Below are 72,089 nucleotides of genomic sequence, written 5' to 3' on the forward strand. Positions count from 1 at the left end.
AACATCTAGCTTTTTATATAGCTTTTTAATACAAAAGTTTAGATGTCATTTACTTGTTTGTCACAATCTTTTCATATTAAATGCCATGTTCTTGTATTGTTATATCTGAATTTTCTTGATTCGAATGATGTTTTATATATATATTTTTTGAAATAGGTTCAAGTTTTTAAGTTATTCTGATATTTTGATAGTACCATCATATTTTAGTGCTTAGTTCTTTGAGCCATTATAGGCTGACATTGTGCAGTTACTAGCCTTCAATGACTCAATGCACTTGAACTTGTTTGATTTTCTTAATTGGAATGATTGATTCTAATTATTAGTTGATTGAACAATTAACTATCAAGCTTTTTGTATATAAGACTCCATGTTTTAATATATAGTAGATCTGAAGAAGTGTACACTGAGTACGTGAAAGCGCTCATCTTTGCTGTTTTTTCACAAATAAATTCATTTTATTCTTCGTGGTGGTCGAGATCCTGTTTTGTTACTACATTTGGCTTCCATTTTATGGAGAAGACCTTCAGGAGCCAGCAGAGGTTGTGTTTTGATAGATATATACAGATATGTGTGTGTATATATATATATATATATATATATATATATATATATATATATATATATATATATATGTATATACACATATATAGACAGATAGACATATATATCTGTAGATATTCATCTCTACATATATATGTATATATATATATATATATATATATTTATATATGTATACACACACACACACACATATATATATATATATATATATATGCATATAGATTTATATAAATATATATATATATATATATATATATATATATATATATATATATATATATATATGTATATACACATATATACACACACTAATGGGGCCATATGTACTGCAACAGGTGTGCGTAGATGAAAGCATGGACTGTACACAAATGCTGACACTGCAGTGATAGTCCACCTGTCCAGAACAATGTAGATATTAACTACCACATAGGTACAGATATACCCAACACTGAAGGTGTGATAAGGGAACATGGGACACAGGTGGATAGTAGCCTCCCCTTTGACAATGACAGTGCCAAACCACACCTGTAATCTGTCTGTGTGGTATGTGTCATGACAACAGGTGTGCCATCTAGAGAATCATAAATCAGTGTTCCCATACACACATCACAATGCCTGTGTGGCATTTACCTCACATGACAACTACAGGAGGTGGAAAGGCCATACACATACTTCACAAAGGGTAATACTGGCTGCAAACATATGCCCTATGCAGAATGACTCACAAAACCACATCCACACTGTATTGCATACTGGCCACACAGAGGGGACCTGTGCTGGATATACAGAGGTATGTCAGACCCATACCAGGGTGAAAACAACCATACCAACATATCACAGTCCTGCAAGGCTACAGATTGTAGGGTCCTAAACCTTGTCAGCTCACGAAACAGCACATGTGGGATGGATAGGGTCCTATGTCAGAGATATGCCATACAGTGGAATAGACCACCTAGCAATAGCAAACAAGGTGTCTGAGTAGCAGTTGACATAAATACCTCTGATGATTGTATTGGAGAATGGTAATACCCACTAGGAATCTCTACTGTGTCTCTGTGTGACCGGGGCAAGTGGGATCAAAGTACATGTGTCACAAAGGCTGGTGTAGCATATGGCTAGGCTGCTGTAGGCTCCAGGGCCAATAGTATATTACATACCTATGTTAGTATGCACTCACACATGTACCCAATGCAATACCTGCCATGTGAGGTCGAAGTAGTGTAATGCTGAATGTGTGCAAGACCTGTAAGGGTGTGATAGTCTAGTGTGAAGTATTATCTGGTATGGTACTGTGTTTTGTAGCTGTGAGTCCATCAGAAGATGTGTATTGTACTGTTAGGCTGACATAGACGTATGGAATATCATGTGATGTAGTACCATGTGTACAACTGTGGTGACACACTGTAGGCTAAAGCAAGACATGTACGCTTATTGAGTGTTAGTGCTTTTGAATCCAACACCCATATGAACTGTCATACTACCTGAACCTGTAGGCCTACACAGCACAGCATGGTGTGTGTTCAGATTGCTTAGAAACACTGTCCTGTGTTTCCTGTAGTCTGTGTTGAGGACATGACTCACGCAGAAGGGTGTGTATGTAGTGGCACAAATTACTTTATGGTACACAGGTAAAGCTCAGCTCTGTTGGCATACAGTGGTGTGTGGTATGTGTGTGTGATGTTTGTGTAAGTATGCTGGTACCATGGCCATAATCATACATGTGTAACAGGGTACATGTGTGTATCTAGCAGCATAAACACACTGGTAGAGCAGGATGCCCCATATTGTACTGACTGTGCACATATGTTAGGCAGGGCTATGGCTGCAATAACTATGGTGGTTGACTGGTACTACTCTAACTGTAGAGTGCAGTCATTGCAATGGATGCCATCTCTGTGTGTGTATTGGCAAGATATGTACCCATTTGGCAAGGTTGCGCATTGTGTCACAAACAGTGTGTAGGGTAGTGTGGTATAGTGGCGTGACATATGCTGTGTCAGGCACTGTCAGTCTGTTGTGGCCTGGGAACTAATATGTGGTAGTGAAGTTGTCCATCCTCTGTCAGTAAAATGTAGGGTATATCTGTCAGTAATGTGATATCTGTACTTAAAGGTGTAAAGTGTGCTACAGGACTTGCTCACATGTATTCTTCATATCTCTTACATCCAGATGTCCTGCCATAGAAATCCGGCCTATGTAGCGGAGGAGGAAGAGGTGATTCTACAGTGCCTGCTGCAGCACTACACAATACTGTTCTCAAGAACCAGCCAGCACCAGCATGAGCGAGCCTCCCTGTGGCAAGACCTGATCATGCAGGTGAATGACATTGGCTGGCATGACAGGACATATGAGCAGGTACATCATTACTGCAGTGATTTAATCAGAAATTTCAGGCACCGTGCCACTGAATTCCAATGGCAACAGGCTGCCACAGGTGGTGGGGTGCCCATCCATCTCCCCCTCACCAGAGTGGAGGAGCTCCTCTTAAGTGTAGTGGCACCAGGACAACAGCAGACCCCCAACAGTAACATGTGTTGTCATGGTGGCTGGTGCCACCCACCATGGTGACAGTGAGCTAGCAGGTAAAATGGCTTATGTGTACAGTACAGTTAACAATATTGTAAGACTATGTCTACATTAGATGTGCACTGTGTGTTTAGCAGTTGTGTTGCCTAGTGTTGTGCAAGAATGGTATTTTGAATAATATCTGTACACCTGTGACTGTTGACTGTTCTCCTACTGTAGTGTAGCATACCCACAGTAGCAATGGCACAGTTGTGGCCACTGATGATGTCTTTCATATATTTGTAGGTCCTTCTGGTGTAACAGCCGAGCAGACAACCCATGCTGGTAAGTGTGTTATGATTGCACTGTTGTCAATGGAATGTGTATGTCATAGGTGAGGAGTAGGCCACGTACACGTAACACACCCACACAGAATGCATGCCATGCATGTTTGCCATAAGTTGTTGCACAGCCCAGTAATGTCAGTATATCCCTCATTTATATTCAATACACAGAGCATCAGATACAGTTGTGTCAACACCATACTGCATATTGGATAGGCATAGTTGCCATAGCTGTTCACAATATAACATGTTTATCATACACATAAACATACTACATATGTCGTTAACACACACCCACTGTAAGGTCATATGTCTGGCTCCCACATGTTACACACACATACATCATGTATCCCAGGGGTAGAGGCCCATCATGTGGCTGTGCAACAGTCTTCACCACTTAACACAGTCATGTTATGCCATGCTCCCTATTGGGCACCTCACACACATGTACACAATGGCAGTGCACTTATGAACATAGCCACAGCACTGCAGTTTAGGTACAGCATGCTAGGCAGCGTTCTGTCACATAATACTAGCCATGAGAGAACACAAGATATGTGATGATGATGGCATATGGTACTTCAACACAACCAGGTACAATGACCACAGTACTAAACATAGCAGTTATTGCTTTGCTCATCAATGTAGTGTGTCTGCACACATATGCACCCAAACACAATATGCATAGCATGTTGTGTGTGTTCATATATGCCAGTACACACAATATGCACAGCAGTTGCCATCTGTAGAAAGTGTCACATATACGTCCTGTAATGCTAATTGGTGTATGGGTCACTAGACAAACATTGGGTATGTGTGGTGTTTAAAGTTGCAGTCGGCCAGCATGCCATGTCATGGCTGGCACAGACACATCCACATTATGTCACATATTCAGCATAACCACTGAACAATGGCCATGTATAGCAGTGGGATTACATCACTTCTACATGCAACACGCATAGCATGTGTGTATAAAGCATGCATGTGCTACACCTGTGCCCACTACTATCTGCAATGAACACAGACACTGTAATCTGACATGTGTAGTTAAGTGGCACACAGTTAACATGTGCACACATGGTATGTATATCTGTGAGTGATGGTGCACAGGACATTGCAGAGCCGATAACAGTTGCACAGCACTGTCGAGTCCATGTACACATAGCGTTCCACAGTCTAGACAATTACTGAATGACTGCACACATGCATCACAGCCATTTATACTGTCAGTAAATAGGGCTAACTACATGTGAACCACATGGCCCTGAGCAACACATATACTGCATGCTGACCTGCGTGGGGAGACTTTCTGCCTTGTGATACTGTAACCCACCATCACCCACTAATCAGTATTTGTTGATGTGCTGTTGTGTGTATGTGTGTGCTTGCGTGCCTGCGTGCCTGTGTGCATGTGTTCATGTGTTCATGTGTGCATGTGTGCCAACAACTTGTACAGATTGTGAATTGTGTTTCCTGTCTTCCTCTCACAGGTGCTGAGTTAGGTGTGTATGACAGCAGCAGGCAACCTGAACCATCCTGTGCCGATATACATGTCTCAAATAGTGGAGATGATAAGACATGTATATCGGCACAGGACGGTTTGACAGGGTCTGTTGTTGGTCCATCAATCGGCACTACACAGTCTTCGACCCCATCCATGCGCACACTCATTCTGCCAATACAACCCTTGTCACCACTGGCCATAGCTGAGAGACAGCATACAGTTGGCACTGAGCAGGAGTGTGTGGTACCCATGGCACTTGTATCCCATCACAGCAGCCATAGCTGTATACTAGGAAGAGTACCACATAGGCGGACATCCAGGGGTTCTCTGGGGAGTACTGCTGGTTGTAGTGCCCCTGGCAGATGTGCCCACACAGGTTACACAACCTGCAGTATGTTCCGGTCTATAATGCAGGCTCAGGCATGTATAGAATGGTACACCAGACAGGGGCTAAGGGTGCAGATGTCACATTACACAGCAATCAACAACATCATCCATGACTGTGCCAGTGCCATCCGGACACTCACAGAGGTCATGGATGGACATTGTGGGGAGATAGTAGCTGCCCTCCACAATGCACCTTCCATGAGCCGGGACCATGTGGGATGGCTGGGAAGTCGACGTGGATGCATGCCAGTAACAGCAACAGCTGGCAGTGGTCGCAGATGGTCCACACATCACAGCTGCTCCCGTAGTGGCAGTACCAGCCCCAGCACAGCTGGGGCTAACCTGTCCACCAAACGTCCCTGTAGACCATGTGCACATGTCTCTGGACAGTCACAGCAGGGGCGTGGGTCCAGTCATCATACCCCTGCCTCTGATGATAGTACCCAGTCTGGGTTGGTACCGGATACTGTCCGTAGCACCTCTGCCAGGCACAGGTACTGTGTCTGTGGCCAGAGACAGTGATCTGTACAGCATAGCAGGTACAGTCTGTGGCTGTCCCACAGCTGCCCATATATGGCAGCCACATGGTGGAGCTGTGTGCATACAGACACACAAACACATCACACATCAAACTAGGGCTCACACATACACACACACACATTACACCAACATTAGCCCATGCTGTACTGCTGTCCCTCACATACACACATACACACACATGTCGATTGGATGGGTCAGTGTTGGGCTCTGTCAAACCAACAACACACCCTGTGCATATGATGACACCTGTGCCACCACCTGCCATCTGTAACACTGTTGCAGGTATAGGCTAACATGGTGCTGATGCACAGGGTGACATTATAGCACTGTAGCAAGATAATCAGGTTATCAACAGGAAAGTGTACTGATAACCTTGTAGGTATGTCTGAACAGGCATCATGTATTGAAGGTGTGATTGTCATTGTAGCAATATTGACACCAGTATTAGGTTTGGTATGTAATGTGCACCCATGTGCCATGTGGCTGATGAGTGATGTGTTGCCAGCAAGTGTTACTGAGTGTGTGGTATGTGTGATGTGCGCAGTACACATTAGTATGTGTACATCTGTCAACATGGTGTGTGCACACTGTCTGCATGTATATGTGTAGTGCACACATGGGATGTGTCAGATACCCTGGTGTACACATACTTAACATCTGATAGTACCTTTGGATGCCCAGTATGCCTTCCATTACGTATATGTACTGACATGGGTACACATGTGTCTGACATGTGTAGAGACTATGCGGTGTGTGATACTGTTCATATCTGTCAGTGATATGCAGTCTGGCTGTACACACACTCACCAGCAAGGACATGACATATCACTACAGGATGTCCTGACAAATGACATGCAGTTGTGGGGAACACAGTCACAGCTGGAACCCTATGTGACTCTGCTATAACAGTAGCCATTGTCATTCACCACCACCTGTTCCTGGGACCACACCTGTGTGACATATAGCCATCTGAGGTACAGGCAAACACCTACGGATATGTCCATCAACATCTGTAAATGCATGCATTGGCCTACAATATATCCCCTGTATGGTATGCATACCCAGCACAGGGGTATCATACAGACAGATACCTGTTCTCCGATGCATGCTGTATAGTATGCCAACTATGGCAGACACATCCACATGTACTATACACGTGATACCAACTGTACCACATATGTGTTAGCCCTCAACATGTATGCTGGGTACCTATGTGTACTTACAGGCATGTGTTATGTCATCAGTCCCTTGGCATCCACATATCCATAGGTATTGTGGAGTTGCACAGTGTATCACAGAAGACATTAGGGTCACGAATGCATATCCACAAGGCTGTCGTACAACCATAATGACTGTCCATTACTGCCTGTCGTTGTTGTGTATAAACATGTCTGCCATATACCCCAGCCATGTACCCTCACGCACATGGATGTCTAGTAAATGTAGTGTGTGTGTGTGTTGCACAGATGCTGGTGGCTACATATCACTACAGTGGCCATCCTTGTCACATGCATACATGTGAACAACGATCTGTGAAGCAGTGGCGAAATATGTGAAAGGATGCAACTGCACACATATAGTATGCAGCCTTCACACCTATGTAGTGACCGATGTCACAAGTATACATTTTGATGTGCCACACAGTTACCTGCTGTGTGTAATTCACATACTGTCCTGAACATGATATGTCATACCATAGCATAAGCAAAATGCACACTGCATTGAACAATTGTGTCACACACACATACACAGCAGTTGGTGGATTCAAACCCCTACCTAACTATGTTATGATACTAGAGAGACATGCATTAACATGGTGTGCTATATGCTTTACTAGGTGTTTGTCTTCACCTGCTATACTTGTAGGATGCTGACATCATCAGACCTTCCAAAGAGAAATGTAACTCCTGTATTGTATTTACAGTCTGCAAAAAGGGCACCCCTCTCAGAGGATATCACACACACACACACCCCCACACGCACATAGTCAGCAGTTGCAGGATTCAAACCCCTACCTAATTATGTTATGATACTAGAGAGACATGCATTAACACAGCGTGCTATATGCTTTACTCAGTGTTTCCTTTTTACCTGCACATTTGTAGGTTGTAGATATCATCGGAATGGGCATGGTAATGTGTATGCACTCTGTTTTATGCTATTCCCGGACTGAGCCATGTGTGTTGGAAAGTGTCCACAGCTTGAACATGACCCTACCTACTGGAGTCATCTGGACAGATGGATGGGTGATTGTATGTTTGCCCATGGGATATCTTCTGTGTCCTTGCTACACAGACACACAATGAACTGCACATACATGGGCTATCTTGTGTGGCCGAGGTTTCACATGCACAGTATTATAATTGGACAGGTTGCGAATACCAGACACACTCTGGCTAGGTTTGTACATGCCCTAGGGCAGATAGCCTAGGATCAGACTCTGCACCTATGATAATGTGCAGGAGTCACACCTGTGTATTGATGATACCGTTTGCAGCTGTTTAGTGTTCTTTGTTTTTGCACTTTCTATTAACAACCTAGGTATCTGCAGCAAAGATGTGATTATGACAGGGTACAACTATATTGTATATGTAATGAAAAGAAGCCCAGCAAACACCAAATACATCTGCAGAAAAAACACGAAATTGTAAAACAAAAAGAAAAATGCTGTTGAGGTAAGGCTCCAGAGTCTCTAAAAACTTTTTCAAAAAAGATGCAATGAAATCCAATACGTATGCAGTACTGATTTAATCTCACACAAGCGCTTTCACATCAAGCTTCATCAGGTGTATAAAGAACTAGATAAAAAACACCTTATATGACAATTCATCTATATCACATGACTTTCAATAATACATATTTAAAAAGACATACCCTTTAATAAACTAAAAAATATATACACAAAATCTAACAATAAATATATATATAAACTATCTATGCATATGTGAATATATATAAAAAGTTAGATATAAAACAGTGTGCTTAAATCACATATAAATACATATAATAAATACAATAAATAAAACATATTTTATTCATGTATTCACCTGCATAAACACCTTTTTCTAAGCATAGGATTCAAAGGGACTGTATCATTGAGACCATGGCCATAGTTTGCCCTGAGCATCACAATCCATTTTGCTTCTATTTCTTCCGTTTTGGCTCTAGCGTCTTCTCCCCTAGAACTTTTGTATGTCCTACTAACTACTAAAAATTGAAAACTCTGACTCTCTCCCACATCTAAAATATGCTTTGCTAATGCATTTGTGCGAGTACCTTTCCTAATATGATACACATGTTCTCTAATTCTTTCTTTTAATGTACGATCTGTCTTACCTATATACAATTTATTACAGATTACACAATTAGCTAAATATATAACATGACAAGTGTCACATCTTGCACTAACCCTGATATCATAAATATGTCCAGTATCAGGATGTTTAAAAATGTTTTCTTTATTTATATATTTACAAAATGTGCAGTTACCACAAGGCCCTGTACCTACAACTTGATTCAGATACATTTCCTCTCTAGATGTACATAATCTTCTCTTCAAATTCTTTTTTTTCTTAAATGTGAATTGAGGCATCTTCCCTACTATTTTATTGATTTGATCATCTGTAATTAATATATTCCAGTGGTTACTGAGTATATCTGTATATTTGTTAACATCTCTAGAATAGTTAACACAAACTTTTTAATTAGATTTGTGTTAACATTCGTCCTTAGCCATTCTCTCCTAGAAATATGGTCTAGCTCTAGTATTTCTAAGACTTTTAACAACTGTAGCACTGTCAGTAACCAAGTCATGATCATAGCCTCCTGCTATTAGTTCACTACCTACTATATCCATTTGTTTCTTAAATTCATCTTCTCTATCACATAATCTCAAAACCCTATACAATTGATTCTGGGCTACATTTTTAAATATATGCCTAGGATGCATGCTATCTCTACTTAAAAGTTTATTTGCATGACATTTCTTCCTATATAATCTAGTAGATAAAATATTCAAATCATCTTTTTCTATACAAACATCTAAAAAACTAATCACTTTATCAGAATAATTCAATGTAAATTTCAAAAATTGTGAGGTTTCATTAAGATAAACAATAAATTCAGACAGCTCAGTATTATTGCCTTTCCATAAAATGAAAAGGTCGTCAGCAAATCTTCTATAAAACCTAACTAAATGTTTAAAAGGCCATTTGAAAGATATCTTGCCTCCCAAACAGACATAACCGTATTGGCATAGCTGTTAGAACATGCACTACCCATCGCTACTCCATTTCTTTGCCAATATATACGATTTCTAAAGATAAAAATATTGTTTTCAAGTACAATACTCATTAAACATTGCAATAAATAGATTCTATCTGAATCAAACACATTCTTCATTTGCATAAATGTTTTTAAATCTTGTAGCCCTAAACCATTGGGAATTACAGTAAACAAAGAGACTACATCTAGTGTCACAAACATAAAATTGTCAGTTAATACATTTTCTTTAGTATATGCATACAAATCACTTAAAAGTGTTCAGTATCCTTTAAAATGTATGCAGATGTGTCTATCAAAGGAAAAATTTTCTCTAGAAAAATTGAAATAGGCTCTGTACTCCAGCCACTCCCAGAGACTATTGGTCTCATTGGCGGCCTACTGGAGTCTTTATGTAGCTTGGGTAGGCCTTGAATTATGGGAGTAATGGGATTATTAACTAAAAAATGCTTACATAAATCTTCTGTTATAATATGCGTTTCTGCCATGGTTTTTATTCTCTCAGCGACAGAACAAATCATTCGAGTAACTTGCGCTTGTGTAATAATTTGATAAAAGCTAACATCATTTAACATTTCGTACATTAAATCATCACATGTAACTCTATCTAATAACACGACTTGCCCTCCTTTATCTGCTAGCCTAATAACCAGACTAAAATCATTTTCTAACTGCTCAGGGCTGTATATTCATTTCTATCTAAATTATAATATTTCTTTCTATTAGAACTAAACCTCTGCTCATCATATGTTTTATAAATTTCTGATAAACATAACTGCTCAAAAGCATTAATCAGAGCTGTTTGCTTGGGTGTAAAAATGCTTGGGTTCTTAAAAGAAAAGTTATAGTTATCATTAACATGCGTTTGTTGAAACATATACTTCAATGATAAATTCCTAGTAATCATCTTTAAATCATATACAATGTCAGTAATATCAGTATCAGAAGTGGGTATAAAAGATAACTCCTTCTCAAGTACTTTCAAATGAAATTCAGAAATTTCATGTGTAGATAAATTCTTAACTAGCGTCTTACTTGCTGAAATGCTTTTTTTATCGTGTATGTATTGGTCGTATCCTCATCGAACTTGCGTTTGTATCTGGTGGTGCTCCTACCTCTGTTCATGCTGGCTTGTCATTTGGTGCCATTCTGGGTCTGGGAATTTTCTCTCAACGGTAGAGGAAAATTCAAATCCATACTGGAAATGTCTTTAAAAAACTTGTTCCTACTACTTGTGTTAGTTGCTTGGGTGGTGGTCAGCACATCGCTGTCTGCTGTCCTATCTACAACCGCCGTGGTCATAATGACCTTTCTTTTCGCTCCCATGTCTAAATTAACACTATTTGCAGCTGCTTCAGTAACTTCAGCAGCCACAGCTGCTTCAATAACTTCAGCAACTTCAGCAACGCCATCCTTTTGCTCACCTGCTGAATGCTCATTCACTTCATTCAAATGGCATTGTCCCTTGTGAGAAGCAACATCTAAATTGACTGCAGTACTAGGTTGAGCTGCATACATTGTACGACATTCAGATTCGTTGGTAATAGTCTCACGTGGCCAAGTGAAGATGTTGCCTAATACGAAATCTTTTCTATCTCTTTGTATCTTTTTTAATTTAATCTGTAACAATTTCCTTTTATAAGCGGCCACATTATCAATAGTGTCAGTCAATAAAGGGGATATGATAGTGGAATCATATTTATTACAAAGTTCTTGATACTTGCTTCTTAAACATTCCAGCGTAGCTGTCTCTCATCTAGTTGCTGCCTGAACAAGCAATTTCAGATAGCTAAAACTGGTAGCTAAATTTAACTGTTGCCATTCAGTAAGTAAAATTGAGTCTGAATCTAATTGAGATGGCATTTTTAACACCCTTAGACCACGGGGTATTATTTTCTCCACCAAACATACTTCTAAATGAAATTTCTCAAACTGTGTCCATTTGAGTTTACACATTTCTTTTTCTAAAGATAGCAGATCAGACCTTAAAGCGAGAAAGTCCACTTCTGACTCTTCTTCATTTTCCACGATAAGATCTCTTATCATCAGAGGATTCACTGAGTCATTAACTTTGGAAATAAAAGATGTTATATCCATTTCGGACTGTTCTTTCTCTACTGTTACTGGTACATAGTCCAACTCTATTTGTTTAATCTCATTAGCCACAACAAGGGTGTTTCTGGGCAAAGTACTGAAAAAGTCCAATGCAATGAAAACAAGCCCAGCAAACACCAAATACCTCTGCAGGAAAAACACGAAAATTAGTTTTCAATTTTTAGTTTTTAGTAGGACATATGATAGCTCTGGGGGAGGAGACACTAGAGCCAAAACAGAAGAAATAGAAGCAAAATGGATTGTGATGCTTAGGGCAAACTATGGCCATGGTCTCAATGATACAGTCCCCTTGAAACCTATGCTTAGAAAAAGGTGTTTACGCAGGTGAATACATGAATAAAATATGTTTTATTTATTGTATTTATTATATGTATTTATATGTGATTTAAGCACACTGTTTTATATCTAACTTTTTATATATATTCACATATGCATAGATAGTTTATATATATATTTATTGTTAGATTTTGTGTATATATTTTTTAGTTTATTAAAGGGTATGTCTTTTTAAATATTTATTATTGAAAGTCATGTGATATAGATGAATTGTCATATGAGGTGTTTTTTTATCTAGTTCTTTATACACCTGATGAAGCTTGATGTGAAAGTGCTTTGGTGAGATTAAATCAGTACTGCATACGTATTGGATTTCATTGCGTCTTTTTTGAAAAAGTTTTTAGAGACTCTGGAGCCTTACCTCAACAGCATTTTTCTTTTGGTTTACAATTTTGTGTTTTATCTGCAGATGTATTTGGTGTTTGCTGGGCTTATTTTCATTGCATTGGACTTTTTCTGTACTTTGCCCAGAAACACCCTTGTTATGGCTAGTGAGATTGAACAAATAGAGTTGGACTATGTACCAGTAACAGTAGAGAAAGAACGGTCTGAAATGGATGTAACATCTTTTATTTCCAAAGTTAATGACTTAGTGAATCCTCTGATGATGAGAGATCTTATCGTGGAAAATGAAGAAGAGTCAGAAGTGGACTTTCTCGCTTTAAGGTCTGATCTGCTATCTTTAGAAAAAGAAATGTGTAAACTCAAATGGACACAGTTTGAGAAATTTCATTTAGAAGTATGTTTGGTGGAGAAAATAATACCCTGTGGTCTAAGGATGTTAAAAATGCTGTCTCAATTAGATTCAGACTCAATTTTACTTACTGAATGGCAACAGTTAAATTTAGCTACCAGTTTTAGCTACCTGAAATTGCTTGTTCAGGCAGCAACTAGACGAGAGACAGCTACGCTGGAATGTTTAAGAAGCAAGTATCAAGAACTTTGTAATAAATATGATTACACTATCATATCTCCTTTATTGACTGACACTATTGATAATGTGGCCGCTTATAAAAGGAAATTGTTACAGTTTAAATTAAAAAGATACAAAGAGATAGGAAAGATTTCGTATTAGGCAACATCTTCACTTGGCCACGTGAGACTGTTACCAACGAATCTGAACGTCGTACAATGTATGCAGTTCAACCTAGTACTGCAGTCAATTTAGATGTTGCTTCTCACAAGGGACAATGCCATTTGAATGAAGTGAATGAGCATTCAGCAGGTGAGCAAAAGGATGGCGTTGCTGAAGTTGCTGAAGTTATTGAAGCAGCTGCGGCTGCTGAAGTTACTGAAGCAGCTGCAAATAGAGTTAATTTAGACATGGGAGTGAAAAGAAAGGTCATTACGACCAGGGCAGTTGTACATAGGATAGCAGACAGCGATGTGCTGACCACCACCCATGCAACTAACACAAGTAGTAGGAACGAGTTTTTAAAGACATTTCCAGCATGGATTTAAATTTTCCTCTACCGTTGAGAGACAATTCCCAGACTTGGAATGGCAACAAATGACAAGCCAGCATGAACAGAGGCAGGAGCACCACCAGATACAAACGCAAGTTTGACGAGGATACGACCAATACATACACGATAAAAAAAGCATTTCAGCAAGTAAGACGCTAGTTAAGAATTTATCTACACATGAAATTTCTGAATTTCATTTGAAAGTACTTGAGAAGGAGTTATCTTTTATACCCACTTCTGATACTGATATTACTGACATTGTATATGATTTAAAGATGATTACTAGGAATTTATCATTGAAGTATATGTTTCAACAAATGCATGTTAATGATAACTATAACTTTTCTTTTAAAACCCAAGCATTTTTATACCCAAGCAAACAGCTCTGATTAATGCTTTTGAGCAGTGATGTTTATCAGAAATTTATAAAACATATGATGAGCAGAGGTTTAGTTCTAATAGAAAGAAATATTATAATTTAGATAGAAATGAATATACAGCCCTGAGCAGTTAGAAAATGATTTTAGTCTGGTTATTAGGCCAGCAGATAAAGGAGGGCAAGTCATGTTATTAGATAGAGTTACATGTGATGATTTAATGTACGAAATGTTAAATGATGTTAGCTTTTATCAAATTATTACACAAGCGCAAGTTACTCGAATGATTTGTTCTGTCGCTGAGAGAATAAAAACCATGGCAGAAACGCATATTATAACAGAAGATTTATGTAAGCATTTTTTAGTTAATAATCCCATTACTCCCATCATTCAAGGCCTACCCAAGCTACATAAAGACTCCAGTAGGCCGCCAATGAGACCAATAGTCTCTGGGAGTGGCTGGAGTACAGAGGCTATTTCAATTTTTCTAGAGAAAAATTTTCCTTTGATAGACACATCTGCATACATTTTAAAGGATACTGAACACTTTTAAGTGATTTGTATGCATATACTAAAGAAAATGTATTAACTGACAATTTTATGTTTGTGACACTAGATGTAGTCTTGTTGTTTACTGTAATTCCCAATGGTTTGGGGTTACAAGATTTAAAAACATTTATGCAAATGAAGAATGCGTTTGATTCAGATAGAATCTATTTATTGCAATGTTTAATGAGTATTGTACTTGAAAACAATATTTTTATCTTTAGAAATCATATATATTGGCAAAGAAATGGAGTAGCGATGGGTAGTGCATGTTCTAACAGCTATGCCAATGCGGTTATGTCTGTTTGGGAGTCAAGATATCTTTTAAATGGTCCTTTTAAACATTTAGTTATGTTTTATAGAAGATTTGTGGACGACCTTTTCATTTTATGGAAGGGCAATAATACTGAGCTGTCTGAATTTATTGTTTATCTTAATGAAACCTCACAATTTGTGAAATTTACATTGAATTATTCTGATAAAGTGATTAGTTTTTTAGATGTTTGTATAGAAAAAGATGATTTGAATATTTTATCTACTAGATTATATAGGAAGAAATGTCATGCAAATAAACTTTTAAGTAGAGATAGCATGCATCCTAGGCATATATTTAAAAATGTAGCTCAGAATCAATTTTATAGGGTTTTGAGATTATGTGATAGAGAAGATGAATTTAAGAAGCAAATGGATATAGTAGGTAGTGAACTAATAGCAGGAGGCTATGATCATGACTTGGTTACTGACAGTGCTACAGTTGTTAAAAGTCTTAGAAATACTAGAGCTAGACCATATTTCTAGGAGAGAATGGCTAAGGACGAATGTTAACACAAATCTAATTAAAAAGTTTGTGTTAACTATTCTAGAGATGTTAACAAATATACAGATATACTCAGTAACCACTGGAATATATTAATTACAGATGATCAAATCAATAAAATAGTAGGGAAGATGCCTCAATTCACATTTAAGAAAAAAAAGAATTTGAAGAGAAGATTATGTACACCTAGAGATGAAATGTATCTGAATCAAGTTGTAGGTACAGGGCCTTGTGGTAACTGCACATTTTGTAAATATATAAATAAAGAAAACATTTTTAAACATCCTGATACTGGACATATTTATGATATCAGGGTTAGTGCAAGATGTGACACTTGTCATGTTATATATTTAGCTAATTGTGTAATCTGTAATAAATTTTATATAGGTAAGACAGATCGTACATTAAAAGAAAGAATTAGAGAACATGTATATCATATTAGGAAAGGTACGCGCACAAATGCATTAGCAAAGCATATTTTAGATGTGGGAGAGAGTCAGAGTTTTCAATTTTTAGTAGTTAGTAGGACATACGATAGCTCTGGGGGAGGAGACACTAGAGCCAAAATGGAAGAAATAGAAGCAAAATGGATTGTGATGCTTAAGGCAAACTATGGCCATGGTCTCAACGATACAGTCCCCTTGAAACCTATGCTTAGAAAAAGGTGTTTACGCAGGTGAATACATGAATAAAATATGTTTTATTTATTGTATTTATTATATGTATTTATATGTGATTTAAGCACACTGTTTTATATCTAACTTTTTATATATATTCACATATGCATAGATAGTTTATATATATATTTATTGTTAGATTTTGTGTATATATTTTTTAGTTTATTAAAGGGTATGTCTTTTTAAATATTTATTATTGAAAGTCATGTGATATAGATGAATTGTCATATAAGGTATTTTTTTATCTAGTTCTTTATACACCTGATGAAGCTTGATGTGAAAGCACTTGTGTGAGATTAAATCAGTACTGCATACATATTGGATTTCATTGTGTCTTTTTTGAAAAAGTTTTTAGAGATTCTGGAGCCTTACCTCAGCAGCTTTTTTCTTTTGGTTTATATTGTATATGTGTCTATTGTCATATAGCTGTGTGCACAGGGCAGATTACTGTGTAGTGTGTAGTTCCTGGGTTGACACCTGTAACTGCCTTATAGGTGTAGACCATTGCTATAGTCTGACATGGCCTATGTGTGTGAGCATGCCCAGTGTGACCTTCCAGTATGTTACTGACTGAGCTCCACTGCTATAGTTGATGTGGATGAGCCCAATTAATATAATTGTCCGTAGCTGAACAGCGCTTTACTTAGCTCAATATAAGTGCCCGTAGCTACACAGCACTTAACTCAGGTTGATATGATTGCCCATTGCTAAAGAGCGCTCAAAAGAACTTCATATGATTGCCCGTAGCTAAACCGTGCTGAACCCAGTGTAATATGAGTGCTCATAACTAAACAACGCTTTACCCAGCGTGATCCGTTTGCGCCGAGCTGCGCACTGTGCAAACCCGCTTACCGTCAGGCAACATGTAGCAAAGTCGCCTTTATACAGACACACCTCCTAGCCTGTGGAGACAGGCGTAAAATGATAAAAGCAATGACAAGGATCAAACCCGGGATACTGTGCACCAAAGTCAAATTACTGAACCACTAAGCCATGACAGTTGTACTGTCAAGTCGAGTATTAGCAGACTTATAGGAATGACTGTGAATGTAACTGTGACAAAGCAGGTTTGCTCTTAGCTGAGAAATTTCCAAAATGGCCAATCACAAATAAGTGCGGGAAAACAGGCATGTATAAGCTCCCTAGGTGGCAATACATAGCATAACTGATTGTGGTTCCTATTTGCAGTCAGGATGGCTGGCTTTGGTGAAGGTACTCGCTTTAGAGCACAAAGGTGGGGCATTGAGGAGTCAAAATATATGGTTTGGCTCCTAGTCCATCATCATGAAGACCCACTCATGCAGGGTCAGGTTCAATGGGGAGCGTACAAGGCAGAGGCACATGACCATACCAGTGCCATAGGCATTCCCAGGACTGGTGAGCAGGTCCGTCACCACCATGTGGACCTGAAGCGACGGAAGCAGGACCGACTGAACCAGTGGATCCAGGAGGCCCGCGATATGCCCAATGCCCCACTGCTGAGTAAGTACCCATTGATATCAGTATGTGAAGGATGCTATTGTAGTCTGTACTATGGATAGGTATTCTGAAATACCCCTTCCTTTATATTACAGCTGCAGGTGTTCGTGCCACAAATCGGCAGGCCTATGCTGATAGGCTGTTAAGGCTGCACCACCAGGCAGGTTAGTAATTATTCAGCTACTATTATTTTGGAATAATATTGAGACAGCCTGTAAAGGAGTTTACTGTTGTAACCCGGTAATAGTGATTAAATAGGCCTAGAATCAACCTCTGCTAGTATTCCAGGATCAGATATGTTTTCAGCCTGAAAGTGTGTGTTGTATTCCTTTAATAATGTTAAACAGCTGTCATATACAAGGTTTTCACCAGTTAGGTGCTGTCAGATAACTGATTCAACCTGTAAATGGGTGTTGTAAGCCATCACTACACAACAGACAAGGCTTAGACTAATCTCTGCATATACTGTCATATGAAATGAGTGAGTCAGCTGGAAAGGAGTGTTGTACCCAGTAATAAGTTTTACTACAGACTATGGTTATGTAACATCCTGAATATGTACATATCAAAGAAGTGAGTGAGTGTGATACAGTTTTGAAGGTACTAATAAAGGTCCTTGAATTCAGGAATACAGGTATACTGCATGGACTACAGAATGAATTGAATGTGGCAGCCACTACCACAGGCTGTAATGTTTTTAATATAGTACAATACCTGGACAGTGTCCATCCCACATTTCGGATATGTTGTAGTAGCCTTGCATTATGGGGACAGTACACTTGTATGAACTACTGAATATCCACAGTTGGCTAGGCCCATATAAACTGGATGATGGGAATGCCAGTATCTCGGACGCATGTTTATACTCCTTAGCTGTTGAATGTACAGTAATTACATGTGAATCCAGTACATGTGTAGCTTCTGCTTGTGATCTCACAAATGTCAGTGTGTTGCTAGAAATGTAGGTAACAGTTCATGTGTGTCAGGATACTTTACCTGCACACAGCCGGATATGTACATATATGAATAAATATCTGCAGTGGTATAGTTTAGCGGTACCATCTCCATTACCAACATTGCTACAGTTTGAGTGTCTAAAGTCTAAGGTTATACCTGTAGGAGATATATATCTGCATGTAGTAGTGAAGTACAGTATACATATCGATATTGTAAGTTATTAATGTATTATTTTTCACCCCACCTTATCTCCACAAATTATGACATTCAACACCAACCTAGGTATGTGTATTTATAAATACTTGTTATGGACATTTGTCCCATTGGTTTATAATTATCTGCATGTACATTGATGCATGTGCCCTGTTTAAACATCCAAACCTGATAGCCTGTTGCCACCAATCAACTCTGTATGCTGTTGTAATATCCACTGTTATTCTACATATGCATGTGTTATGCTTGCTGTCCAACTGTTGGAATTCGTGTGTGTTGGGTTAATGGGAATACTAATGAATGCTGTTACAACTAATTTGGAATGGTGTTGTCTGTTACTAACCCATATTGTCATTACATACTGCTAAACATAGTGATGTTGGGAAGGCAGGTTCCAGCGGATCCTCCTCTCCTGCCTCAGCTGGCAGTGGCACCTGGCACCAGTGCCCAGCTCGGGACCTCCTCCTTCAGTGGCCCTGTGCCACCTTTAGGTGGAAGTGCTGCAGGGGATGGGGATCACCCCCCCCCTGCAAGTGTGGCTGGAGGAGAGCCTCCTCTCACCCTCCGAAGGGTCCGGGCTGTGGTGCGTGGGGAGATCAGGCGTTCTGTGACTGATCCCCTATGCCAGCTTGAGGCGAGGGTGGTGCAACTTACGGGTGAGCCTGCCCCTCCTACACAGCCCCCAGCACAGCCTCAGCGTGGGCTGTGAAGGTGCAGTGGTAACTGCCCATGGGTGGGGATCTCAGTTCCACTGTTGCCATCTGTGGGCTCATGGGCCTGCGATATCCATGCATCCGTCCCTGTCAATTGGGTTTATCCTCCTCATGTGTCATACTCCACCCCTGTATGCATCTTGTTTGTCTTGTCTGTTTACCTCCCCAACCTACCTCCCCCATCATTCTTACTTCCCTTACCTCACATTCCTCTCTCACCTGAAAAAAAAAAAACAAAGGCAATCTGTACCCGCAAAAAAAACTACACCCCATACATAGCTGCCCATGTATGGCTGGACATGTCAACTGCTAATTACAATTGGCTGTACAACATACTTTGTTGTCCTCACCCCTCTCTCAGGGGTGGAAGGTTTCAGATTTCACTCTAAATTTCTGACATATGCACAGCTGTTGCTGGTAAAGACTTGGGCAGCTATGGGCCTTCCCTACACCCTTCCTGCACATCCCAACCTTGCTTTCCTAGAGTGTTGCCCTCTTTGTGACCCCTTTTTCACCACTTTCCTATTTCCCCATTTTCCTTTCTTTAAAAGAAATTATTGCGGGTGTTAGCAGGAGTACGCACTTTTAAGCAGTAGTTAGCGGGGTTGCGCTTGTGTGTGCTTAGCTAAGCGTAAATAAGCTTAGCTAAGCATCGCGCAAACTCATGTAAACCCGCTCACAACTGCTTAAAAGTGACTTAGTCACTCTGTATGACACGGCCTGTAGTCTACTCAGCAGGAAAAATAAAACACCCCTGTCAGTCTCGAACCCCAGACACTGGACACACTGCATGACTTACCACTGAGCCACAGCAGGTATACAATAATTTGGTGCTGTAGTAAATATATGATTCTTTACAATGGTGGAATGTAAAGGAATAATAGGGAGGGCATTACAGACAGCCTGGTCTGTGAATCCTTAACAGCCAGTGTTGTATAATTGCATTACGTGACAGTGATAAGAGAAGCAGTCATTCTAGCAAACCATTATGGTACAGAGGCACTTTACAAACCACACACAGTATCAGAGCAGTACAAACACAGTTTTATCTGAGTGTGGCAGACAGCATGACTTTCATATATGTTGTATGGGAGTTCATTATTGTCATGATATGTTAGCTGTGTGAGTCTCACTCCCTGTAGAAAATATTGATGTTGTGTATACAGGTGGGATATTGCACACTGAATACTGACATTAATAACAGTAGATACCGCTTGTCTCACCAGAAATGTGGATTGCTCTATATGCATACTTATACCCAAGTCTTCACCTAAATACAGTATGGGGTGGGAGGTGTACCTAACGTCTACATACATATCCGGAACCCCATGCATAGATGTGGCAGAGAGTGTATTATAGCCCTGGCAGGCTCACATATTATTGATACTACTGATTTCCAGTTATTTGCCTTCTCTGCTTTTCCACTTTCTCTGATCAAACAAAATATCGCTACTACATATTTGGGTATGTCAGAGTTCCAATATATTATATATGTGTATTTTTCCACTGAACTGTGTGCAGAAGGCAGGTATGAGGAATACTGATAGTTTCCAGGGTTAACACACGCAACTGCCAGTTCTGTATTTCCCACTGCTGTACTCAGACATGGCCTACATGTGTGCACATGACCAGTTTGGCTTTAAATATGTTGCTGCCTAACATTAACCTCATTTATATAAGTGTATGAGCATGCCCAGTGTGACCTTTCAGTATGTTGCTGTCTGAGGTGTACTACATTATTTGAGGTGTGTGCACGCAGGCAATATTGACATGTATACTATATATGTGTGCTGTATATGGTATGTTTTTACTGCAGGACTCACATTTGTGTAGTACATCTACAGGGATTATACTGTGCCTGCAAGGTTTCCATGACACACTTTGCATACACTTGTCACCATTTCTGCATACTAGAAGAGCAGTATGATACTGTCATGGTTTGGTGGGACCATGCTGTGCCTATAGTACACAGTATCCTGGGTTCGAGAGCAGTCACTGCTGTTTTATTTCATACTGGCCAGATTGGACTGCTGCGGGAGCAATAAGGCAGATATGTTCATGTGTAACTGTACAGGCTCGACTAGGGCAACTTTGGACTGGCTGGCACATAATTGTTCTGCATTGACCTACAATGCTGAGAGTTAGGCAGTATTGTTCCACAGTACAAACGGTTGTGCTAGGTAGTGCATGCTACTATGTTTACATATACTGAATGGTGGTAGTGGCTGTTTCACAGTGCTTTATATTGCTTAATACATAGCAATCATGCCTCAGGTGGTGCTGCAGGGCTGCCTATGTTTGATGCACATAGTACACTATCTGTACATGTTTGGGAACAGGTAGTGTCATGATAGGCATCCCTTTTACTGTATGAGCAAGTCAGAGTGATTGTACATTTCCAGAGTACCTACTGTGCCAGTGTATGTGCTATACATTGCCTCTTTGCCAAGCCCAAGGCATACTGGGCACACCTCCTTCTGCCTACTGGGGCAGGCTCAGGTTGTTCCTCCTCCGAGTCACGCTGTACCTGAGATGGCCTGGGCAATGGTGGGGGCTGTTTGGCCCAGGCCTATGCTGATCCTGCTGCAGCTGTTTTCACAGGATCATATTATGTAGCATAGCACATACCATGACAATTTGAGTACATGTAGTTGGTGAGTACTGCAAGATTCCACCAGATGTGTCCAGGCAGTGGAACCGTGACTTGATCAGCCTAAATACACGCTCAATGACATTACGTGTTTGTGCGTGTCCTCATTATGGCATTCCTGTTCAGGTGTGTGCACATTTCTGATGGGTGTCATCAACCACAGCTCCAGTGTGTGTATCCAGCATCCCCCCACTAGGTGACCATGAGGGATGTCCCCATTGGCAAATGTCTGGTACAGCTGCGTCAGATGCCAGATGTGGGAATCGTGGTAGCTTCCAGGGCAACCAGCACACACATTCATTATAATGCCCTGGGCATCACACATGACCTGGCAGTTGATGGAGGGGAAACCCTTGCAATTATAGTAGGCCCTACCCCGCTCACCGGCTAGTGCTTTGATGCATATGTACGTGCAGCAGTCTATTGCACCAACTACCTCAGGGTATTCCGCTATTTGCTGGAAGAGAAGCATATTGCTGGCCAATACCTCACGGGAATTGGGGAAATATACATGATCACTGACATGTGCTGACATGGCATCCAGGAACTGGTGCAGTACCCTGGATGCTGATGCCTGTGAAATCCCCATCATATCACCAGTTGGTCTCTGGAAGGTACCTGTTGCTAATATTCTTAGGTCAACACATACCTTTGTTTCCACTGGGATGGGCTCCCCTCTGTTAGTTCTGTGTGTGAGGCATTGCCTGCACAGCTCGACAATTTGCTGCAGGAGGTCTCTGTCCACTCTATAGCGCTCCACTATCTCCAGCTCATGTAGCCCCTGATAGGTAACCCTGGGCCTGTACACTGTTCTCCTTCTCCTCACTTTGGGTTGTCCAGCAGCATTTGCATTCTCACCACCCTCAGCATGTTGCATATGTCGCCTTATAACAGCAATTGCAGCCAGTAACATTTTTTTGCCAGTTAAGCTTTTCAAGTTTTCACTTCTTTTAGTTAACTGCAGTGTTGCAGTGTCTCTTGACAGACACATAATGAACTGTTGTTTTCAGAGTTTTAACTGCTGGGCTAGGCTGGGTTTGTGTACTGCCTGTGTGATTGCCTGATTCTGATTGATATCACCTGCTAGCTCTGCTACTACTCACTTGTAACTTCCTACTATTTGTTGTGCTTCCTTTTATCCTGACCGTTTCCTCTGGGAGTAGTGACGTGCACACAAGCACACATATGCTCACAGCAGCTCACATGCGTGCACACATAGGCTTATACAGCCATTATACATACTGACAAAGGCTTCAACAACCTTACACTAGCTTACACGGGCTTACACGTGTGCACACGACCGTACATGCATGCATGCATCCTTACTCATGCTTATGGGTGCGCACACTGTCTACACAAGATTTCATGAAACTTTGGTGATAGCCATGGTGTATACCTTCAGTTTCTTGACTTTAGCTCAGATACCTCAAGACACACCACAATCAAACATGTGACAACCTCATCCAATGACATTATACTGTTTTATACATGCCCCCACATGATGTCACCTATCTCTTACTCTGATACTCCCCTTCACCTACTCTTACACTGTAGAGGCATGGCTCATATGGCATGAAAAATTGGGATTCACTATCCTTAGCCTCATTAGCATAGGATTGCCTACTAATGCTTAGTTACATCTCAGAAAAAGTGCTTCCCCCCATAGCAACCACTACTCAGTGGCCATGTTGTCTTCAGCCTGCCATTCACTTGCATGGCATAATATATTTCTTATTTAAGTGCTTATTTCGAGGGGTTTTATTTTTTTTCTGCCTTTTTAAAGCGCAGCTCATTTGCGCGCCGCTGCGCTCCATTTAAACTTCGGAGATCATGAAAAAAAAATAGTTTTTTTAGTAATTTGCAATGTTTAGACATGCCACTGGCCTTGTATTTGGCCATTGGCATGCTTCCTGAACTACATGCATCCTTTATTTGGAGCTGACATTGCTCCATTTAGCTACTTGCAGAACGGTACCAACCGAGTACATTTCTGCAAGTAACTCTAGTCTTACATGGACAGCTTTGTGTTTCCTGGATTGTAAATTTACCTCATTTGCATAGCTTTCAGCTGCAGATGAGGTAATTTACATATCCAGACACTGTCCGTGCAACGGCCGTTTTAGGGGCTGTCTTACACGCCCCCAGTGCATTTTCCTGAATGGCTAGGCAGACATCTTGCCTTGCTCTACTCATACACGGCTTGGCCACTCCATGTAAGCCTTCCTGAATCTGGCCCAATGTCATGTATAATAGCAATAATTCATGGCTGGGTGTGGGTAATGCTGGATTTACCCACACCCAGCTGTGTGTTATTGCTGTATTAAAAAATACACAATTTAATTAGTAGGAAAGAATAATTACACATTGAAGATTCATTCATATTTCTGTTGTGTGAAATGATACAGTAGAAGAGACAGCATGTGAAATGACAGCTGTTCAGGTATACCTTTAATGTTTCTGCTTAACTATATTTATGGTACATTTATATTTAATTATTACAAGTGTAAATGTATTTGAAAGTGGTGTCCTATAAACCTAGGTGTGTCATCTGTGTAGATTAATTTCACGTTACTGTTTTGTTGTTTCAGTTAAAAGTAATTAATATTAATGTTATATTTTCATACAGATAAATCATCTAACATAAAAGAAAGTATCCTGTCCAAAAGTACACGAGAAAGTGGAAACAAACCTCCTTCATACTTGTTGAACCTTGACTGTCAAGAACCTCAAATGAGATACAGTTTGGGGGAAAAATCAGCCACAAACAGAGTAAGTAAAGTTATAATGGTTGTTGGAGCAACTGGATCTGGTAAAAGTACTCTCATCAACGGAATGATAAATTATATCCTGGGAGTTCACTGGGAAGATAATTTCCGTTTCAAACTGGTTGGTAAAGAAACCTCACAGTCCCAAGCTGTAAGTCAGACATCCAACATCACAGCATATGAAATAAACCACCAAAATGGATTTAACATTGAATATTCAGTAACCATTATTGATACACCAGGCTTTGGTGATACCAGAGGGATAAAAAGAGACAGAGAGATCATTGAATTAGTGCGGGATTTTTTCTATAATCCACAAGGTGTAGACCACATTGATGCTATATGTTTTGTTACTCAGGCCTCCTTGGCTCGTTTGACACCTACTCAGAAATACGTCTTTGACTCCATTCTTTCTATTTTTGGAAATGATATCAAAGACAACATATTAATACTTACTACCTTTGCAGATGGTCAGAAGCCACCCGTTTTAGAAGCCATCATAGATGCAGACATACCCTGTCAAAAGGATGCAGAGGGAAACCCAAAATTCTTTAAGTTCAATAACTCAGCTTTATTTGCTGATAACTCAAAGGATTTAGGTGCAGATGATGCATTTGATCACATGTTCTGGAAAATGGGACTAAGCAGCATGAGGCATTTTTTCAGTGAGTTAAACCACCTCGATACAAAAAGTTTAGTTTTAACAAAAGAAGTTTTACATAACAGAAAGCAACTTCAGACTGCTCTTAATGGTTTACAAATCCACATTCAAAGTGGACTGTTAAAACTGGAAGAAATCAGGAAAACAACTAAGATAGTAAAACAACATGAAGCTGAAATTATTGCAAACAAAAACTTTGAATATGAAATTGATACACACATCTGTAACAAAGTAGACATCAGTGGCACTGGTAAATTTGTAACCAACTGCCTGAAATGCAATTTCACCTGCCACTATCCATGTGCGTATTCAAAAGATAAAGATAAGAAGTCGTGTAGTGCGATGCACAACGGCTACTGCAATGTTTGCACAAAACATTGTGAATGGAACTCTCATGTTAACAATTCATACAGGCTTGAATATGAAATCAAAAAAGAGAAAAGAACATATGATGACCTGAAAGCAAAGTTTGAAGAGGCTTCTGACAGCAAATTGACAGCCCATGGAGTACTTTTTATTTTAAAATCAGAATACACAGAAGTGAGGTGTTCAGTTCTTTCTCTTGTTAATGACTCTGTTATGTGCCTTAAAAAGCTGGATGAAATAGCACTAAAACCAAACCCTCTGTCCTCTCCAGACTATATCGACCTTCTCATACATAGTGAACAACAGGAATGTAAGGCTGGCTGGAAGGAACGGGTTGAATCATTACAAGAAGTGAAAAAGCAAGCTGAACTATTAGCTAGAGTTAGCAACAAAGAATATTTGTTACCACATGAACTAGAAGAGGCTAAGGAATTAAAAGAACAAGTGTCATACATTGCGTCAATTAAAAGCCGGTTCAAACAATTCCTTCATATGAATTGAACCCATATTCCACAATAAGAATACTAATGCTCTGAAGTGAGCTTTGAACCAAAACTCCTCATGCCTATATTATCAATAATGTCTACAGCCATAGCAATGAGAAGCTAAGCATGCAACTTTCTTTGTCAGCGGATGTGCCAAGGCATCATAAGTTGTGGTGTCTGAACCTAGTCATAAATCAAATACATTTTAATTTGAATGCATCTTTGTAAAAACTATAAACTATGTAAAAGAAGAAACTTATACATTTTGACTTTTATTTTCTTATACTGGTTGACGTTTCTCACATTTTTGTTCCTAACCCATAATCATAAATAGTTAAAAATATATCCTTTACTGTATGCAGACACTATATATGAATTTAGGTTAGACCATTCATCTGGCATTTTTTTATTAACCTTTGTGATAGATTTAGTAAATGAAACTACATTTAGATTATATAATAATATAATTCTAGTTTTCTAAGCAAATAATGCTTCCTGAGAAAAAGATTGCAGGAATTGTAACCTGTCAAAAAGCTAGTTACAAATTGCTATTACAGTCGCATTCACTGAAAAATAACGACTAAAATACAGTTTATTCATGCAAAATGGAATAATGTTAAGTCAGTAAATCAATAAATTTATGATTGCTTATAAGGCATTTGTGTCTGTTTCAATAATTTAGGAGTCACGGTAAATTAGATTTGATTCTGAGCTGCACGCTTTTCTTGTTTTACTCACATATTTAACAGAAAGTTTGTTATAATTTCTTTTGCAGTCAAATGTTGTATTTTTGGATATGCATTCTTATATACATTTAAAAGCAATACAATTATAACTGTATTTCCATCAGAGGTGTCCTTGTCTGTTCCAGCTAAAACAACAATGTTTCAATAGAGATCATTTATGCAAATCCTGCTGCATCTTTTTCTATGCATCTGGCAATGTTACTCATGACTTTCTTATTTCAGTGACAGTTTATGGTTTTCATTAGTTGTCGGTACATTATTATTTACTTCATTGCAGCTAATTCTTTCTGCTCTGCTATTGTACTTACATTTGTTTGACAGCCGAGTAAACAAGGAACCCATGTAGTCTGCCCTTTATGTTCATTTAGCATTCTGACTTTCCTCTATCCCTGCATCTCCCTCCATCTTTATTTACATGTTTTATGCCCTGTTCAGTACCTCCTTATATTTCTTTCTATCACTCATTCTGGTAGTCCATTCCATGGATACACAACCTACTTCATGGAGAAGTATTTTGCATATTCCTACAACCTGCTATGCATCTGCTCCTCCTCCTCCTCCTCTTTTTCCTATGCTGTATGACCACTCATATGGACTTGTGCAACCAGGTCATGTTCCCCTTAATCTGTTCTGGTCTCTAATGAGAAATGCTTATCTCTATTAGTCTCTGTTTGTATGCTTCACCCTACACCTGACATACTCTTTATGTGGATTTCCATTGAACCCCTTCCAACAGCCCAATGTCTTTCTACCTATAAAACCTCCAGAACTACAGGCAGTAATCAGTGCATGCTCTAATCAAGCAGTGTACAGTAGAAACATTACATCTTTGCTTCCGGAAACTATTCCATTAGGCTCTGGCTTAAAATTATGTTTGTAACAAGTCCTTTTCACTGTTTCCGTTAGTGCAATCCAGGTGTGATCAATACCCCAAATTCTTTTCCTACTTTGCTGCCACTAGTTTCAGGCCCCATGATACCAGGGATGTTGTGGTGTAAGAACAGTGTTTTATATTTCCTGCAATGAACCTGCTGCTGTCTTGCTGTCCACAGAGTAACCTTGCCAGACATATAGGTGATAAACTTACAAATGCATACAATACAATTGTAAGAGTTATTCTTCACTTTTCTTCTCTAAATTGTCGCTGTTTATCCCCTAAGATAATAACTAGATGGCCTACTTTATCAGCATGTATTTATCTTTAAGTATTTATGTCATAATCAATGTAGACACTTATTCTCACTTTGTAGACAGGATAAAAGTTGAAAAGAATGCAGATCTTCCAACCAAAAACAATTAGCTACTCCTAAAAACAACATGATGGGACATAGAACGTATCTTACGTCTATTCGTAACAACCACAAACATCTGTTCTTAAGAGCATCCAATATGAATCATTTCTTATCCATCAGAACTGCAAAAAAGTGAATTAAATAAAACAACAAGCTCAAAAATCACTTACTGTGGCTTTTGAACTGTATGCACTTTGCAATCCTGGATAATCAATGAGAAGGCGTTATATTCTCTTAAACTCAAAGCTACTAGGTCTACCTTATTTTTGTTATGGTTTACCATTATTGTGACAGCACTGACATTTTCTTCAGACTTGTCTTCTCTCTCTGTAATTGTTTTTAAGACACTAACCATGTCAATGTGCAAAGTGATCAATGTCTCATCTATTAAATTACATAGGTATTATTAACATGAACTCTTTCATTCAAATCTCTCGCAATGGTTTTGTCTGTGTGTATTTTTTCATATTTAAATTTCACCGTTTTTGTTTTCCATTTATGTTTTTAGTTTCCTGTTACTAAACATCTTGCACATTTTTTTATCCATGTACCAAATTTTAGTATAGATTTTTAACTACCTTGCTCTATTAATGTTTGTGGAGGAGCATAGGGTGACGTACAAGAGTGGAGGAAGATGCACACAGGTCTGAAGGAGGTTGGAGACTGTAAAGGGGTGGCAGGGGAAAGTGTAGTTAGGCAGCATAGGATGGTGGTCTATAGAATGACACTGGTGATCAAGAAGAGGAGGAGGAGTTTGAGGGCAGCACCAAGGATCAAATGGTAGAAGTTGAAAAAGGGTGATTGTGAGGTGCAGTTCAGGGAAGAGTTAAAACAGGCACTGAGTGGTAGTGAAGAGTTACCAAATAGTTTGGTAACTACAGCAGAGCTGGAAAGAGCGACAGCTAGAAAGGTGCTTGGTGTGACATCTGGACAGAGGGAGGGGGACAAGAAGACCTGGTGGTGGAATGAGGATGTACAAGAGAGTATACAGATAAAGAGGTCGGCGAAGAAGAAGTGGGATTGTCAGAGAGATGAAAAAAGTTGAGAGGAATATAAGGAGATGAGGCATATGGTGAAGAGAGAGGTGGCAAAGGCTACGGATAAGGCATATGTAGAGTTGTATGACAGGTTGGACACTAAGGAGGGAGAAAAGGACCTGTACCGATTGGCTAGACAGAGGGACCGAGCTGGGAAAGATGTGCAGCAGGTAAGGGTGATAAAGGACAGTGAGGGAAATGTACTCACAAGTGAGGAGAATGTGTTGAGGAGATGGAAAGAGTACTTTGAGGGGCTGATGAATGAAGAGAATGAGAGGGAGAGAAGGTTGGATGATGTGGGGATAGTTAATCAGGAAGTGCAACAGATTAGCAAGGAGGAATTAAGGACAGTTATGAGGTGGATGAAGAATGGAAAGGCTGTTTGTTCAGATGGAACCATGGAAGCATAGAGGTGTTTAGCAGAGATGGCAGTGGGGTTTTTATCCAGACTGTTTAACAAAATCTTAGAAAGTAAGAGGATGCCTGAGAAGTGGAGAAGAAGTGTTTTGGTACCAATTTTTAGGAATAAGAGTGATGTGCAGAGCTGTAATAACTAGAGAGAGCTATAATTGATCAGTCACAGCATTAAGTTATGGGAAAGAGTAGGGGCGGCCCGTGCTATTGGACTGCTGGACTGCAGCCACCTCAAATCAAAAAGAAAATAAAAAATAGAAAAAAAAATGTTTTTTAAATTTCGCAGACTTCGCACATGCGCAGTAGTCCCGACTACTGCGCATGCTCCTGGCAGTCCGGCAGTCCCCATAGGGGGACACAAGGAGACGTCTGTGCACGTATCTCGGGAAGGAGTTTTTGGTTTTTGAATGCAGCAGGGATCTTGCGAGTATTGCACAGGCAGGACGTTAGCTGGATGGATATTATGGACAAGACAGGTAAGTGTATTGATGGAATATATGGTGTGTGCTTGTATTTACTGTCTGAAGTGTGTGGTGCTTGGTGCTGACATACCGTGTGTGTGTGTGTGTGTAAATGCCCCAGGTGCTCATGGTGGTGTGGTAGGGAATACCTCAGGCTTGACCCTGTACCCTGTATGCAGGTGTTAAAGACTTGAGTTCCCTTCCCACCACCATTTGTAAAAAAATTGCAGATTTTTGCCTCATATTTGATCTGATCTGTTCCTCATAATATCTGTGGTTTGTAAATGTTTTAATGCTTGATATTTGATGGTGTAGTAGTAGCATTGTTGCCTCACAGCTGCAGCCTTTCAGGTTTGATTCTTGGCTGGGGTTCCTTCTTTGTGGGGTCTGTATCTTCTCCCTGTGTTTGTGTGGGTTTGCTTTTGTGTCCTCCCACGTTACAAAGACATGTCTGCATTATTTCTTCCTGGGCCTCTGCTGAAAATTGTGTTTTTTCCAAGTCAGACTGTCCTGATTAACAAATGTTAAATAAAATTGACAGGCATTTGAATTTCAGACTTCAGGTTTCTGAATGTTTAATTCCTTGCATAATTGATGGTGCAGTGGTAGTATTGTTGCCTCACAGCTATAGGTTTTCTGGTTTGATTCTTGGTTGGGGTGGCTTCTGTGTGGAGTCTTCATCTCCTCCCTGTGTTTGTGTGGATTTGTTCTGGTGCCCTGCCATCTTACAAAGACGTGTCTGCAGTTTTAATCCCTGCGTCTCTGCTGAAAATTGTTTTTGTTCTGTCCGCAGTAAAATTGACAGGCATTTGAATTTCAGACTTCAGGTTTCTGAATGTTTAATTCCTTGCATAATTGATGGTGCAGTGGTAGTATTGTTGCCTCACAGCTGTAGGATTTCTGGTTTGATTCTTGGTGGGGGTGGCTTCTGTGTGGAGTCTGCATCTCCTCCCTGTGTTTGTGTGGATTTGTTCTGTTGCCCTGCCATTTTACAAAGATGTGTCTGCAGTTTTAATCCCTGCGACTCTGCTGAAAATTGTTTTTGTTCTGTCCGCAGTAAAATTGACAGGCATTTGAATTTCAGACTTCAGGTTTCTGAATGTTTAATTCCTTGCATAATTGATGGTGCAGTGGTAGTATTGTTGCCTCACAGCTATAGGTTTTCTGGTTTGATTCTTGGTTGGGGTGGCTTCTGTGTGGAGTCTGCATCTCCTCCCTGTGTTTGTGTGGATTTGCTCTGGTGCCCTGCCATTTTACAAAGACGTGTCTGCAGTTTTAATCCCTACGTCTCTGCTGAAAATTGTTTTTGTTCTGTCCGCAGTAAAATTGACAGGCATTTGAATTTCAGACTTCAGGTTTCTGAATGTTTAATTCCTTGCATAATTGATGGTGCAGTGGTAGTATTGTTGCCTCACAGCTATAGGTTTTCTGGTTTGATTCTTGGTTGGGGTGGCTTCTGTGTGGAGTCTGCATCTTCTCCCTGTGTTTGTGTGGATTTGCTCTGGTGCCCTGCCATTTTACAAAGACGTGTCTGCAGTTTTAATCCCTGCATCTCTGCTGAAAATTGTTTTTGTTCTGTCCGCAGTAAAATTGACAGGCATTTGAATTTCAGACTTCAGGTTTCTGAATGTTTAACTCCGTGCATAATTGATGGTGCAGTGGTAGTGTTGTTGCCTCACAGCTATAGGTTTTCTGGTTTGATTCTTGGTTGGGGTGGCTTCTGTGTGGAGTCTGTATCTCCTCCCTGTGTTTGTGTGGATTTGCTCTGGTGCCCTGCTATTTTACAAAGACGTGTCTGCAGTATTAATCCCTGCGTCTCTGCTGAAAATTGGTTTTGTTCTGTCCGCAGTAAAATTGACAGGCATTTGAATTTCAGACTTCAGGTTTCTGAATGCTTAAGTTCTTGCATAATTTATGGTGCAGTGGTAGTATTGTTGCCTCACAGCTATAGGTTTTCTGGTTTGATTCTTTGTTGGGGTGGCTTCTGTGTGGAGTCTGCATCTCCTCCCTGTGTTTGTGTGGATTTGCTCTGGTGCCCTGCCATTTTACAAAGACGTGTCTGCAGTATTAATCCCTGTGTCTCTGCTGAAAATTGTTTTTGTTCTGTCCGCAGTAAAATTGACCGGCATTTGAATTTCAAACTTCATGTTCTTCAGAATACATAGTAGCACAACCTTTTTTTCTAGCAATTTTCTAAGTTTATAAGATGAATATTTTAAATTTGTCCCTGTTTTTTGGACTGTATTCCCCCATTATTGGCTTCGTCCAGGTTTTTGTGCTAAGGTTGACAGCTATGGCAAGAACTGAATTCACTGAATATGTTTGAGGGCTGTATTCCCTCATTACTGGGTTTGTCCAGGTGTTTTGTACTAAGAGGTTGACAGCTATGGTGAGAAATGATTTCACTAAATGATAGCCATTTAAGTTTCAGTCTTCCTCTCTTTTACAAAGCAGCTGATGTGGCGTAGTGGTATGTTACTCTGACTGTTTTTTGCTCAGGGACCTTGGCAGTAAAATATATGGTGGCAACACAACATTTTATTCTAGCAACTTTCCAAGATTATACAAGCAATGTTTAATGTGTCCCTGGTTTTTGGGCTTTTGACCCCCCCCCCCAATACATTTTGGCTTTTTCCAGTTTTCTTGAGCTGCGAAGTTGAGATGCAGTTGAGTATTGAGTAGATTTTACAAGGAGCTGAGAGCTGCAGGGGAATAGAAGTTTAGTGCTTTACCTAGTTAATACTATAGCACAACAGGTTGTGTACTTGCTTTTGATGCAGAAGGCTGTGGGTTCTACTCCCACAAGGGGTGGATGCTGCCGTACTGCGAATGTTCTCCTTGGTGAAGATATTAACTATGAGTTCGTTATCAGTTTGCCATCCATTTCCTCTTGCAATATTATTACTAGCTTATCATTTTTTAATGTAATATAGGCAATTTATTCCTGAGGGGCAACAGACACTTTATTTTTCGATGAAACCATGAAATATAAAGGTGATTTCTAGCAGCAACCGCTTCATTAGTTACAGATTTCTTTAATGTGGAATTATTTAGATGACTTACTTCAGAGATTGTGCATATTTACTGATAATGGACTGTAGAATTGTGCATATTTACTGATAAAGGTGGACTGCAGAATTGTGCATATTTACTGATAATGGTGGACTGTAGAATTGTGCATATTTACTAATAATGGTGGACTGTGGAATTGTGCATATTTACTAATAATGGTGGACTGTAGAATTGTGTATATTTACTAATAATGGTGGACTGTGGAAGTCTGAGTAGACTTTTTTATGATAAATGTTCTCAACTGGGCAGTTTTGCCATTATGGGTGCATATGGTTTGTTTCATTGCTTACTGGAAAAATTTTCAAAACAAATTTAAAACACCCTCTAACAAGTGTACTGTATTGTACAAGGAATATAATTTTAGTACAATGAGGAAGTTGTATCAAAGAGCACATGTATGTTTCATATGCAAGGGGCCTATCATTCGAAAACAGCCCAAAATTAATCTTTATCTGCCACTGGCAAAATGTATTTTCTTTGAATGTGGGTTTCAATGCTGTTTCAATGAATGTGAGTTTCAAGGGCAGAGAAGTTTTAATGCTAAGTTTTCATTGTGAGACTGCATTGCTTTGTTTAACAGATGACTTAGTGTTTGTGCTGTAAAATACAAAATAAAACTTTCAAATGAAGTCCAACTCATCATAGAAGTAAAGCAGTATGCACATTAGTGTTTATGGTAAATGGAGTGAAATAGCCAAGTATAATGGTTCATTGGAATGGCTGCAGAGGCTCCATTCAACCATTATTTTGTCAGGGGAAGGGCAGCAAACTCAGACAGGCCCAGCTGAACTATACCTCCCAACTGTCCAGATTTTCAAAGAATGAATAGATTTTTGCTTCTTATTTTTGGTTTGTTGTTCATAAAATTTGTAGTTTTAATTCCTAAATGATTTGCCAGAAGTCACTAAATAATAAGTTTCAGACTTCATAACCTTCAGAAAAATGCATGTTAAAGTAAGAGCTGTTCTATCAACTGTCTCAATTTATACAAGAGCAATTTTTAGTACTGTTTATATGTTCCCCCAGTATATTTGGCCTTGTTCAGATTTACTACATTAACAGGTTGAGAGGTACATGCAAATAAATTGCTTTATAGAATTAGGCATAGCCAACCTCTCAACTGTCCCCAATTTTTGGCTCAAAATGTTGCTCTTCCCCCTAATAATCCCTCCACAAAATAGCAATTTTGGGAGAAAACATGGAGGGTTTACAATTAAGAAATAACTGTAATAATCAAACTTATAGATTACTTGAAATGCATGTAGATTCTTTTGTTTTGTCAGCTGCTCAAGGTAGCAGTACTAATATTAAAGTGTCCCTTCTTTGACAGGTAGCAGCTGTATTGTGTGTCTGTTTTATATTTTTGCATCACATTTTTGGTCCATTTTTCATAAAATTGTGTTTTTTGGCAAATTAGTGACAAATCACTAAAGACTGAAGTTAGAAAATGACCAACATTTGAGTTTCAGATTGTATACCCTTCAGAAAATTCATACTAATGCAAGACCTATTCTATTATCTTTCTAAGTTTATTAGAGCAATATTTAAAAATTGTCCTTATTGTTGGGCCTTTGTCCCACTTCTGTATATGGCTTTGTCCAGATTTCTTGCTCTTGAGGTTGAGAGGTATGACAAATGTGTCAGGGCCATCACAGTCAGCCAGAGAGATTTCAAATTGTGACGTGCTTGTTGCACCCCACTCCCCCATGTAGTGACTCTGGATGTGTCCAAGCAAGGCAAGGAGTAGTTGTATCTACCTTGGATGGGGAGGACACACTGCATAAGTACTACAGTGGCTTTTCATCTGTCCTTGATTTTGCAGAATGGTCTGGTTTCTGTCATATTTTTGTACTGTTGATTTATGCTTATTACTCAGATTTATGCTTATTACTCAAAGTGCATGTTGCTCTGTGTTTAAGTAGCAATGCTTTAATGACCATAAGGTAAGCTTGTCTGACATCGTAAGATGCAAGTAAGCTTTAATAAGCATACTGTTAAAGAATTGCCAACATTGAAAGCCTTTCTGTTGTTGCCATGCAGAGAATACTTGACTAGATAATGTATAAGCCTTGGGTATTAAAGGACAGGATTCCATTATTTTAAAAAGCTCATTACACTTGTTGGAGACTTCCAGTCATCTCTACAGACTTTACCCGTAAACTAAACAGAATGCCAATCATGTGTGGTCCATAACCTGTACAGTAATCCTTTAAGCAATGTATCTTGAGCTTGTTTCTTGTTTGCTTTTCATTTTTACTTTTATCATGTTTTCCCCATGAAACAAGTTGTCAGGCAGCAGGTCTTTTTGGATAAGAAACATTTTTACAAGTGGGGCATCACATAGATTTCTACTTTCAGCATGTTACTTGGTACTTTAATAAAGCTGAATATATTATAATTAGGACTGCAGTGCAAGGAGAAGTGGTTTGAGTTGAGTGCTTCTGGTTTTCTTATACTTGATTTTGACTGGCATTCCAGTAATGTATTTAAAAAGTAATTTATTTTTTCATGCCTCACAACCTTTTGTTTCCATCTAGATATTAAGTAAGCTGTCATGCAGCCAATGCATTGAAATATTTTTATTCTTCTACACTTATTTTTGTCTTGATTGGACTTTCATAATGATGGTTTGCCACCCAGGGCAGCGTATTTAATTAAAGTTAGTTTTTTGTGGTTTTGTGCATAGCTCCTCCCCTTTATGGTTGACCACACCCCTTCCCCTTGACTCCACCCATTCAGCTGTCTCCTGCAGCCCCCCTGTGATTTGAAGTCACCAGCCACCACTGGGAAAGAGTAGTGGAAACTAGGTTAAGAAGGGAGGTGATGATTAGTGAGCAGCAGTATGGTTTCATGCCAGGAAAGAGCACTACAGATGTGATGTTTGCTCTGAGGGTGTTGTTGGAGAAGTATAGAGAAAGTCAGAAGGAGTTGCATTGTGTATTTCTGGAATTGGAGAAAGCATATTGTAGGGTGCCTAAAGAGGAGTTGTGGTATTGTATGAGGAAGTCAGAAGAGGCAGAGAAGTATGTCAGAGTAGTACAGGATATGTATGAGGGAAGTGTGACAGTGATGAGGTCTGCAGTAAGAGTGATGGATGCATTTAAGGTGGAGGTGGGATTACATCAAGGATCAGCTCTGAGCCCTTTCTTATTTGCAATGGTGATGGACAGGTTGACAGACAAGATCAGACAGGAGTCCCAGTGGACTATGATGTTTGCAGAGGGCACTTTGATCTGTAGTGAGAGTAGGGAACATGTTGAGGAGACCCAGGAAAGGTAGAGACATAGTCTAGAGAGCAGAGGAATGAAGGCAGCAGGGCTAAGAATATATGTGTGTGAATGAGAGGGAGGACAGAGGAATGGTGAGGATGCAGGGAGTAGAGTTGATGAAGGTGGATGGGTTTAAATACTTGGGATCAACAGTTCAGAGTAATGGCATGTGTGGAAGAGAGGTGAAGACGAGAGTACAGGCAGGGTGGAGTTTGTGGGGAAGAGTGTCAGGAGTGATTTGTGACAGACGGGTACCAGTAAGAGTGAAAGGGAAGGTCTACAAGAGGGTAGTGAGACCAACTATGTTACATGGATTGGAGATGGTGAGATTGAAAAAAAGGCAGGAGTCAGAGCAGGAGGTGGCAGAATTAAAGATGTTAAGATTTGCATTGAGTGTGACAAGGATGGATAGAATTAGGAATCAGTATATCAGAGGGTCATCTCAAGTTGGACGGTTTGGAAACAAAGCCAGAGAGGCAAGATTCTGTTGGTTTGGCCGTGTGTTGAGGAGGAATGCTGGGAATATTAGGAAAAAAATGCTAAGGATGCAGCTGCCAGGTAAGAGAAAAAGGCAGGCCTAGGATAAGGTTTATGGATGTGGTGGGAGAAGGCATGCAGGTATTTGGTGTGACAGAGCAAGATGCAGAGAATGAGAAGAAATGGAAACAGATGATCCACTGTGGTGGCCCCTAATGGGAACAAGTGAAAGAAGAAGAAGCTCTATTAATGTCTGCATCTTAAATATGACTTACAGGTTCATAGTTGTTATGAGGTACACCTTCCAGGAGAGCATTGACGAGCCTAAGATAATTTTCCAATTGCCTAAGAGAAGTGCCAGGTTGTTTTCCTCTCCAAGCGCTATGAATTTCTTACTAGCTATCTAGGTAGATACAAATCAAAAGACATAATGATGTCCTGCAATACCATATTTTCAACACTGCATAACTCAAAAAAAAAAAAAAAAAAAAAAAAAAATATATATATATATATATATATATATATATATATATATATATATAGGACTCGGACTGATGCTCGATTATTGCTTTTCACCGAAGGCTTAATGGCCGGACATGCTTACGCGAAAGTGCTTTTAACCGAAAAAGCACTTATGTGTATGTATGCCTGCAGCCAGAGGGAGTCATGGGGGAAGTGGATATAGTACTACGGTGCGGGTAAGGGAATTTTTTCCTTTTCCCCACTGTACTGCAATCTTGGAGTGAGAATATTAAAGTAGGGGTGTGTGTGGGGCACATCCCCCCACATGGGGTATGCATGGCTACATAGCCCCCCTGCATAAACACCTTTTTGTTGTTTTTTTCTATTTTTTTTTTTTTATGCACTTTAACAAAAGTGTTTTTCGGTAAAAGCACTTTCATTAAAGTGTGTTCAGTGATGTTGGATTCGGACTGTTGATCTTTCGTTCAACAGGCCTAGATCTATATATATGGATATATATATATATATATATATATATATATATATATATATAAATAAATATATATGGATTCACTTCAGAAGTTCGAAATACTGAAATATCGAACGTCAGTATTTCTAGCCCAGAAAGTCAAATCCTGAGAACAGTGAAAGTTCAGAACCGTGAAATTCAAAACCTCGAATACAGGAGGTTTTGAATTTCATGCTTCTGAACTTTCACTTTGGTTATGCAGTCAGGTAAGTGTGTGTGTGTGTTAAGGGTTTTGGGTAGTGGCTGTGGTGTGCGTCAGTGTGCTATGTTGCTGGGATGTGTGTGCGAGGAGAATGTAGCTTGTGTGGTGGTGTTTTGTGTGTGTTTGTATGTAATGCGACCTCATAGTGAGAATATTTAAGTGGGGGTGTGTGATTTCTGCTTTCATGTAGTAGAGAGGTTATGTTTGTATGTGGGGAGAATGGTGTGTGTGTGTGTGTGTGTGTGTGTGTGTGCGCGCCATGGGTCTATATTAAAACATCAAAGTTTCAAAACTTTGAATGTTCTAATATCGAACCCTATTCAGCGAAAGCTGAAAATATTGTAGCAACAGAAAACCAAATTTTTTCCTAGGGAAAAGAATTTGGTTGTCCGTTTCTGCTGCTTCGGTATTTTCAGTGCTGTGGTGTAAAGTTACAGGTCGGGTTCAGGTGCGATTGTGTGGATGTGAGGGTTAGGGTGGGTTAGGTAAGTTAGGTTCAGGGCGCGGGTTAGGTATGTGTGTGATTGTGTGGACGTGAGGGTGAGGTTAGTTGATTTAGGGTTAGGGAGTAGGAGAGGTTCGTGTGTGATAGTGACAGACCTTAGGGTTAGGGTTTGGGTTAAGGTAAGTGGATAGTTGGTGTGTGTATAATTTAGCGTGGGGTTAGGTGTAAGATTTTAGGTGTATGTGTGTGGATTGCTGTTTGTTTGGTGTGCTTGTGTTGTGTGTATGTGTTTTGGAACAGCAACTTTTTTCCCTAGGGAAGAATTTGCTGTTCTGTATGTTTGATGTTTTCAGCTTTCACTGAATAGGGCTCAATATTAGAACATTCGAAGTTTTGAAACTTCAATGTTCTAATATAGACAGTAGTACCGCAAAATTCAAAATCTCTAATGTGTGAGATATTGAATTTCATGGTTTTGATTTTTTGTGGTTTTGTGGATTCTACTTTCTGGGCTTGAAATACTGAAATTTAATTTTTAGTATTTTGAGCTTCTGAAGTGAATTCATATATATGTATATGTATATATATATATATATATATATATATATATATATATATATATATGTATAGATTCACTTTAGATTATTGAATTACAAAAAACCTGAAACCCATATGGTCGAGACCATATGATCGAGTTTTTGGAAACAAGAAAATCTAAAGTACATGAAAAAAAAAAACACAAAATATAAAAATGTTTCCACGGGGGGCAATGTGGGGGCTGCACCACAACCCCTCCTACTTAAATATACCAACTCTGAGATCGCACTACAGCAAAGAAAAGGGAAATCTCCCATTCCGCGCTTTATGCAGAAGCACAGAACGGGAGGTTTCCCATTTCCTTGCGGTAGTGCGATCTCAGAGTTCATATATCTAAGTAGAAGATGGTGTGGAGGGACCAAGGGGGCCTGCAGAAATGTTGTTTTTATGTTTTGTGTTGGGGCCTGCAGAAATTCTGTTTTTATGTTTTTTTTTTTTTTTTTTTTTTTTCATTTTCCGAAAACACGATCATATATGGGTTTTGGGTTTTTAGAAATTTGATAATCTAAGTGAACTCAGATATATATATATATATATATATATATATATATATATATATATACATATAGTTCCCCTTCACAAGATTGAATGAATGGATGCTCAAAATGCATAAGCTCGAGACCAGAATCTCAAACTTCCATTCACTCAAAATTGTGAATGGGAAGTTTAGTTTTAGAAAAAAAAGAGTTGAGTTACCTTTTTGTCAGGGGCTAGGTTCCCCCTGCAGCCTTGCAGCTGTCATATAAGAGCTACGTGACCAGACTATAGCGAAGGACTGGGAAATTTTCCATTTTGCACTTGTGCATATAGCACGGAATGGGAGATTTCCCTTTCCTTTGCTGTAATGTGATCTTGGAGTAGGAATATTTTTGTAGGGGGGTGTGGGGGGTGCAGGGGGTCGAAGCCCCCCCTTCAAAAACATTAGAAAGGTGTTTTTTTTTTATTTCCCTTTCACATTTTGAGTTTCTGTAAACTCGAGATTCTGGCTTCGGGGTTATTAATTTTGAGTTTATGGGAATTAAATCTTGTGAAGGGGAATGATATATATATATATATATATATATATATATATATCTATATCTATATATATATATATATATATATATATATATATATATATATATATATATGGGTTCATGTCAGTACATCGACAAGTTAGGATATCAACATCCACTTCACCGACACATGAAATAAAAGACACCGCAAACACGGACATTTAACAGGTAAGAGGTTTAAATTTCACTAATCATGCCTACCATGTTTTAGTAAGTGTGGCAGTGTTATGCATGTGTGGTAGGCATGATTAGCAAAATTTAAACCTCTTACCTGTTAAATGTCCGTGTTTGCGGTGTCGTTTATTTCATGTGTCGGTGAAGTGGATGTCGATATCCTAACTTGTCGATGTACTGACATGAACCCATATATATATATATATATATATATATATATATATATATATATATATATATACATACACCCACACACACACACACACACACACACACATACACACACACACATCAAAGACAGAATTTACCAGTCTCTGTGACAGATGTAATAGTACATTACTAAAACATTTCTTTTTGTTAGTTTACACACTACTTTATAGTGTCAGTGATAGAATAGGTAACACCCCTGCTTTTGGTGAAGAAAGGTCTGTTTTGTATTCCTATACCAGTGCAGCGTGGTGCAGTGATGCACCCTTGAGTCTGCTGTCTTTCAGATAAGACGTAAATTGAGGCCTCATCTGCTTGAGTTGGTTGTAGCTCCTATGGCACTTATCAAAATGCGAAGAGGTCCTTTATTGTATAGAAAATAACTCTCATTTACACAATATTTACTTATGTACAGATATATAGAGATACAGATCTGTTTGCTCTTTGTCATAATTTCCTTTACAATTGTGTTAAATTTTCATCCCTATTAGACCCCCCACTCCTTTTCCCATAGTCACCATCTGATTTTACCCAATATTGTTGCTAAAATTAATTCACCATTCACTGTAATTTCATTTATTCTTTCATTCCATATAATCCATATAACATAAAATAACTTGTTATCGATTCTTTTAACATATGCTTTACTTCTATTCATATAATATCCATATTTAATAATATCCTTGTTTATTTTATCCACTTTTTTATATCTTTGAAAGAATATTCTTTACATAGTTTCCCCATAACTTTTTACTCGTTTATATTTCAAAACAACGTTCTGTTGTTTCTTCTTCCTCTTCACAATGTTAACATATTCTATCACTTTTCTTTTTATATGGCATATTTTGTTTTACTGGCAATTCATATATTACCAGCCTCCATAAAATATCTTGACATTCTGCTTTCTGATTACACCACTTGCTTTACTTTGTTCATCTTGTTAGATTTTCCTATGATTTTACATAGTAATGTTTTATCATTACATTCTTATACCATACTTTTCTTTTTCTATATCATCAGTTTTTATTTTGCAGAAAAATATTTCTCTTGGTAATATTTTATTTTTTCATTTATACGCTCTTTTCTTTTTTACTCTTTTACCATACTCACAAATTTCTTGCACTTATGTAGTATTACTACTAATCTCTCATCTTTATCATTTATCCATTTAATACTTTGTACAAATTTAACGAAGCAGTATATACCACTGGGTTAATTAACTCTAAATCTCCTTCTTTATTTATATACAAAACTCCTCTTTTTACCGAGTTTAATCTAGAGCCCCATACAAATTAAAAAAAAATCTGCAATCATTTCTTTTCAAATGCTGTTGGCAACATAAATGCACTTGCTAAGTATGCTATTTTTCCATCAGCACTGAATTTATCAAATAAGCCATTTTTTCTGAATAATGTATATGTTCTCCAGAAAAGGCATGTTTGCTTTATTTCTTCTATTGTTTCCTACCATTGGATTCTACATACATCTTTATTCCCAAATTTTATACCTAACTCAGAAATTTCATTAATTGTAAAATATATCCCCCCTATCTTTACTACATCACTTAAACCTTTACTTTTCTCTTTATTTAAAGCCATCCCTGTCACCTCTAGGCACTCATTGGTGTAAATTACTTCTTTTATCCATTTTTTGCAGTTATTATAATGTCATCTACATATGTTAAATTCTCAGTCCTTCAGGTGTTATATATCTTGCCACCTTCATTTTGTAATTTATTTCACATTCTATCATACAACTCATTAGACATCTTTGTCTTGCACCAGTCTTCATATGTACCCAGCCATTTACAAGTATTTATACTTTATTATTACTATACAATGACATACATCGTTTACTACCTTTCTCACTTATTCTTTCATTATTACCCATAAGATTTCATGTCCAATTGAGTCAAATGCCTTATTAAGATTTCCTATCATGATTTTGCTTCTTTTCTGTTTATAATATCATCAACAATTTTTCAATCTATCATCCAGTTATTCTTAACAACCTCTTCCTTTATATTATATGTGCTACCTTGCATAATAATTTCCATTTTAGTTTTAAATCTCATTTGTATTATTTTCATAAAGATCTGATAATCATTGTTATTTAATACTATTAGTCTTCATTTTTTAATACTTTTCTATCTTCCTTCTTCCATAAAAATGTAAGTATTCTGCTACATAATTCTTTATACCTAAAACCTTCATTTAACCATTCATTCAAAATCTTTAAAAATATTTTTACCAGTCCCATAAATTTGTATACATTTCATAGCCGATTCCATCTGGGCTCCAGCCGAATCTACATCTACTTGTCCTAGTACTTTATCTAGCTCATACAAAGAAATCTCCTTTTTTCAATTCTTTTATTTTCTTTTTTAACTTTTTTACTTTCAGTGTTTTTTCACCACCTTCTTTATTTTTATTTAAACACTTCTTGTCGATATTGTACTACACTATTAATACTCTTTTCCTGAGTCCTTTCTACTTCTTTACATTTATTTCTCTCATTACACTGCCATCTTCCTTTACTAATCTGTTTAAGTAACTCAATACTTCTTCTCTTTTTCCTTGTAAAAATATCTTTAGTTATATAACAGTTGTTGTATTTTTATTGATTTCTTTCATATACTGTAATTCGTTTTCTTTGGCAAAGTTCTTTCTATCATTGTAGGTTCATAGAAGGTTACTAGGCTAATAGTCCTAGGGTCTTTACAAGCCTAGCCATGTTATACCCATGTTCCCTAATTTACCTTGGTTAGATGGTCATTATTTACAGGGTGAGCTTATGAACAGCACCAACTACTCCTGTCCATGAGGGATATAAGTGCCACCCCCAGAGTAAATTTACAGTCTCTCATCTAATTTTTTAGGTTGTTCTTGAATAGGGTTATTAAGGACCTCTACGTCATGTTAATTGGTTGTTTATTCCAGAGGAGAAGCAATCTCTGGGAAATATATGTGTCTCTCCACCATCTTCTGTTAAGGTCACAGGCTAGGTTGTGATCCCTGAAGAAATGGACTCTTGTCCCATTTGATTTGCAGCTATGCAGAATTTCCATTAAGGCAGGGTCACAGACTGCTTGGTATGCCAGGTGCAAGTTGCCACTCAGCGGCCTGTAGGATACAGAGTACAGTGACAGGGCTTTCTGTTTTTCCATGTAGGTCATGTGTTTAGAGGCCCTGAATTTTCTTCATGAAAAACCTCAGAGGTCTGTCCAGCTGCTGCAGGTGTCTGGTAAGGTACATGCAAAAGGGAGCATTGTACTCTATTAATGGTCTGATGAGGGTTGAGTACAGAGGTGTTATAACATCCTTAGCCTTGGATGTGTTGCCCTTACTTATGAGATGTGATATGCAGAAGGCTTTCCTTACCACTGTGGACACATGGTGATCAAAGTTTAGGTTGCTATCAACCTGTGTTCCCAAATCTCGCAGCACTGAGTTTGATCTTAGGGGGGAGCTGTCAATATTGTAATTTGCAGGGACTTCCTCTTTGCCTAAGGGGATAATAACACACTTTTTTTGCGTTTAGATTTAGTCTGTAGCTTTGGCACCAATCATTTGTCTCTGTTAGCCCCTTTTGTAATACATTAACATCATTTGGGGACTCAACAAATGTGCCTAGTTTGCAATTATCAGTGAATTTGGTGAGCCAAAGACCATCTACTTTCACCTGGACCTCTGAGGAATAGATTCCAAAGAGTAGTGGGCCCAGCACAGAATCTTGTAGTACACCACTGGTAACTGGTCTACTGGTAGAGGTGGAATTCCCAACTTTGACAGTATGCATTTTGTCTGTGAGCCATTTGGCTACCCATCTAGTGACATATGGGTCATTTCCCAGCTGGGAGAGTTTTTCACTGATACCTGAGTTGGGGATTGTGTCAAAAGTATTGGCTAAGTAAAGACCGGCAGTATGTACTGTTTTGCCTTCATCCAGGGCTTTAGTGACATTCTCAAAGAAGTCCACCAGATTCAATAATCATGACCTACCTTAATAAAAGTCAAACTGGGTTGGGTCAAGTGTTGAAGGTTACCTGTGTCCTTGCTGGTAATCAGAATCATATTTATTGGCCAAGTATATGCACATACAAGGAATATGACTCCTGTTTCAGTGACTCTCCAAATATGAATTAGATAAATAACATACATACAACTATTAAGAACAAGACAAAAAAGTAAATATGCATGTACATACAAAGTGCAAAGTGCAACTCAGTGCAAGAAGTACTGAAAGAAATTCTGAAAGAAATAGGTATTAGCAATATATAAACAATATTGCAGAATCCTTGGATGACTGGGAAAAAGAATTTCACAGCCTAATAAGCTGAGTTATCTGTTTATGAACCTGATGGCTATGAAAAAAAAAACTGTTTGTATACCTGCTTGTTTTTGTGCATATTAATATATAATGCCTGGCTGATGGTAATAGTTTAAAAAAGATGGTGGTCTTGTTTTAGATTGTTTAGTAAGCAGCCTGGGATGCTATCTGGTCCCATAGAGGCCATGTTTTGGCCTTGGAGAGCGCAGATATGATCTGCCCTTTGAAGATACTAGGCAGAGGACTGGTGTCAGTTATGCTTTGGGTATGGTTGGTAGGGACAAGGGGGTGAAGTTTGCATCACATATATCAGCTAGCAGGTTGGCAATCTGCACATGTTCAATATGAGAGGTACCGCCCACTATAATTTCGGCACATAGTTGGGCATTTACTTTTAGATTTCAGACATAGCTAAAGAATGCTTTATGATTATCCTTAGCTAGGGATGCCAATTTAGCTTCATAACTAGCTTTAGAGGAATTTACAAGGAATCTGATTTGTTTGTTCAAGCTGAAGTAACTTCCCTCTTGTTGTTAAACATTCGTTTCTTCCTTTTGTTATATAACCTATTTACGCTTGATGTCCACCAGGGTGGCCTGTTTTTTTAGGGAGGACCTGGTTTAGATCTGGTCAGATGCAGTCAAGTCTATACAGTTGTTTAGGTGGATATACAGGGCATTTGTGTACTCCTCTGTATAGGAGTCATTGTTGACTGTGTTAGCAGGGATATGAAACATTTTATATCATTACCTAGTAGGCTGTAGTTTCCTTTGAAGGAATTTTTCAGTTTTTTTGCTCCTTTGGGGGTGTGAGGTCTGATTGTTACTTCAAACTAGATAGATTTATGGTCTGACCTTACCAGGAAGGGCAACACACAGGGAGTAGTGCAGTGACCTCCCATGTTGGGGATGACTAAGTCTAGGACATTTGAGACCCTTGTGGGAGTACAGATGAGCTGTTCCAGGGTATTTGTATTGACAAAGGTCAGGAACCTCAGGGAAAGCATGTATGTGTGTTTACATATGTTGCCCAGTCGATGGAAGGATAGTTGAAATCACCCATGTCCAAAGTGTTTGACTCTAGTAAGTCCAGATAAATGGTGTGCTTCTGTTGGTTCATGGTGGGGGACGTATAGCTAACAATGATGTGGTAGGGTCCTTTACCTTCAGTTAGTTTGACCTGGAGTAGCTCAAGGGAGGCATTCTTTTTAACCAGTCTCAAGGTGTATTTGGCTTTACTGAAGATGGATACACCTCCACCTTTGGTCCTTTCACACTTGTTTCGGGTCTGAACGTGTGGAAGGCATTGTAGCCTTGCATAGCCAGGGTGTTGTCTGTGGCCTTGAACCATGTCTCAGTGACCTCACTGATGTCAGCATCTTACAAGGTGAGGAGTACTTCCAGGAGTGCAGTTTTCTGTCTAGGCTCCTAGTATTAAACAGCATAACCTTGAGTTTTTCTTGAGTGGATTTTTTTTTTTACAGTAGAAATTTTGTTGTTTTGACATTGCCTAAGAAAAGCACTGTGGGAAAGGCAAGTGCCTTTGCCAATATCTAAAAGCCTAGAGGAGATATGTGAAGACCATCTCTGGCAAAGCAGTGTGATCTGTTAACAATGTGTTCCAGGCTGACAGATACTGTATCCCCCTGATTGACACCAAAAGCTAGGCCAGTTGTTGAACTGAAACATTTTTTGTCTGTATTGTGGCATCAATCTGGGTGAAGATAGAATCCTGCTTAGGACTAGGGACATACCTGTCTGAAACACATAATCTGAGAGTTCAGTCATGTCTGTCTTTATACAGTCCAGAGAGGTACATCTCAAGTCATTCATCCCAACATCTACTATGACAGAGTCATAGTGGTAGTTGTTGTTGAGTGACTTGAGTACATGCATGATTTGATAGAACCTGGTACCTCACAGACAGCTGACCATGACCTCCTTATTGTCCAGTCTGATGAGGGGAGCATCTGTGTGTCTCACTATGAAGTTAGCTATGACCAGGATATTTGGTTTTGAGGTGTTTTACCTTACAAGCTTATTTACTGTGACACTAGTGTGTGTGTGTGTTGTTATATGTAGTGGATTCAATTTGCTTTGCAGTATGTGCAAGTGGTTTGCACTTGGAAGGTCTCTGATCTTTTGGTAGGCTTCTACTGAGTACATCTGCGTATGTGGGTTTATGTGTTGTGACCTTGTTTTGTGTGTGAGGTGATGTGCGTGTCTGCTGACAACCTGTTTGATGTTTGGTTTGTTGTTATATCAGAGAAGTGATTACAAATTCATAGTATAATTACATCTCTCACATATGGTATTTGCTTGGTTTAGGAGTAAGTGATTGTCAGTATACATGACACAATTACCACATTGCCTCAGGATGCCCATGTCAATGAGGCTGGCTGGGAAAGGGTTGGAAACTGACCATCCATTATGATAGGATTTTACTGTAACTACTTTTGTGGAGTGGGATACTTTGTTCAGATTTTGCTCTAGGATTAACAAAGAGGCTTATTCTATTGAAGGGCAGGGCTGAAAATTATGACAATGCTTCTCAGCGTGCAGCTCAATTTCCCACAATGCAGCAGGGAAGCTTGGGAGGGTTCACAAACAGATGTCTAGGCAAAAATTGTCATTCAGGGTGTTTGTGTCTGTACAGACCACCACTGAACTCCCTTGAGTGATGCGCAGCTATGGGCAAATGCAAGCTTTAAATACAGATGAAATTAAACCCTTTTAAGCTAAGCTACTGATGGGAAAGCACAGAGTGAGCTTTCTGTCTGTAATCCCTAACTCTAATGAGGTTCAAACTACACACTTCTGCTACAAGGGTGGAAGCAGGTGCCTCCTAATGTAAGATGGCTGGAGTAGTCCTCAAGTGTAACAATACAGTTTAGGTTCAGCAGATCTGAATCTGGTCTGTGCTATGTAATAGCTACTTTATGCAACAGAACAATTTTTTTAAGGTGCAGAAAAATACAGTAAAATCAGTAAAATGATGAAATAAAGTCAGCAGAGTGCAAAGAAAACTCTAAAATAAATTGTTTTAGCAGTGGATGCTTTGGATTTCAGCAGAATCTCTCCAGACCTCTGGAAAAAGTTACCAGAGGTTGAGCAGCTCTGGTCAGATGAGCTGTGGTGGTACTGCTGTCTGCACAAACTGGCAATTCTTCAAGCAGCTGTGAATAGTGGGAGACTATGAAGAGCATTTCCTATAGAGGATTTTAAACTGAAGAGATTTGCTTATATACTAGGCATGGATAACCTTGTCTGTGTGAGGCTTTTGTACCAGCAGAGTGAAAGACATTTAAACAGTTAATTCCTCAGTCTAATCAGTAAAACACAATAAACTTTAAACCAGCAGATTCTTACTTGGATGGGTTGAATTCAGCTCTCCTGAAAGATTACAAAGACATGTGCTTATTTTCAACTATTTTCTGCAGTTTCTGATTAATTAAAACAATATTTGCTGCATATATCTTTGCTTAAAGTGTACAACTGTATTTTACTGCATATTTAGATTATCTGCTAATTGAATTCCTCTTATAACTGTAATTACTTTTCATCTGCCTATTTTATTCATTTTACTTGTTTGCTGCACTTCAAAAGCACCAGCATAGACTACATTCAGGTTTTTGCTGAATCTAGTAGTGCTTGTGACCTTCAGAGCTTGTAAAACAGTTATCTTTTGTCTGGAGAGTCACCCTATATGCCCTCATGACAGGAAGGTACAGGTTGGACTGACCTAGTTAGAGTTACTGTCGGAGAGCTCTGTTTAGGGCATTTTGATTGGATAATTTGAGCTTTGGCTCATTCCTGTTTTTCTGCTTTAAAAAGCCTATGTTTGAACTGGTTTGTGCTTTTCTGCACCTGTTTGCACATCATGCACTACTGAGCAGAGGAATTGCTTGTTACAGATGCCTACTCTCTAGCCTTGCAAATATTACCTAAACCAGAGCTCTTCATGCCTAAACCTACTATTATCTGCCCCTATTGTATTCCCTCTTCAGCTGTTATAGTCAGAGTAAGATTATCCCTGGGACCATGAACTGTCAGTTTCTCTCTTTTTCTCCTACCAGCCTGGTTGACATGGGTCGACTGAGGCAGTGTAGCAACTGCCTCATGTACTACTTCTAAATCATTCCTGTATCATTTGTGAGTGATGCACCTACATTATGACTATGGAATCACAGCTCTCTTGCGCAATAGGTACATACAGAGCAGGTTGTCAATCCATCTACCACAACTCCTACTCATGACATGCAGCATAGAGACAGACCAACATATGAGGAGGTACGCACATAAAAATCTGCCTAAACACCAGAGACCTCTAAAACACATATATACTAAACCAACCATAACACCCAAAACACACAATACACATAATGATACAATCACAAGTGTCTCAGCATCAAAGCCCATAAGGCAACACATATTCACTCTAAATATCTTAGTCATAGGAGACTCAATAGTGAGACACACAGATGTCCCCCTCACCAGGCTGAACAAAGAGGAAGTCATGGTCAGTTGTCTTTTGGTTGCCAGGCTTTGCCAGTTCACGCAGGCACTCAAGTCTCAGCAAGTACCATTATGATTTGGTCATGGTACAGGTTGGTGTAAACAACTTGAGATGTATCTCCCTGAACTACATGAAGAGAGACATGATTGAGCTCTCTGATTATGTATCCCAGGCAGGTATGTCCCTAGCCTTGAACAGCATGTTACCCTCACCTAGGATGATACCACAATATAAACAGAAAATCATTGACTTCAATAATTGACTTAGTTTCTGGTGTCATTCTAAGGGGATCCAGTTTCTGTCAGCTTGGGATGACTTGATCAATATACCTCGGTGCTTTGCCAGAAAATGTCTTCATCTGTCACCCCTGGGATTTCAGCAAATGGCAAAGGGTCTTGCTACCCCCATAGTGCCTTTTTTAGGCAATGTCACAAAGACAAAATTCCTGACGTAAACATTTCATCAAAAAACAACCTCAAAGTTATGCTGGTAATCTTAGCATGACACTGCACTTACTGGAAGCAGCCCTCACCTTGGAAGATGGTGACATCTATGCAGTCATGGAGACCTGGTTCAAGACTGTGGAGAGCACCCCAGCCATACTGGTTTACACCTTCTACCACACATTTAGACCACCAATGGAAGGCATGAACTACAGGAGGCAGTGTATTGATATTTATTAAACATAAATACACCTCCAGATTGGTTAAACAGTATGATTCCCTGAAGACATTCCAGGTGCAACTAACTGTTGGTAGAACACTTATTCAAGTCATTGCCATCAGGATCCCCTCCATGAATCAAGACATCCACTCTGCCTACTTGTATCTATTGGAATCCATCAAGATACACCCAAGCACCATGGTTCAAGGTGATTTTAATTACCCATCCACTGACTGGGTAAATTACTCATGCTCAAACTCACTCACCCAAAGGTTCCTTAAATTAATTAACTCCAATGCCCTGGACAAGCTGGTGGTTACCCAAACTAGGAACACCAACATCTGGGATCTGGTGCTTACCAGTATGGAGGACCGCTGTAGCACCCCCACTGTGAGGCTTTCCCTTGTCAGATCTCACCACAAGTCAGTCTCATTCGAAGTAACTATCACACTGCCCCCCTTCCCAGCAGCATCTAAACTAAAAAACTCCTCCAAAGCAGAATATCCTTATAATGCATGGTAAAAATAGCTTTATTATACAACAACCCCACATTAATATTCCCAAACTTGCATGATGATTGGTCAGCATGCACGTTGTAAATCAGAGTTATACTAATGGAAAAAGGTCTGGTTGCCCAGACTTTTTCCATTAGTATAACTTTTTTACAGCAACGGAGAATGCAAGATCTCCGTTGCTTTTTACACACTGTCTTGCTATGTTAAATGAGTTTAACATAGCGAGACAGCTTTAAAAATAGTGCTGGAAATCTTCCTATCTCTGTTGCTTTATTTAAAGGTGTCTCACTATGTTAAACTCCTTTAACATAGCGAGACGTATGGAAAAAGCAATGGAGATCTTGGTTTCTCCATTGCTTCCGCCCAAAGTTCTGATGTACTGCGTAAGCATATGCATGCACAGTACATCAGAACTGCTGCGGATACCAGACAGCTGTGGAAGGGCAACAAGGAGACATTATACAATGCCATTATTTAAGAAAAGTAAGTATTTTTTTTTCTTAAATAATGTCATTGTATAATAGCAATAACCCACTTCTGGGTGTGGGTAATGCTGGATTTACCCACGGTTGTCTTTGTTTGGCCAGTCGGACTTCAGCCTCGTGACCAAACCACACCAACCGTGGGTAAATCCAGCACTACCCACACCCAGGCATGGGTTATTGCTATATTGTACCACCCCCCTCAGATGGAACTGGCAACTATGCTGAGTCTTATACCAATGCTTTTTACAAGCACCTGTACAACTACATTGACATGGCCATACCTGATAGGTCCAAAACAAGCTCTTTAAGGAAGAGCAAACTTGCCATGCGAACAATTGCCATTAACAGGCTTTACAATAAGAGGAAGAAATTGTTGTCCAAAAGTAAGAGGGAGCATACCTCAAACTGGAAACACTCCCTCATCAGCATAAACAAGCAAGTAAGACTTCTTATGAATTCCTCCAAAGCAAACTATGAATCCAAATTAGCATCATTAATTAAGGACAACCATAAGGTGTTCTTTAGTTACATTTGTAGCCTAAAAGGTAAGACCCAGATTTGCGACAAACTGGTAGTTAATGATAACACATACACTGAGCCTGTGGACATAGCAAACCTGTTAGCAGGCAGGTTCTATGAAAACTTCACTCCCTATCCCCACTACACTTACCCCATAACATTCCTTCCACCTGTCCCCCACCTTGTATCTCCAGAGAGCAGGTCGTTTGATTCTCGGCTTGGCTTGGGAGTCCCTTCTGCATGGAGTCTGCATGTCTCCCTGTGGTTGGTTAGCGTTCGAAAGACATGCATGCGTAAATGGGCATGCCTTTGTTGTAGGATGGGCGTCGAGCTGGTACCTCGGCATTTCGTAAAAATCTACTGCCAATCATTAGTGGACCAGAGTTCTGCTGTGGTGACCCCCTTACCGGGAAAAAGCTAAAAGACAAACAACAACAACATACACTAACCAAAACCCTACTTCTAACCCTAAAGTAAAGCACCAAAACCCTACATCTAACCCTACACTAAACCTTACATACATTACTATCTATGCACTTACCTTAAGTGGCACCCTAACACTAAGGTCTGTAAGTATCGCACACTTACCCAACAGCGATATACGAAAACAAAGCAAATAATCCACACACATACATTTAACAAAACCCTAATTCTAACCATACACTTAACCTTACATACATACATTACCTATCTATGCACTTACCTTAACCCGCACCCTAAACCTAAGGTCCATAACTATCGCACACTTAGTGTACTGCAGATGGGCCAACCATGACACTTTGACTTTATGAATTTTGTGTTTTAGTATGTTTGACATAATCGTGGTTTGTGCAAAACGTGTCAGTGTTTTCATGTTCGCTTAAAAGCATTTTTGGTATTATAATATAGACCCCATTTCTTTGTCTTCTTTACATTGAATCCTTGCAATGCACTTTTGTTGTTTCATTTCTTTCTGCCTTCTTTTCTGCTACTCCACTTTCTCTGCATATTTTCTTTGCCATCTCACCACTGTTATTTAGGATTGTCTCTGCATCCCTCCTTTTGTATTTTCTCCATAATGTTCCCCAGGAAACACTTCCTTCATTTTCTGCTTACCATTTCTTTAAGTAAATCTTCCCACAACCATCCCAACTGAAGGGTTGTAATTATGCAGCCATCATTTGTTGACTCATCGCCATCAAACAGATTTCTTTGAAAATGTTTCTCAGAATCCTGAGCACATTCTCTGGTCTTGATATATGCTTTCTTCTTCATGTCTTTCACTGCTCTGTTATCTCCTTCGCTCTCCATCTGCCTCCCTGTTTCTCTGGGCTGCCTCTGCAACTGGAATGGCAACAGGAAGTGCTCCTCCAAAACGGTTCTCACTCACAGCAATGATGAGTAGGGCTTCTTTATTTATAATCATACATTATTTATATGATTAATATTATGCACATTATTGACATAATTTACAATTATTGTTTGCACCTTTATACAATATAAAACAATTATATATTATTAAACACTCTCCCCCACTCCTTTTTCCCAAGCCAGTAATGTATTTTCTTTAGGATTTCTGCTAATATCCATTTCCCATTAAATTTAATTTAATTAATTCTTTCCATCCATATTGTCCATAGAATAAAACATATTATTCCTATCAAATATCTTTACTTCTTTTTGTGTTATTTTTTAGTAATATCCATACTCTAACATATCCATATTTATATAGTCAATGTTATGCAAACATTTGAACATTTTATTGTTACATATTTCTTCCCATAACTTCTTTACCATAATACAGTTAAAAAAACATGTTCTGTTGTTTCAAATTCTCGACAATGAATACATGCCCTTTTTCATTTTTTTTATAAGGCATATTAGCCTTGACATGCAATTTATCTATTGATAATCACCACAGAAAGTCATTACTTTCATGTATCATTTTACACTATTTGTATCTCATTCTAAAAGCTGTCTTCTTTTTGCTCTTTAAATATTTCCAAGGAAAAATAAAATAGTGTTCTTTCATAGTATTGAAATACCATTGCTTCCTATTTTTTTTCAATTGTACTCACTTTTAATTTCCATAGGAATATCTTGTTTTGATATTCCTTTATTTCTTCATTTATATAATTGTTCAATTTTTTTTCTATGTGCATTTTCACAAAAAGTACTTACATTTATCACACAACATATGTTCTATCAGATTCTTATTCTCTTTTTTGTAACTTGTTATGGCTGTGTACAGGTTCAGTGAAGCTGTATGAACAATTGGGTTTATCAACCCCAATCCTCATCCTTCTTCCTTTATATACAAAATTCCCCTTTTCATTGGATTCAGTCTGCATTCCCATATGGAAGACATTTCTTTTTCATAATTATTTGGTATTGTATGCATTTGCTACACATGCTAACTTACCTATTAAGATAGAATTTATCAAATACACTTTTTCCTTATATGCTATTTCCAGAATAATTTTCTCCCATTGTTTTAATATATTCCTTTTTTCCAAATACTGTTCCTAGTATATCTATAATCTCTCTGTTAAACTGTATATCTTCTATATTACCCATGGATCCAAATCCTTTACTTTTTTCTTTATTTATACATAATCCAATTGTCTTTCCTATGCTTTGCCCCTTCCACTATAGCATGGTTTAAATACTACTTATCAGACAGACAGCCATCTGTTCAGTGGCAGAATACACTATCACCACTACTACTTACAACCATAGGTGTCCCACAGGGTTCAATATTAGGACCACTACTTTTATTGATTTTCACTAACAGCCTCCAGACCTCTACCCAAAATGCCTCACTCATACAATACGCAGATGACTCCACTCTCATCTACTCAGCACCATCACTCACAACCCTTCAAAAACTTACTCAAAACTCCTTCACCTCAATAGAAAACTGGATTACTCAGATGCAACTAATCTTTAATCCCAACAAAAGCAAACTACTCATTTTTACACCTAACAAAACTAAATCTATCAACCAACATTTTACAATCACTGCCAAAAATGAAACCAACATCTTACCCACAAACCATACCAAACTCCTTGACGTGGAAATAAACAAACTACTGTTTGATGTACATATTGCACAAACCATAAAGAAAGTCCACAAAAAATTGGGAACACTATATAGACACAGAAAATTCCTAACTGACCAAGCACACATAACACTTACCAAACACACCTTCTATCTACTCTAATATATGCCACTCCAATCCTTACACACATAAGAAAACAGGACCTTTAACAACTCCAGTCATGCTACAACACCAGATTCGCTTCTAAATCCAACTACAAATCACACCATTGTCATGCACTACGTAAACTGCAATGGCTAGAACTACCCCAACTAATTAATTATCATCAACTAACAATTGCCTACATTATTTTGAACAATCCACTCAAAACCCCATCTCTTAGTCAGTTAGTAACCAAGTCCACATCAAATCATCCCCTACGCTCTTCAGAAAAAACACTACTAAATATCACCAAAGCCAACAACTACGCAGGACAAACACTGTTCTCTCATAGCATAGCAAGAAACTGGAATAACCTTCCCCCTAACCTTACCTCAGCTACATCACCCAATATCTTTAACAACTCTCTAAAATCCCACCTCATGAATAAATGGATATGCCCATGCATCACATAAAAGTCAAACATATTTCTTTTGACCACAAATTCTACTCTCACTGTCTGATATATATATATACTGTTTTGACAATGTACAACATTTTATCTCAATCTGCTGAACTTTATTGTGAACTGTACATAATCTATAGCTGAACATTTGATTTGCTGAACTTATAATAAATTGTAAATAATCTATGTCTGATGATCTGAGGATTGAACTTATTGAAATGTTTCTGAATGTATCGGAAATTGTACAGAATATATGTCTGAATATTTGAGTTATGAACACATTGTAAACTAGGACTAAAATGTATGGAGCTTTTCTCCCCGGGCCTTGGCTGTAAATGGAACTGTGTCCAGTCAGACTATCCCAGTAAACAAATGTAAAATGAATAAATAAAATAAAATTATATCAGACTCTGTCTGTTTGTTGATAAGAGTAAAAGCTCTTACCTCCTTGGGCGAAACACCCATTGGTGCAATAATAGTGTCCCATACCCCATGCCTTGGCAGTCCTGTTTCATCAAAACTATTATCACAAGAGGCAATCAAAAACCCTAGTTGACAACAGAGGTGTACGAGCTACTGAAAGCAAGGAACACAGCCTTCAGATCTGAGATAGGGAACCCCCCAGAACAGCCAGAACAAATCTGAACAAGGAGTGAGGAAAGCGAAATGTAAAAAAGCAAAAAACATCCAGAGCTACTTCTCTGACCAGCTAGACCAGAGGCACCTATGGCAGGGTAGCCAGTCCAGACTACAGACCCTTATGTTTGCAATGTGAGGACAACAAGAAATTCCTAAATAAGCTGAATGTCTACTTCAGCAGATTCAAGGAAGAGACCAGAACAGCCAAGAAAATGCCCATTCGCTATAAGGGGAAGATGCTCACCCTCAACCCAGCTGATGCCTAGAGCACACTGCACAGAATTAACCCAAGAAAAGCAGCTGGGCCTGACAACATCCTAGGATGATTGCTCAGGGACGGTGTCCTCACGGGCATCTTCAATAACTCTCTGAGTCAGTAAATAGATCTGAAATGCTTTAAGGACATGACAGTCATTCCATTATCAAAGAAGTCTCCACCTTCTTACCTAAATGACTATGGCCCTGTAGCCCTCACCTCCACAGTGATGAAGTGCTTTGCAAGGCTGGTCAAGGATACTGTAACATCTGGGATGTCTGCTGATCTTGACCCTCACCAGTTTGCTTACCAAGCAAACTGCTCTATGGCAGATGCACTCTCTCTAGCACTCCATCTATCACTGGAACACCTTGAGAATAAAAACAACTATGTGAGGGTACTATTCATCAGTTTCAGCTCTGCTTTTAACACAATCATCCTCTCCATCTGGTGATGAAGCTACTCCAACTAGGCATCAACACTCCACTTTGTAACTGGATTATTGACTTTCTCACAGACAGATCTCAGAAAGTGTGCACAGGAAATAACTCCTCAGATAGCATCACTCTTAACACTGGAGTGCCACAAGGATGTGTACTAAGTCCCTTGCTGTTCACCTGTTAACACATGATTGTGCTGCCAGGTACAATACAAACCACATCAACAAGTTTGCTGTTGACACAACGGTGGTGGGCCTCATCAGTAACGATGATGAAACAGCATATAATTAAAGACTGCACTCACCCTGCTTACAGACTGTTCATACATCTATCATCTGGAAAGTGCTTACGAAGCATATGTTGCACAACTACGAGATTCAGGAATAGCTTCTTCCCTAATGTCATCAGGCTGCTGAACTCTAGTAACAACTATGCTCCATGTTAGCCATCTGGTTCAGTAGAAACTGTAGAAGCTTGTCTCAAATTCTGCATTAACCTGGTTACTAGTCTCACCTAATACGTAGTGTAATATTCACCATGACTGCAACTTATAGGCAATCTAGAGCAGTAGCAGTGCAGTAAAATATCTCTTCCTTCAGTGCAGTACATGCAAATTCATAAATTAACCATAGTGCAATACTCTAATGTTTACAGTGCAATACTCAAATGTCTCTTTCTGTGCAAGGATCAATGCAATGTCTTAACCAAGTACCTGTGCAATACTAAAGTCTCATGCAAGTAAGTGTTCAGTTCAAAAAGTGTTAAAATATGTTTCTAATTATGTGCAATATTAGTCTGTCTACCTGCATGTCCATGAGGTAATAGCTATGTGTTATACGTGTAAATGTCTGTGAAAATAGTCTATCCCCCGGATTTATGAAGCTCGGCGCAAGGCCAGTGTAAGGCTTGCGCCGGCCGTGCAGCGTATATATGGAGTAGTAGCACCATATGCATATTAATGAAGGCGTGCAGCCGCCACAGCCACGTGCATAGGAAACATGCACGACTGCATGGGGCATACCAAAGTTGCAGAGCGAGGCGTGTCAATGTCGGCTGTCGATGAGCAACCTAAACTGCTGAATAGTATAGTCCGCCTGCAGTAATACTCGCACCTATCAGTGTCTGTGGAGACTGAAACGTATACAAAGCATGCAAGATAGTCCCTGCAAACAGAAAATGAAGAAGCAAACACAAATGCACGATAGGGAATAACAGATCCCTACCCTTGAACAAATGACAGAAAAACTGCGTGCCCGTGGTCCAATGTAGTGTTTATAGTTATACCATGTGGAAGTGAAACATATCATATGCTAGGATGCCGCCAGGAGGTACGTTCAGCCCAATGGAGTGGGTCACCAGCTGACCCATAATGTGAGGGAGGGCACAGAGATGTGCAGATGTGTCCATAACAAAATACACGAGGAGAAATGTAGATATATGTAGTGACTGTATGTCCGAATCATATCCCACAAGGGATGTAATAGTCACATACAAAAGGTATGTCTGTATCCCACATAACAAATGTGATAGGGAATAGAATACACATATAAACGAATCAGGAGCATAGAAACAGCTACAACAATAAGGACACATGTAGGCCGAAAGGAACAGCATGACCCGTACCATCGACTAAGAATACCACCTGTCCCACTTTGTGAGCGACAGTACCACTGTGGCCAGATGTGTCCTGACACAAGCATGTAAACATGGCAAATGTGCAGAGATCATAGGACATAATTATCTCTCAGACGTCATGTAATAGTGGCATTAAACAGTTGCTCTCCACACGTATATGACATAAATGTCATAAGAAAAAGAATAAGCCACTGAAATGCTACAAGACTAAAGCTTATATATAGGCAAGAGTTGTAAGTTCTATCTGCCGAACTGACCGTGGGTATGTGTCGGCATGGAAAATGTGTTGTGTCCACCGCAAATGTTACATCGTGGCCAACTGAAAAGGTGGAAACAGTACCGTAGATTGTGGGGAGGCATTGTCCACAACAGTCAGATATGTGGAAGGAATAGCATGGACATCGGAAAAGGTGCCATCCCCCCAATGAGTACAACAGGTCTGCAAATCCCGGGAGTCATCGTTAGAAGCCAAACTAGTATGTGACACAGCCGAACGGGTAGTACCCGGGTATAGCAACTAAGTAACGAAAGTGAAGTATGGGCATGTACCTATGTGTGTGAGGTATAGCATGTGGGAAGCAAACATGGCAGGGTAGTCCACACAACCATAAAGGTACCCGACACCTGTAGGGCAGTCAATGTGCTACTCTGGCCGTGTCATGGCCCAACAACAAAAGTAGTGAGCTATCGGATATGAGTAATTTGCATGTGAGGGGTGGATGGGTAATGGTAAAACCTGCAAAGGCTGTGTCGTATGCAGAAAAGGTGAACCAGAGGTATAGGAGGGGGCAGCGGATGAAGTGGACATAAACACAAACACATGGAGAAACAGCTGCAAGACAAGCAGACAGGCCATAGTGTAGAACACAGTCCCACAAACATATGTATCATGTAAATGTGCGATCAAAATGTATAGATATGTCACCGTCACATACCCACAGGTTGGTCCTGATGGAACTGGCCATAACAAATGCAACACACCTGGCTGCATAATGGGCTACCCAGCATACCCTCCACATCACACAACCCAGCCCCGTAACAGAACGTCCACCAAATCCACCCATACGTGGCCCACTGGTCCGTTGCAGACACAGCTACACATACCGACCCCTACGCATATGTAGTAGGTATTGTCACCCTAGGCAGTGTCAGGATAGCAAATCATGTATTCCCTGCATGTTAAACCACCTGCATATTTTCATAAAGCCAAAATACATTTCGATATTGTTTCTGTGTGGAATGGTCCAATTTCTGGAATATCCCTTACGGGATAAGTAACCTGTGTAAATAGTAGAATGGGTATGACAACAAGATGTCCAATCCTGTACATATCTGGACACAAGTCAGAACTAGAAGTACAGGTCCAAGACACTGTCCAGACCCGAGTGGTCATGCATAACCCAGTACCCAGGATAAAACACCTTCCCGTGATGCACGTGTCCCCACACAAATATGCGGGAGAATATATCGCATAGTGGCAAACAGCAGAAGGGTGAGGAAGACACCTGACATTAACAGGCGAACCCTGATGAAGTGTGATGGATACCTAGTGTGTGCCGGCGTGACCGACCATACCTGACAACCTGTGTGAGCTAGATATCTGGACAGAGCCATGACTACAAGTGAGACAAAGGTACAATAGCAGGTACGATATGCAATGATAGCTGTTAGAAGTTATTCATGTATGTGCAGTCTGAGTACCCGGGAAGTCCACTGGGTGAAGAAGTGCCCAGTAACAGCGGAGGCCCATGTAGAAAAGCTTCACAAGCAATACAAGGAAATAAAGGGTACATAATGTTAAAGGTAAAATACAAGAGTAAAAGGCATACAGTCAGGAAATACACATGCATAACATGTGCATAATAAGACAGTGCAAATCCAGAGTTTGTAGTGGTAATACAGAAATGTACAACAATGACATGCTGGGAGTCACATGAGTGTCAGCTAACTCTGGTTAAGCTGGAGGGTAGAGAGGAGCAGGAGTATGGAGAGCTCAGAGGAGTGAGATCCCTAGAATGTATAACAGGTGCAAGCAGGAATATATCCATGTGGATGGATAAACATAGATATATCATAGAATGACAGTTTGCACAATGGCATTAATGTCCGGAGTATGAAGTCTGAAACTCAACTGTCTGCCAGCACGTCCCGACATCTTTCCCTAATGCCGAGCTACTGCTGTGCCAGAACACAACAGCGTATTACAGAGGTTCGTACCATATCACTCAACTGTCCAGATATTTGCAGAATGACCTGAGTGCTGGCTCATATTGTTGTGTGCCTCCGACAATCTGCGTCTGTCCGGTAAATAGGTGTGGATTGACATCACGAAATAATTAGCATTAAGTATAACACTCCACATCCCGCAGAAGGGTCATGACAATATTTTTTTATTTATTTATTTTTTTTATTTATTTTACATTTGTTAACCGGGCTAGTACAACTGGATACATGTCCATTTTCAGTGGAGGCCCGAGGAGAAAAGCTCTGCTATCTACTACATGGTAACAAAAAATATATACAAAATACACAAGGCATTTAAACCACAAATACACAAGGCATTTAAACCATCATTTCAGGATGTTAAGAAAAAGGTGATAGAGAGACAGAGATGTTACTTAAGTACAGGTGCGCATAATGTGTGACAGAATTAATTAAATTGTTTAAAAGTTAACAATAGAATTTCAAGAAAAGTATAGTTTGTAGTTTAGAGTCCATTTCTCAGTAGAAATGAAAAAAAAAATTGAATAGAGTTGGGAGAAAGTGAAAAGGATGCAGGAGAAGGGAGGAGATAAAAAGATCAGCTAGGGTTATTGCAAGTTGCAATTGCTATTGCAAGAGCATAGCCAGTGGTTGGTTAGAAAGTGGTTCAGTTTAGTTTTGAATAGTGTGATGGAAGTTTGGGCTATAAGGTCTAGAGGAAGTTGATTCCAAATTTTACCAACTGAGTTAGAAAATATAGAGTCACCTGCGCTGTTCTTTGATAGAGAAGTTTGAATCAGTATTTTATTGGAAGAGCGTAGATTTTTTAGGTTATTGTAGGGTTTTATAAGGGTGGAGAGCATTGGTGTATTTTCAGGGTGGTGAAGGGCTTTATGGGCAATTGTAAGCTGATAGTATTGAATTAGGTGGGGTAACTCCAGCCACCCTAGGTTAAGGAGGTTCAGGCAGTAGTGCATTTTGTATGGAGAGGCAGTGGCAAATCTGGCAATGTTGTTGTAGGCTGCTGTAAGCTTATTGATGTTATATTTAGAAAGATTAGTATATATTGAATTAGGTGGGGTAACTCCAGCCACCCTAGGTTAAGGAGGTTCAGGCAGTAGTGCGTTTTGTATGGAGAGGCAGTGGCAAATCTGGCAATGTTGTTGTAGGCTGCTGTAAGCTTATTGATGTTATATTTAGAAAGATTAGTATATATGGGGGAAGCATATAGTAGTGTAGAGATAAGATGGGTTCTAGCTATGGTAGTTGACCTATAGTATTCTATCAACATTATAAGCTTGTAAGGAAACTAGTTAAAATGTGTCCCTCTTACTCTCCCCATCAAGTAAGGTTTGCGCAGATTTGTTGCTCAAAGAGGTCGAGAGGTATGGTCCGTACATATGTACAGTAACAAGCCATGACATTTGTGTAGTGTACAACTGCATATCTGTAGCGACAACATGTCCAAGAAAATAATCCCCATATGAATGAATACAGGTAATAGTCAAATGTGAATGGAAACCCCACCCCTCACCGTGGAGTATGGAGCATAACAACCCCACCCATAATATGTACAGCCAACAGAATAAGCTCCTGATAGGGGCCCAAACACATGTGTCTATAAATACAGGTAAAATGTTCATAATAGGGAGATGCTCTCTGTCCACATGCTTCATCTGACATTTGAACTCGGCCAGGGAAGTTCCGTTCACCAGGCGGACAAGCCCATACCCAAATCACTACATGAACACCCTGACAATCAGAAACATGTATGTGATATGACTATATGCCCTGGTGTTCTGCTTATCCTCGGAGTGATTAACAATGCAGCTGGGGTCCACAGCAGTAGGCAATATGGAATGTGTAATATGTAGTACCGCGTTTCCCACAGCAGGGGAATGGATGCCTGTGTTGTAAGTGAAGCGGTGAGGCATATGTTGATGTAGCTAAGTACTATGGGTATGCATATCAATGAGGCAGAACAGCAACAGAATACTGTTTCTGGCATCCGTCCAACGTGAATGCAGTCCCGGTTGACCTACGACCACTGCAGATATCCCTGTAAAGTGTAATGAATGCGTTCGTGCTGTACACACAGTTAAATACGTAAAGGTGAACCGTGTGTTTCACACCAGTCCGTAAACCGGACTACAGATAAGTAAGTGTTATGGTCAGACGTATGAAAGGCCGCGCAAGCACACATTTATTAAACAGATGTAACCCACAGCATGTAAATGCAAGTGCGCCTGTGTGTGTGTGATCTGCTCACAGCATAGTAAATGAATGCTGTTTCCCCACATTAGATATACATGGCTCAAACCTGTTAACCCCGTAAAGTATGAAACCAGACAAAGGCATGCAAACTACCAGTACAAATAGGGAGAAACCCCAGATATGTGCCAGAACAAACATAGAAAGTGGATAGAATAATGGGTGTGTCTGTAGCATGGATTCTCTGAAGGGTATGCAGTCGTAACCTGAACTGCTTGCCAGTATTTCCCAACGTAAGTCTTTAACGAAATGCCACTACATTGCCAGATAGACACAAGGTTATGAAAAACACACCAAGATAAAGAGGCAACCAGCTGTACACTCTGCGACAATCTGTACAGTGGAAAGGTATGGTATGGATATAGATATATGTGTATACACATAATCCACAGACGTAAACCAAAGCAAATTATGAAATGAGGACTTTACATGTATATATGTATACACAACAAACATATGTCCCATAGATATGACACATGTACATAAATAGGCCACGGCATAGCTAATATGGGTAGACAAACAGACATGCACGAAAGGTGAATAAACTGGTGCTTTCCAAACCATTGGCCAGAAAGTGACAGTCCAGCAAGTTCTACACTTTAAACATGCATATAGATGTCCATTGCAGGACCCCAGAAATTGATCCGTACGTAGTGTCAACCGACATTGACGCAAAATAAGTGACCGCAGCAAATACGAAATAGCTGTACATGCAACAGTAGCAGGTGCAAGGGTAATGACACATGTGTCGATAGAATGTATGACGTACGAACTGATATCCGGAGAGTGGGGAGTGCATATAAGTGTCCCCACACTTCAGTACCGCTCACATTAAACATGTGTAATGGGTACTGTGGAGGGGTGTCAGGTATGGGAATCATGGGTATGCAGAAATGGGCCTAGGTGTTGTTTGGCAGAGATTTATTAGGTCCACCCCGTGGGAGTGATGTGGGTGTAGCACACGCCTATATTCTCAATGATGGGGCAAACCATCCACTGGATATTGCGTAAATCATTGTGGGAATATGTAGGGCCCTATATCAGTGTCATGTAGGTGATTATCATGGATGGACATGCGTACGACCAAGATGGTAACTATACCTGGCAAACTGTCAGAATAAGACAGCTGCACTAAGGCATAGTACATGAAATACAAATAGGGACTATATTAGATATACCCCAGACAAAGTCAGAACATTGATAGAATACTGGCATAGCCAGGAATACGAATGTTATGAGTGTTACTAATCATGACATAGAAATGTCAGTCACTATTATCTAACCGCACAGTTCGTAATGCCTTGCCAGTAATTTACCAGAAAGGCACATTACTATGACAAATGTAACAAGAGCAAAGGTCAAACGTCAGGCCGTTTACCCATAATGTGTACAGGTTAGGGGTATGAAGGTAACCTGTCCAAAATACATGTGCAGAACTTCTGATACTAGGTGGACAGGTGAGAAGAAAGACGTCAGGACAAATGACAAAACATGTACAAGTCATACGCATGTACTCCGACAAATGTGAATGACAACGTATGCCATGTGAAAGTCAATGTGGAAGGTTATTAGACTCAAAAGAAATGTGTCCCTCGGGGTGTCATGCAGTGTCACCATTACAAGATCCAGTCCCCCATACTCGTATGTGAGTTCTGTCACTGACGGAAAGCTCAAATACCGGCGTACACATACGGTACATGATAGACTAATTAATGTGGATAAGCAGCTGTTGGCCTGTGTGAGGAATACAACCCTCTGGGTGGGTGTGTCCTGCAATATAAATGTAATGGCATGTGGCCTGTGATGCCGCCATACAGTGTGTGTATTGGTGTCAGAAAGTTGATATCTTGGATCAGACACATACTCCTTAACTGTACAGAATTACGCAGAATGTGCAGAGTTCTGCCTCATGTGTGTGGTGTGTTCCACGTAAAATCAGTACCATTCTGGCAAATTCCTGAGAACTGAAGTCATGAAATAATGGCAAACATGTGAGTTTAAGATACCAAATCCGTCAGAAATGTCATACTAATGCAAAACCTATTATTGTATCAACTATCTACGTTTGTAAGAGCAATATATAAATACTGCCCCTATGTGTCCCACTATCAGTTAAGGCTTTGTCCAGATGTTTGCTCTAGGAGGTGGAGTAGTATGATCAGAAACTGATACATGTGTGAGGAAACAGCATTATCGACTGCAAGATAAACCAGAAGGTATGAAAAGCGCTGCAGTAGGACGTTCAGTACTGTCCGCAGGTATGTGCTGACATGTCAGATGACACAGTAGTCTACATGAAGTACCTATAGGGCTGTCACCTTTACAAATGATGATAGTGGGACATACCCACAGCCATGCACACAGCACAAATAGACATACACACAGCAAAGCTAGGCCATGATACATGAAGCCTCCGGCATGTACGAGTAGAGTGAGAGTACAGCAAGGATAGATGTCTGCCAATCTATACAGCAAACACCTGTAAGGGCGTGTAGCACTGCCCGTAACACGAACGTTGCACGGACAATGTTGGGATTTGCAACATAACCCATTGGTATGTGAAAGCTATGCAAATATGCGATACATGAAACAGTCAGCTGTCCATGCAAGAGCAGAGTTATGGGCAGAAAAAATATATATATATATATATATATATATATATATATATATATATATATATATAATTCCCTATCAGAAGCCTGAAACACTATAAGCCTGAAAATCAAAATCCTGAAAACTATAGACTGAAAGTTCAAAATCCTGAAAGACCAAAATCCTGAAACTCAAAATCCTGAAAACACAAATAATGCTAATATGTCACTATAAAGACACTAATATCTACCAACTGACCCTGACCCTAACCCTAACCCTAAGGTCCGTCACTATCACACACTCACCTGACCCGCCCTAACCCTAACTCACTTAAACCGCCTCTAACCCCAATATTTGTCACTATTGCATACATGCCTAACCTGTGCCCTAACCCTAACTCACTTAAACCGCCCCTAACCCTAACATAAAACCAACTGCACACTTACCTGAACCCAACGCATAACCCAACACCACAGGGCTAACAATAGCAAAGCCACAATGACGTCAGTATGTCCATTTTGTGTTTTCAGGATTTTGAGTTTCAGGATTTTGGTCTTTCAGGATTTTGAACTTTCAGTCTATAGTTTTCAGGATTTTGATTTTCAGGCTTATAGTGTTTCAGGCTTCTGATAGGGAAACATATATATATATATATATATATATATATATATATATATATATATATATATATGTATAAATACAGACATATACACACACACACACACACACACACACACACACACACACACACACACACACACACACACACATGGCAGGGTTGTGAGCAGAACACGAACGTAACCACTGTACCACACAACAGCATTACGCAGTGACAGAACGTGCAACCGTGAGTAGTAGATCACAGAAATCACACAGGCATACGTCTGGCCTGTAGACAGCGGCATCAAAGGCAAAGATGCTGCACAGATGTTATGGTGAGTGAATACTGTAAAAGCAATGCACTGTTGTCATGCAGTTGAAAACACACACACACACACTTGGCAGGGCTGGGAATTGAACTTACACCTAACTACCCTATCACACTGCAGCATGACGCATTTACAGAATGCGCTACCGAGATTACTAACCACAGCAGTTCCGCAGGCATCCTTCTAGGTGCGTGTCAACATCCGCAAAGGCAAAGACATCAGCAGGATATATCTGTGGTGTTTAGCATCTAAAAGCATAACCTGAGTCCCCAGGCAGACGGGAGCATGCACACACACACACACACACACACACACACACACACACACACACACACACACACACACACACACACACACACACACACACACACAGGGCTGGGAATCGAACGTACACCTAACTACCCTATCACACTACAGCATGACACATTTATAGAACGTGCTACTGAGATTACTAAACACAGCAGACCCACAGGCATTCTCCTAGGTGCGTGTCAGCATCTGCAAAGGCAAAGACGTCAGCAGGATATATCTGTAGTGTGAAGCGTCTAAAAGCATAACCTGAGTCCCCAGGTGGATGGGAGCATGCGCACACACACTTGGCAGGGCTGGGAATCGAACTTACACCTAACTACCTTATCACACTACAGCATGACGCATTTACAGAATGCGCTACCGAGATTACTAAACACAGCAGTCCCACAGGCATCCTTCTAGGTGCATGTCGACATCTGCAAAAGCAAAGATGTCAGCAGGATATATCTGTGGTGCGAAGCGCTTCTAAAAGCATAACCTGAGTCCTCAGGTGGATGGGAGCATGCACACACACACACACACACACACACACACACACACACACACACACACACACACACACACACACACACACACACACACACACACACACACACACACACACACACACACACACACACACACACACACACGGCAGGGCTGGGAATCGAACTTACACCTAACTACTTTATCACACTACAGCGTGATGCATTTACAGAATGTGCTACCGAGATTACTAAACACAGCAGTCCCACAGGCATTCTTCTAGGTGCGTGTCAACATCCGCAAATGCCAGGACGCCAGCAGGGATTGTATAGAGAGTGTATGATCAGACATAGTACTGTCCCACCGTAGACGTATACAACCAAATAGCAGTGGTGTACTCGGGGCAACTATACATATATGGAGCACTACAACAACAATACATAGACACAATACGCACCACAGACAGTACACCCTTCCAGATAGTCACCCAGTGTGTACTCAGTAAGCATCCATCCTGACGTTGAAGACAGAAATCCGTTGCTTGGATGGCCACCATGGCAATACAGGATGTCAACGGCCATGCCCATACACAGAGGGACATCAACGACACAAGGTGTCACTGGCCATGGCCGCACACCTGGTAATATAAGTCAGTTTGGACTGTACTGTGTTTTGATCTACACAACGGCATACTGGGCATGCTCACACATTTAGCTGTTGCAAAGGGCCATCTTGCATGCAGATGGAGTGTAAACACGGAAGGTCTCAGTTTGGACTGTACCGTGTGTCCATCTACACAACTGCGTACATGGACTGTACTGTGTGTCCATCTACACAACAGCATACTGGACATGCTCACACACTTAGCTGTTGCAAAGGCCTGTTGTGCATGCAGATGGAGTGTACACACAGAAGGGCACAGTACAGAAGGGCACAGTAAGGTATAACTGTCCTCACACACAGGGCGTTCATACATGCAGTGACCTGTACACACACAGCTGCCATCACAGCTGTCACAGGTGCAGGTCACACACGTACACACTGCAGTGTACACTGTAGCTGTCAAGTCATCACCATGTCGTCGGTGCAGCACTACACAGCCTTACAGTACCACAACACCATGTGACCACTGGGCTGTACAGAGGTGTACACCAACTGTGCAGAGTACACATGTACCAACAGGGATCCAACCAGTGTTATGCATGGAAATGATACCAGTATACATGAACAGGTCAGCTCAAGACATACCACGGCCCTTACACAGCTGTGACACATGACTGTTGCTGTACACCAATGAACACACATCTGGATATGTCATACATGTGATTGTGTGGATGTGTGCATGGACTGCACACACAACACATACATACATAGCCTTTGATGTATCTCGTGCATAACAGTGGCCTAATCAATGCTACACACGCAAATGGAAGGTGGGTCCATGTCTGTTGAATGCACACACTACAGGGGGTAGAAATGTTGACCAGGACACATACCCTTGTACTGGTCGCCTGTGACATCCGTGATATCATACCACAGTCCATGTTTTATGTATGTCAACACACATGTCCAACAATAGCAATGCATACAAACATGGCAACAGGAGACACATATAACATCTGTACTGTGCATGCAGCAACCATGCATGTGCAGTGGCCGATGTCCATAACATAGTTGCACCTAACTACGACATGCAGTCGCAATGCAGACCCATCATTGACACCTGTATACGGTGACATACAAACAGCACATATGGAGGGATGTGTGTACATACAGTGGTGAACCACCTGTGTAGATGTATGTGTGCAGGGGGTGGCTCACAGTTGTGTCACACACCATCCTATCATGCCATGTGCAAACAGTACACTATGTCGCTGTTACGTGACGGTGCTGACATAATGCATGCACAGCGGTTAGGTGTTACTAACTATATGTCACATGGCACCTGTAACACCTACAACCTCCTGTGTGCATATAGCAGCACATTTGCCAGATATAGCATTGGTACACATAATGCAATCATTACCGCTGCATGTCTATCAAACGTGTCATCATATGGCAGGTGTATCATTCCCAGCACTGCCATATGTGTCCAAATGTGTGACCAGAGATGCCACATATCACAGGGAATATGTCCCAGTTGTTACACATCCTTGTACACCATTGTAGAGATCTGTACATACGTCAGTGTGGGAAGCATGACGTCGGCCGGTGTGGTGCATCACACATGTCGGCTGTCCATATACACATGTGTGGTCACTACAGTGTGTGTGTGTCTGTATGTATGTCTGGTGCTTGGTGTGAGGGTGTATGCTAATATACAGTGAGAAATGATCACTAACCCCACGTGGTGACTAACCCGTAATGGTGATGCAGTGCACTACCCTGTTGATGCCATAGGTCCCAGCCATAATGGCTACCTGTGCATGTTCCTTCTCTGTGAAACGTCGTGTGGGTGCATAGTACTGTGAGGGTGATGACCACATAGGCAAGGGTCCCCACCTGCACACTATGGGGTGTGCGTTATAGTGGTGTACACCCCCTGAATGTGGCCATGTTCCCGTACTGTTACAAGGTCCTACTGCTGCACAGTGTGGCCTCCAGCTACCAAGTGACACCTCACATCATCATTGGCCAGACTGCTGTGTACAACCCCTGCACCAAGTCACCATACCTGTAATGTGTCCTGCTATGTATGTCATGTCTCTGTCCAGTGTAGCCTGTGGCACTGACCACATGCGTCAGGTGCAGTATATGTGCTGACATCTGTGTCATCTTGGTGTTTCCAACAGTCAGGTTGAGGGTACATGTAGTATGCTGATATTGCCAGACGTGCCTGTGAGTAATCCACAGTTACACATGGGGGAATGCAAACACTGCTACCTGTAGGCACATGCAAGTACACCATAGGAGGGAACCAGGGTATCACAACCAACATGGTGCTACAGATGTAACTGAGACACATACCGTGAACACATCACAATGCATGCTGCACCTGCACTACATGGTATGACCGGTGTATGTCGACAGTACACAACCTATGTCACATACACATCTCTCTGTATTCACACACAACCACTGCAACATACACATCCCTCACTATGCATACACAGGTAATATTACATGCACCTCTCACTATTCTGTTCACCCTGTGCATCAGAATATTTGTGCATAACCCTGCACTGATGGTGTGGATGACAGGGATGCGGCACAGGCTTCATCATATGCACAGGGTGATATGTTTGCCAGGGGCATAGGCTGCACCAATGGATAACATCATGTGTGTGTGTAAGGGCCGGTGAGTTGATTGGACATGTCTGTTCAGAATGCATGTGGATGTTGTGGAGCCCTACAGTTGTGTCTGCTGTGTGCATGTATGTGTGTACACAGTTCTGCCATTTGTGAGGCCTACATGGGGTATAATTGACAGCCCCAGATTGCACAGACCAGGTTGTACAGCTCACTGTGTCCGTCCACGGCCATGTGACTTGTGCCTGCCTGGGGTTGCACGGGCACTACCAGGTGGAGGTACAGAGTGGCCACTGTCCAATGACACATGTCTGCTGGAACCGTGTCCTCGCTGGGAACATCCAGGGCCACGTCCATGTGGCCTGCTGTGTCCTGGTGTTGACAGCGCAGCACCAGCTGCACTGCTACTGCTACCAGCAATAATGGGAGCGGGCATGTGAGGTGGCATGCTCACGTTGACCTACACTAGGTGGTGTTGCTGGCCTACGTCCACATGGCCTACACCTCACACCTACCAGATGTTCCAGCACAGACAGCTCCCGCTCGCAGATTACCATGCCTCGGTCAAGGATTCCAACCATTTCACCCAATTGCCTATCCAGAACATCAGCAATCTGCTGTTGAGCATTCGCCAATGCCTGGATGTTGTCATTTAGGGTATGGATAGCAGCCCTCTGCAGCCTCTGCCCTTCTCTGTTCTGTCATTCAGCATGTGCCTGTGCCGCCATTACAGTCTGGAACATGCATCTGGTGATACCAGCTGCTGCGCTCTGTCCTGCAGATGCATGTCTGCCAGAGGTCCTCCTATGAGCAGCACCGGCCACATGCCTGTGTGGCACATCTGCAGTCATTACACTGACACCATGGTGTGTAGACACACCTTCTGTAGCCACCACACATTCCTGTTCCACGCTAACAGATGCTGACTGTCCTTCCTCTATGGCCACTGGTGATGCGGTATGTGTTGGCAGCAGAACTGTGTGCGTGGAAGAGGGAGACATAGCTGGGATGGTAACCATTGGAACAGATTCAGCCCCTGACCACCCTGCCTGTACCTCATGCATATGTTCATCACCGCTAGTATCTGTGGGGACACTAACATCAGATGGACCGCAGGAGGGTAACACACCTACATCACCTGTGAATGCAAAGAAATACTGTAAAGTACAATAGACACAGCCACAGCCACACACACACACACACACACACACACACACACACACACACACACACACACACACACA

The 72,089-nt window shown here is 40.1% G+C and overlaps 1 protein-coding gene across 1 annotated transcript; it reads left to right on the forward strand.

Moving 5' to 3' along the window:
* Positions 1-15,220: 15,220 nt before the first annotated feature.
* On the forward strand, positions 15,221-27,935 carry LOC122788062. Its single transcript, XM_044054983.1, has 2 exons — positions 15,221-15,725; positions 25,095-27,935. Exons 1-2 carry the CDS (start codon positions 15,221-15,223, stop codon positions 26,759-26,761), a joined length of 2,172 nt encoding a protein of 723 aa, XP_043910918.1. The 3' UTR covers positions 26,762-27,935.
* The last annotated feature ends 44,154 nt before the right edge of the window (positions 27,936-72,089 follow it).

This window comes from Protopterus annectens, chromosome 13.part0 (assembly GCF_019279795.1).
Source record: "Protopterus annectens isolate FY-2018-M chromosome 13.part0, PAN1.0, whole genome shotgun sequence".
NCBI lineage: Eukaryota > Metazoa > Chordata > Ceratodontiformes > Protopteridae > Protopterus > Protopterus annectens.

Bases quoted from the DNA above. Each gene is read 5' to 3' on its own strand.
- LOC122788062 (XM_044054983.1), top strand. From the start codon at position 15,221: ATGGGTAGTGCATGTTCTAACAGCTATGCCAATGCGGTTATGTCTGTT. The intron at 15,726-25,094 runs GTCTTAGAAATA...ATTTTCATACAG, and splicing joins CAGTGCTACAGTTGTTAAAA to ATAAATCATCTAACATAAAA.